Source organism: Anoplophora glabripennis, unplaced genomic scaffold (assembly GCF_000390285.2).
Source record: "Anoplophora glabripennis isolate ALB-LARVAE unplaced genomic scaffold, Agla_2.0 scaffold1050, whole genome shotgun sequence".
Taxonomy (NCBI): domain Eukaryota; kingdom Metazoa; phylum Arthropoda; class Insecta; order Coleoptera; family Cerambycidae; genus Anoplophora; species Anoplophora glabripennis.
The window spans coordinates 55,315-127,403 of record NW_019417126.1 but is presented as its reverse complement, the minus strand read 5'-3'; the positions used below and the strand labels follow the sequence as shown (position 1 = coordinate 127,403).

The 72,089-nt window shown below is 32.3% G+C and overlaps 2 protein-coding genes across 2 annotated transcripts in view; both read left to right on the top strand.

Moving 5' to 3' along the window:
- Nucleotides 1-17,277, top strand: part of LOC108915669 (IQ and AAA domain-containing protein 1-like) — a 21,853-nt gene extending 4,576 nt beyond the window's left edge. The window contains exons 4-6 of the mRNA XM_018721766.1: nucleotides 4,780-5,249; nucleotides 9,807-10,031; nucleotides 17,018-17,277. Coding sequence (XP_018577282.1) covers nucleotides 4,780-5,249; nucleotides 9,807-10,031; nucleotides 17,018-17,277 — 955 coding nt within the window. The remainder of the gene's footprint in view (nucleotides 1-4,779; nucleotides 5,250-9,806; nucleotides 10,032-17,017) is intronic.
- A 25,649-nt stretch (nucleotides 17,278-42,926) lies between these two features.
- On the top strand, nucleotides 42,927-71,562 carry LOC108915676 (fatty acid synthase). Its single transcript, XM_018721774.2, has 10 exons — nucleotides 42,927-43,037; nucleotides 56,210-58,031; nucleotides 58,095-58,743; nucleotides 58,958-59,216; nucleotides 59,275-59,818; nucleotides 62,863-63,955; nucleotides 64,010-64,307; nucleotides 68,586-70,742; nucleotides 70,800-71,039; nucleotides 71,101-71,562. The coding sequence occupies exons 2-10, from the start codon at nucleotides 56,231-56,233 to the stop codon at nucleotides 71,212-71,214; spliced, it is 7,155 nt and encodes a 2,384-aa protein (XP_018577290.1). The 5' UTR covers nucleotides 42,927-43,037; nucleotides 56,210-56,230; the 3' UTR covers nucleotides 71,215-71,562.
- The last annotated feature ends 527 nt before the right edge of the window (nucleotides 71,563-72,089 follow it).

The following is a 72,089-nucleotide window of genomic DNA, read 5'->3' as shown; positions in this document are numbered from 1 at the left end:
TAATTAAGAACAGTAAATGTTTATTAATTAATTTAGCAACTAATAACAGTTTTCATATTATATGACCTTTCATGCTGTCTGTAGAAAGAAAAGGAATGTGAACTAATGTCAATGTCAACATTTCTGTTATAGGTATTTTTCCCTATACAGTAATGTTTTACTCAAGTTCAACATGAATATTTTTCTATATATTCTCTATCATATGTATGTCCGCTGTTAGGGTGAATAAGAGGAAACACTTTTTTATTTTACATTTTACGGAAAAAGGCACACTTGAAGTTTTGCTTGAATTTAAAATGGGGTTGTCATGGTGAAACTTAACATTTCATGTACGGGGTGTCCAGAAAATAAAAAATCTGAAAATATCAGGAGAGTAAGAAGTAAAGGTATTTCTAATACTTCTGAAAAGTGTCACTAGGAAAAGTTGTTCCAAATTAAAAGATACGACATAATTCCAATTTGTGGGAAAGTTGGCCTATGTTGATTATTTACAAATATTTACTTCCGCGGTGAGGGCGAATAAGAGGACACTTTTTTATTTCAAATAGATGGTTGTGAATAAAATAATATTTTATTCTTCACTTGTGTCACTGTACTTCGTTAAAAACCCCTAACAGTAATCAATTTATCGGATGAATGCTAACTGTACAGCTAAAAATATATCTAATACAGTGCTACGGTAAGGGTGATAACAGTTATCGCCAAGTAATTCAAGATTTCAATGAAAAATACCCAGGTGTGCATGTGGCGCAGTCAGATTTATATAAAGTAGTAAAATTTTTTGAGAACCGAGTCACAGGCAAAAACACCTAGGAAAAAGAAAAACTATGATGATTTAGATGCCGTTACTGTGCTAGTTCTACTGCCAGTGAATGAATATCCAACCATGTCACTGAGAAGACGCTCAGAATTCTTAGGAATTGTGATACATACAAAAAATGTTGAAACAAAATAAAATTCTGACATACAAGCCAATTTACAATCACACTTTAGAGGAAGACGATGAAGCGAAACGTCTCGATTTTTGTTTGTGGATCGGAGGTATGGATCGAAATTTCCATCAACAGATTATGTTTTGCACTCTTTATACAAATGGAATTGTTGCTTCACAACATTTGCGATATTAGAGTACAGAGAACCCTCATAAATGTTTGGTGTGTGGTATTCTTTTATGGAATAATAGGACCATACTTCTTTGAAGATACATGCAATGGAAACAGCTACTTGAATATGCTCCAAACATTTTTACTAATGAATTGGACAATTTACCACTGGCCTATCGAAATTGTTTTTATTTTCAGCATGACGATTGTCCGGCTGTAACTGTTAGGACCTGGTTACAGAACACATTTCCCAATCGCTGGATTGGCCGGCATGCTCCATAGCAATGGCCCCCGCGATGTCCAGACTTAACAATTCTGCACAACTTTTACTTGTGGGACCGACTCAAACAGATTGTGTATAGCAGGCCATTGGAAAATAACATCGAGCAGCTAAAACAACGAATTAAAGATGATGTACAGGGTGGGCAAATAAGCGAGGTAAGCGGCTGTATCTCAGAAACTAGTGATCGTAGAGAGCTACGGTAAAAAATTTTATAGGTAAAGTGGGCAAGGGAAAATGCTGGAAATTATTTTCAAGTTTCCAAGATGGCCGCCAGTGGGCGTTTCCACCATCTTGAATTACATAAAGTTACGTTTCTCGCGATTTTCCCCAATGAATGTAACAAAAAAGTATTTGCGTTTTAATGTTAACTTAAAGTCGAACATTTTTTGTAAAAACAATTTTTCTCTATCTTTCGAAATAAAGTGGTGGGGGGTATTTGAATGTTGTTTTAAATAAATGCCTGTAACTTCGAAACGGCTTAATGGATTTGGATAAATTTGGTATCATTGAAAAGAGCATTTCTTGGGCTTTTAGGTTTCTCGTAATCATGACAGTTGCGACCTACACGGCCGCCGATAGAGGGCGTTATTCGATATTATAACCAAAATATTGGATTTTCTCAAAAAATTTAAATGCGATGATATGACTTTTTTTAGACTAGAAAATAGACAAATGACCAACCAATAAGCCTGCGCAAACCGCATCTTAATATCTTTTTCCTAACTCAAATTATTAAAAAAAAATACTAAACCAGGAAAATTCATATATCCCCATTTAAAAATGCATCGGTTGCTTTCGATAAGAAGGCAAGTAGTAGGCCATGGAAATAAAAGACAAACTCCTCTCTAAAATATTCACAAGAAATGTCAGTTTATTTAGTGCTGTGATTTTAAGTCGCACGTTTTCGTATTTATAAGCGATTTTCCTTTTAAATAAAGTTGTGGTCCTGAAAAGGACCGATTTTGAAAAAAGATTAATGCCTTCTGTGTTCAAATTGCCTTCCGTCATATTCCACACATTGTTCCAGTCTTTCTTGAGTCGACAGAACCGCAGCCTCGATTTCTACCGCTGATAGTTGACGAATTGAGTTTCGAATTCTGTTTTCCATATCCATTCGTGTTGTTGGTGGAGTTTGAAAAACAATGTCTTTTAAGCGTCCCCACAAGTAAAAATCAAGACATGTCAAGTCCGGAGATCTTGCCGGCCAAGGAAATAGGCTTCCCCTTCCTATCCAGCGTTCTCGAAAGGTCCCGTTAATATGGTTTCGGACATTAATTGAATAATGTGCCGGACAACCATCTAATTGCAGAAACATAGTTCTCCTAGTTTCGAGTGGCACATCTTCCAACAAAATTGGCAAGTCGTTGATCAAAAACTCTAAGAAGCGGTTACCAGTTAAAGCTTGATCAAAAAAATAAGGTCCAATAATTCTGTCCCCAATGATACCGCACCACACATTTAGGCTCCAGCGTCCCTGGTGCTGCACTTCTCTTAACCAATGCGGATTTTCAGCGGACCAATAATGCATATTATGACGGTTTACTCTACCATCACTACTAAAGGTAGCCTCGTCGGTCCAGAGAATTTCCGTTAAGAAATTTCTGTTTTCCTCAAGCATGCCTAGCATCCATTGACAATAATTTAATCTATTATCGAAATCTTGTTCATTTAGCGCCTGGTGCAAAACTATGTGGTAAGGATGTAATCTAAAAGTAAAAAACAACATATGCGTAAAAATAATATAATCAGAATAACACTGAATTGTGTATTTGAGAGTATGTGCTAAGATACTTGGAATAAGATAAAATTATTTACCTATAATCTTTCAAAATATTTCTAACAGTTGTTCGTGCTATTCCCAAGTCTAGAGACAATGTTCTAGTTCCTACATGTCTATCAAATTCTATGTAAGCCAAGACATTGATAATGTTTTCTTCGGTCCTTCCATTGCGACGCCTGCGACGTTTAGGACGACGAAAACTTCCAGTATCGCGTAATCGCTGTACCAAGCGCGGAAACATTCTTCTCCCGTAATGACGGCGATCTGGATACCGTGCCGCGTACTGTCTTGCAGCTATAGCTGCATTTTGAAAACACTCGAAATAAATCGCAATCATGTCAACGGCTTCATTATTTGTGAGAGGCATTTTGATTAAAAAGTACTCAAATTATACGCAATCAACAATATTAGGCTGCGTGTGACAAAAGTTTGACGTTACTTGGCAATATTTTTGTTAGGCGATTGTCGTGTCCATGGCCTACTACTTGCCTTCTTATCGAAAGCAACCGATGCATTTTTAAATGGGGATATATGAATTTTCCTGGTTTAGTATTTTTTTTAATAATTTGAGTTAGGAAAAAGATATTAAGATGCGGTTTGCGCAGGCTTATTGGTTGGTCATTTGTCTATTTTCTAGTCTAAAAAAAGTCATATCATCGCATTTAAATTTTTTGAGAAAATCCAATATTTTGGTTATAATATCGAATAACGCCCTCTATCGGCGGCCGTGTAGGTCGCAACTGTCATGATTACGAGAAACCTAAAAGCCCAAGAAATGCTCTTTTCAATGATACCAAATTTATCCAAATCCATTAAGCCGTTTCGAAGTTACAGGCATTTATTTAAAACAACATTCAAATACCCCCCACCACTTTATTTCGAAAGATAGAGAAAAATTGTTTTTACAAAAAATATTCGACTTTAAGTTAACATTAAAACGCAAATACTTTTTTGTTACATTCATTGGGGAAAATCGCGAGAAACGTAACTTTATGTAATTCAAGATGGTGGAAACGCCCACTGGCGGCCATCTTGGAAACTTGAAAATAATTTCCAGCATTTTCCCTTGCCCACTTTACCCATAAAATTTTTTACCGTAGCTCTCTACGATCATTAGTTTCTGAGATACAGCCGCTTACCTCGCTTATTTGCCCACCCTGTACAGTCCATATCTTTAGAAGAGATTAGCCGCAGCTACAATGAATTCCTTACACGCCTTCAAATTTGTGTGAACGTCGGTGGAGGGAGTGTTCGAATAATGTATTATTATTCATAATTTTTTTTCCAAATTTATTATGTTCTGTAAAAAATTAAGCCAATTTTGTGTGCGAATTGTTTAATTTAAAAACCCAAGTAATTTTTTTCCACGACGTTTGCAAAATATCACTTTTCAGAAATATTAAAAATAAAGATAGTTTGATTACTCTCGTGACATTTTCAGCTGATGATGATTAAAATGATTCCGTAGAACGTAAAATAAAAATGTTTTTCCTCTTATTCACCCTAACCGCGGACATACCGTATTTTTTATGCCATGTAACATTTTCTATTAATTTGTGACGTAGAATTCGCCATTAATCTTTTCGATATTAAAAATGTCTTAAACCTTACAGATGCCCCGAAACTTATTTAAGCGATTTTCAAGGAGAAAGGTCGTACTTCTATCCTGCAGCACACAACGTTGGCAAAGATCCACCAGTAGCCTTGGGCGATATAAGACAAGTGGTGAACGAATATTGCATTTTGCCATTGCTCACACCCCATCTTCACCAATCCACACCCCACGTGAAATCTGTCTTGCTCGCTGGTCCAAAAGGAAGCGGAAAGGACATGCTAGTTCACGCGGTTTGCACGGAAGCAGGAGCTATGCTGTTTGATCTAACTCCTGCTAATATAGTTGGGAAGTATCCCGGGAAGTCTGGTTTAATTATGCTTATCCACTTGGTGGTTAAGGTATCCAAGTTGCTACAACCTGCTGTTATTTACATGGATTCAGCGGAAAGGCCGTTTGTAAAGAAAATACCCAAAACTGATAAATCAGATCCAAAAAGATTAAAAAAGGATTTGCCGAAAATGGTTAAAAGTAAGTTATATCTCACTTCTCAAAGAGTTTACAGAGAAAATGGTTTCATTCTATAAATGGATGGTAATCTAGACACGCAATGTTAATTTATTTATTTTTTTACTTGATCAATTATGGTGAAATAAATTGAGTATTTATTACAACAGAAAGCAAGACATAGCAACTCGAGTAACAATAATACTAGTTATTTATGCGTTTGTTTTGAAATTAACAATTCACATAAACGTGTCAAAAATTAAGGAGAATAATTTCTTTTAAAAACCTTTTTTAGGTATAAGATATTGAAATTTTCAAAAAAATATAATTAAATATTTTCGGAATAAAATAAGATGATGAAACGAAATTTTGTGCTTAATCTAGTGTCGAAGGTATGAAGTATGATGGATATTTTTTCCTCATTGAAAAAAAAAAAAATGTGTCCTTTTTGAAATGTTAAACTTATTTTGAGCAAAAATGATCGTAATGCATAGCTTTCACTATTTTGGTATAAATCAGTAATAATTAAAGATAATACTTTCAGAAAAATGTTAAATACAGGGTGTTTATGAACTTATGTCAAAAATTTAAAGAGGTGAAAAAGGAGCAAAAATTAGTTAACTGATGCCACAAACTTGTATCGGAAGTTTAAGGTCATAGAGAAAAAAGATAATTAAAAATGTGTTTAAAACTGTTTTGGAACTGTTGAAATATGTACAGGGATAGCCAGAAGTACGGAATAAAATTCATATCTTTTGAATGAGTTAATTTTTTTTAAACGCCGAAACACGTTAACTGATTTTGATTTTTTCCCATCTTTGGGTTATATAATAATTAATTTTTCTTCAACCCCCTAACCCCCAGCTACTTTTTTTTCAATTGGAAACATAAGGCATAAGGGGGCTCGTTGAAAAGCTTATAGAAAACGGAATCCAGCCATACCAAATAAACAAGTTTTTTTTTCATTTAGAAATTGAAACTAGATAATTTACAAAAATAAACTCAATGTCGCAAATGATGAAAATGTCGTCCATTCACTATTTGGCAGCATCTCCGCCCTAATCTTGATCTTTAAATTCTCAATATTATCCGGCCTGTCCTGGTAGACTCTTTCTTTCAAATATCCCCAAAGAAAATAATCCAGGGGTGTTAAGTCGGCGGATTTTGGCAGCCATTCAACTGTGCCCCGTCTACCAATCCAGCGATTTGGAAACATTTCATCTAAGTATCTTCGAACATCAATACCAAAATGTGGGGGAGCGCCATCTTGTTGGAACCAAATTCTTTCATTCGGTATATCTGGATCAATTTCATGAGGGAAAATCACAGCTAGAGCAGGTATCAGGTCAAATGTTAGGAAATCCAGGTAGCGTGCGGCAGTAAGATTTTCTTCAAAAAAGAATGGGCCCAAGATTCTGTTGTTGATGATACCTGCCCATACATTAACTTTTTGTGGATGCTGCGTATGCGATTCGCATGTCCAGTGTGGATTTTCCTGGGACCAAAAGCGATAGTTGTGCCTGTTAACCACTCCATTTAAATAAAACGTAGCTTCATCCGAAAAAAGTACGTCTCGTTGAAAACCATTATTGTCGTCACACCGTCTCATCATTTCCTCACAAAATTGTAATCGCCTATCATAATCGTCTTCCAAAAGCTCTTGGACAAGACATACCTTATAGGGGTGGTATTTCTCTTGTTTCAGAAACATTCGAATTGCAGTTCGAGAAGCATCGTGATTGCGGGCCAATGAAACAGTTGAAGTATGAGGATTTTCAACAAGTTCTAATGCAATGTCTAATTTCTTTTCTTCATTCAAAGCACGTGCCCGTCCAGTTTTGGGCAAAGTCTGTACTGTACCGTGTTCCTCAAATTTGTGAAATATTTTACTAACTGTCCCTTGCGAGATTTGGTTTTCGGGATATTTCGTATTAAATAGATCGCGCACTTCAGCCTGACTTCTTATTTTGTCTCCACATCCAAGCAATATCAAGATTTCGATACGTTGCCTTTCCAACAATACCATTGCAATTCAGTAAATAACTTGATTTTGACACAATAGTAACGTTTCAAATACCAGTTTACATCTAAAGCGAAAAATTAACCAGAAAGCCTGGCAAGTGGTATCAAAAAAACGCACATAAAAAATATATCTTTTTTGCGTTAGCAGTGATAGGCACAGTTTCGAATTCTTTATTTTATTCTGTGCAAATTCATGGAGGATAACACCTGAAGATAATGCACCTAAATAAAATTTAATTAAGTAGGTGTTTTATACAACCCTAAAAACCTTGCTATTGAAAAAATAAAACTTGTTTATTTGGTATGGCTGGATTCGGTTTTCTATAAGCGTTTCAACGAGCCCCCTAATGTCTTATGTTTCCATTTGAAAAAAAAGTAGGGGTAGCTGGGGGTTAGAGGGTTGAAGAAAAATTAATTATTATATAACCGAGAGATGGGAAAAAATCAAAATCAGTTACCGTGTTTCGGCGTTTTAAAAAAAATTAATTCATTCAAAAGATATGAATTTTATTCCGTACTTCTGGCCATCCCTGTATATTTTATCGCGGCGAGTACTTACAAAAAATTCTGTAACACTTTTTACGAATTTGTAGGTTTCTTATGAAGCCGGACTGTATTCGAAAGTCAGTTTCTAATACATTGTTGTAGTGATTGCTGTGCTGTTTTTCGAGAGTACATTTAATAGCCGTATTTNTATCGCGGCGAGTACTTACAAAAAATTCTGTAACACTTTTTACGAATTTGTAGGTTTCTTATGAAGCCGGACTGTATTCGAAAGTCAGTTTCTAATACATTGTTGTAGTGATTGCTGTGCTGTTTTTCGAGAGTACATTTAATAGCCGTATTTCCAAGTTTTACCCATTTCATATTCAACATGCAACAAATTCTCAATTTTTTAATTGAAATGGTGTACGTAACGTCCACAACAGTTTACAGTGAACATGTGGGCCGGTATCGTTAGTGACACTTTAATAGGACCTTTTGAATTGCCCAGACGGTGCTTTATATCTAGATTTTTGCAAAATCGTTAGCTGGAGTTATTGGAAGACGTGCCATTAAATGTTCGGCAAAATATGTGGTTACTGCATGACGGAGCCCCTCACTTTTTTCGGAGAGTGCACGATTTTCTACGTGAGAGTGTGTGACTTTTCCCGATTTCTGGATAGGCCGCGGCAGCCTAGTTAGATGGCTTTCCCAGTCCCCGGACCTCACCCCTTTAGACTTCTTTTTGTGGGGATATGTGAAAAGTGTTGTGTATTCCACGGAAGCTCGTGACATCGACCAACTGTGATATTGTATTGCCAAAGCTTGTAATACGATTCGAGAGGACGTGGCAATGTTGCAACGCGTGCGAGCAAATTGGATACGTCGCGCTGAAGCTTGTGTGCAAGCAAATGGTGGGTACATCGAACATCCTCTATGAAAATCAGCAATTCTCAAAAGGCGGTTCCTTGTAATGTTGAGGTAAGTCAGATTTTAAAAATACATTTTACTCAACACAAATCCGTGTATTTACCTCATTTTGACATAACGAACATCTGGCAAAAATATTTGACATATGTTCATTAACACCCTGTATATTATATTACAAAATTTGTCCGGAACACGCTCTTCAATACATTTTCTCACATGTTCACTTACTCTATAATTTTAAAGACGAAAACTTCATACAAATCGTTAAATAAGAAAACATTCTTATATTTGAACAAGGAAAACACTCCATTTTTGATACGTTGGTTGTTGTGTAGCGCCCTGTATAATTGTAAATTTGTGTAAACGCTTTATTTTCACAAAGTGTAAATTTTTCTAAAACTGTAACATATTTACATGGATGTACCTCTGACCTTAAGAAACACATCATATAAGTTTGATTTATCAAATTCCGTCGCAAAAACTAAACTTTTTTATAATTTATTTCATAATTTTATACCCGCCGGTGGACAAATTAGTGTGTACTCAAACAACAGCATACATTAGCAGCAAGCTCATACACACCTGGGTGCTACGGTATGCATTGTTGTCAAAACTCGTAACCGACATTTTCTTATTCAGTACTTCCTCTGTCGGAATAGTCCATCAATTCTCGTTTTCTTGCAACAGCACCGTTTTCTCCTGACAGAAAGTATAGATCCATATCAACTCTTTCTGTATTCGTATACATGCTTTTCTACAATATCAGACAGGACCCTGAATGTCACACACTGTCAATAATTACCGAAATAAATAGCTTACACTACACAGACATTTCACTAAATATTTTACTATAAATTTAAACCAAAATGAAATACCGCACTGCAATATACAAACTATAAAAAAATCGTGATTACACAGCTATAGCTATAGCTAATTGAAAACAATTGTTAATGGAATTTCAAAATTTTAAGTTCAAATTGATCATGGCACATTTACTTTTGATTATTTAATGTATGACTGTAGATACAGATTCCTTAATTATAAACGATAAATTTATTTAAATAGCCTTTAATTTATGTAAATTCGGTAGAAAATGTAACTCATTTAAATTAATGAATGTTTCTAATAATTAGATTTGATTTACAGATTTCGCTACTGAAGATAGAGTCATTTTGATAGGTGTATCAAATTGCCCTTGGGACAGCGACCAGAAATTACTGCAACAAGTATACCAGAAATTCCTGTTTATTCCCAGATCTAATTATAGTTCAAGATTCAGCATTTGGACACACCTCTTGGGTCAATATATGGCTGTTGGGTGGCAATTTGACACGGGGGTAATGACTAAAATATCAGATGGATATTCAGTAGGTAGGATTATAAACAGCTTAACTGCTTCCAAAACTTAACTAAGAAAATAGAACATAAATCTTATATTTTAAGTCCTAAATCAAATTAGGTGTCACACAACATATCTTCTACTTAAAAAAATTAACACGTTGATATTAGTGGTAAAAGTCTTAATTCAATAAAAAATCCATCTAATCTTCTTTGTCTTTTTTCGCATATAAAAAGTATAATACAAGAAAGTATTATAACCCTCAGTTTTCATTGTGGTCAACATTTGATTGACTATCTTTCAGTTAGTCCCGTAATCTCTTGTTTTTATGTATATATCTTCACAAAATAGTCTGTTGTCGTCTTTCAATAAAATTAGTGTTTCGTTGTCCCGACATTTGTGATCCACGTTGGATGCTATGTCTACCTTATTTGACCCCTGTTAGACATATTTGGCACACTTAGAGAACCATGTCGTGGAACAGGATTTTGTCCAACTGAATTCTCCATCAGAGGCGTGTAGTTGCCTTGAAATAGGATAAAACAAAACAATCTAATTTATTTGTTTCCAGTGAGTAGGACTTCTATGAGTATTTATTAATTTTTTAGAAGCTTCGAAGAGCTTATTGTTTCCCTTGGGACAATGCTGGGTTAATGGGGCGCTAGAACTGAGGTCTAAGCTAGAAGCAAGGCGCTCGCAAAATTTTATGAAAATTTTTTAACAATGTTCTGAATTATTACAAATTTAAGTGGCTGTTACTGAATAACAAGGCATAGGGGTAGATGTACGATCGCAGTTCTTAATGGGTACGCCTTAGGTTGTTTCCGAAATTCGAAACTAAGGTGATTTTTTTCTTTCGCAAATCGTCGTTTGAGGCTGCTCTACCGACAACATCGGCCTCTGGCGGCGTTGTGTGCTGCGGTTTCAATATTTTGGGGCGGCTGGAAGCTTCTTAGTGACTTTCGGTGAAAATTTTGAAAACATAGCTGAAAACGTTAATTTCCGCTCCGTGCTTTCTGTGACTCGTGGAAGGTAGTTTGGGTCGCCTAGGACACGTTTCTGTTCTTTAGTCGGGATTCGCCCTACATAGAGTAGTTAGAGACAGCTACGTGGTTCTGATTGAAAATCTGAAATCCGCTCGAAATCTGAAATACGACACTATGGACACTAGATCGAACTGTCTAGTTGGCCACCCCATGTGCTGTATTATTTTGTAGAAATTGATGAGGAGCATCAACATCAACGTCTACGTTAAAAAAGCTTCTTTCCTTCTACTCTTAATCTACTTAACTGAAATATTTCTCAAAGTTTCCAAAAACTGGTGGATACATTTTTAATAATAAAACATTGTTATGATTGTGAAAGGGGTGAACACATTTCAAACAACGTCAATTAACTTTTTTTTAATTTTTGGTGCCAATTTCATAATGAGAAGAATATTTCGTTAAAATATAAAAAAGCTTTCAGGTAAATTATAAGGTCAATTTAATTTCTTTGAATTCTAAAATAGCACTAAGGTGGCCATATCCCTGGCCGAGAAATAGTCAAATTTCTGGCGTTTTTAGGTACTGAAATCTTGAAAAGTAAAACGTGTAGAGCAAAAGTAAGCACAAAAATAAAATCCTTGATGTTCTGTTTATTCATTGTTACTATTTAAATTTACTCAAATAAAATAATAACTAAAAAATGCGTTTGTTAAACATGCGTTTACTATTATCCTAACCCCACATTTTAAGAATAATTTTCACGTACTTATAAATAAAAGTAAACAATTTTATATGTAGGATTAAGCAAGTAAATGTTATAAGAATATTTACATGTGAAGTTATATATATAAAAAAGTTAGTATTTTCGTAGATTTCAGTACCTAAAACCTTGAGGGTTTGATCGTTTTTTGCACGTGTTTATTCGTTTTACTGCGGCGTCTTTGAAAATACTCAGGTGGCATGACATAACATTCCTATTATTTGATAAGCTTTAGATTATTCAGTTATTAAATGGTTCAAATTATTTGCCTTTGTGGAAAACACTATTTAAAGAATACGGCGCCCTTATCTTTATTATGAAATTGTTCCTTATTGTTTGTTCTATTGCTGGAAATAAAACATACAGATTTTATAAAACTAAATACCATTGCAAGTAAAACAGCAAATTTAATTTTAGTAAATATGTAATTCCAGGAAACTGAACAAGCGTATGGATGTACCGAGCAATAAAAATGTTTAATAGATTTATGTAAAGTTATCCATTCATTTCATCCATTTACCTTGTAATTTATTTTATATTTAGATTGCGGTTTTTAACAAACTCAATAATACACGTTTATTTACTTAAAAATGAGCAGGTATACAGATATTATGGTATTTAAATAATTTTTAATTTTAAGTTTTAAGTTAATGAAATCATATTTTTAATTGCTATCATAAATATAGTTATTATTTTATATAAAAAATAAAATTGTTCTTCTCTTCTAAAATGTAGGTAATAACTAAAATACAGTGTGTTCCGCATAAGAACCGACACAGGGCAGGTGCATATAGGGGTGTCCAAAATATTGTAATTTAACCAAACTTACCTATATACAAAGTTGCACCTCTGAGAAGTTATTAGCCCCCAATGTGGGGCCTTAAATTTCGAAAAAAATTAATATCTCTGCAACACTTTACCGCAGAAGAACCAAATTTGATGACATGATTTAGGTTTATTACTGGTCTTCTTTGACTATGATTTAAAGTTAATTGAAGCACTACAAGGTGTTCATTGGGGATGACTCACCCCTAAAATTGTACGGAACTTTTTTTTCATTGACCGAATTGAAAAATAATAATGTTAATTCACAGCAGAATTTAATTTAAAATCTTTTCTGCTATTGTTAAATATCAAAAAACTTTAACAATTAACAAACAATTGCCTCTGATTATGGCTGAAATTGGCTGGAAACTTTACATTTAGCGAACAAGTTGATATGCTACTTGTGCTGGGTTTCTGCGAATGAAACTGTAGAAGTGTGGAAGAATTATTGAAATAAAATAATTTTATTACATGACAAGTTTGAAAGATACCTACATTCATTGCCTACTACTGACTGATTATTTTCTAATGAACACTGTAAATATCTTGTGTCAGTTAATACGGTTTTTCTTTAAAACCATAAAATTTTTTGATATTTAACATTAGTAGAAAAGATTTTAAAATAAATTCTGCTATGAATTAACATTATTATTTTTCAATTCGGTCAATGAAAAAAAAGTTCCGTACAATTTTAGAGGTGAGTCATCCCCAATAAACACCTTGTAGTGCTTCAATTAACTTTAAATGACAGTAATAAATCTAATAGACTAGGCGGTATCTGTTTTGCTTTGGGTGAATCGTATATCCACGGAGATTTTTGGCTTTGTGGCTTTCAAATATCAGTAGAAATTAAAATTTTTCTATGCACATAAAACAAAACGTGGGCTTAAATTTTGGCAGCACAATATGTTAAAAAAAAATCGAAAAATGTATTTTTCTTCCTATTTAATTATGTATCTTTTCAAGACTTGATTTTAGGCGAAAATGGAAGAGGAAAAAAATGTTTGTAATTAAATTTTACAAAATATGACTATTTACAAATCGAATGAATCATGATTATTATTGTAAAAATCGAAAAAATCGCCAAAATGGGGTTAAAAAAACATTTTTTTGGGTTCTTTAAGTTGGGTATAGAACCTCCATACTTAGCTCAAGAAAAGTTCATCTTATGTAGAATCATCACACCAAATTTCATCAAAATCGGTTCGATAGATTTTGCATAATAATTTTGCAATCCAGATTTTTAAAAAAAAATTCAAATTTTCAAAATTTTGCACAGCAAAAACCAAGGCCCTTAGATACTTGGAAAATTTAATCACATATAGAAGGGCTCTCAAGCTTTCAAACGTTTTTTGAAAAATTCGATTCGGTCATTTAGGAGAACTCTGGCTCCTGTTTAAACATTGGTCGAATTTTTGTACTTATAAACAATTAGAATAACTGAATATTCAATCAAATCAAATTTTTTAAAGCAGGTTTTAAAAGTTATTGGAAAGATGCTTCTTTAAAAAAAAACAGATCGATTGGTCAATTAGTTACGTAGTCATAGCCGATCAAAGTTAAGCGTCATTTACACTAAATGTACAGGGACATCTATTCGAAAAATACATTTGGTGTTCCGAGTACTTACCAGGTCTAAGTTTGCAATACTTTTCTTCATTGGCAATCTACTTTAAAACGCGTGTAAAGTTATTTATGCAAGCGAGAAATTCATGAAAATCGTGCGGGCGGTGGTGGCAGAGAGCGCGGCCGCTTCAGCCTGCTCAAAATTGAATCGGCGAGTTCAAAACCGCGACGCGCCTAAAAATTTTTAATATCTCAGCTTCTAGAGGTCCGATTTTGATTATTTTTTTTTAAATCGATGTCTCGCGATTTAAAAAAAAACAATTAGCGTATTTCAAATCACTATCGTTAATAATTATTGGTTTTTCAACAGTCCGATAATTATTTATCTTTAAACTTACTTTAATTATCAACTTTATTTTTTTTATTGTATCAAAGATAAGTGCATAAACTTATATACTGTTTATCAAAGATCAAAAACAAATTTATTTAAATATTCTAAAATTCTTTAAACAACAATTATTTTCAAAATATGTCGAAAATTAGTAATTAATTAATTAATGAATTAATTATTAATTTAATCATCATTCCTTGTGTGATTAAACTATAATTTAAATATTATTTACTGTTTAAAATATAAGCAAATGAGAAATTCACTCATTATTTTACAAAAGTACAAAATTATAGTACGAACACTCGACCAATGTTTAAACAAGCGCCAGAGCTCTCCTAACAGACGGATTTGAATTTTTCAAAAAAAGTTAGAAAGCTTGAGAGCCCTTCTATACGTGATTAAATGTTCAAGTATCTAAGGGCCTTGGTTTTTGCTGTGCAAAATTTTGAAAATTTGAAATTTTTTTTTCAAAATCTGGATTGCAAAATTATTATGCAAAATCTATCGAACCGATTTTGATGAAATTTGGTGTGATGATTCTACATAATATGAAGTTTTATTGAACCAAGTATGAAGATCCTATGCCCAATTTAAAGACCCCAAAAAAATTCCCTAAAATGTATTGTTTTTTAACCCCATTTTTGACGATTTTTTCGACTTTTACAATAATAGTCATGATTCATTCGATTTGTAACTAGTCATAATTTGTAAAATTTAATTACAAACATTTTTTTCCTTTTCCATTTTCGCCTAAAATCAACTCTTGAAAAGATACATAATTAAATAGGAAAAAAAATATGACATTTTCCAATTTTTTTAACATATTGTGCCGCCAAAAGTTAAGCCCACGTTTTTTTTATGCGCATAAAAAAATTTTCATTTCTAGTGATATTAGAAAGCCAAAAAGCCAAAAATCTCCGTGGATATACGATTCAAAGCAAAACAGATACCGCCTAGTCTATTAGATTTATTACTGGTCTTCTTTGACTATGATTTAAAGTTAATTGAAGCACTACAAGGTGTTCATTGGGGATGACTCACCCCTAAAATTGTACGGAACTTCTTTTTCATTGACCAAATTGAAAAATAGTAATGATAATTCACAGCAGAATTTAATTTAAAATCTTTTCTACTATTGTTAAATATCAAAAAACTTTATGGTTTTAAAGAAAAACCGTATTAACTGACACAAGATTTTTACAGTGTTCATTAGAAAATAATCAAAGTCAGTAGTAGGCAATGAATATAGGTATCTTTCAAACTTGTCATAGTAATAAAATTATTTTATTTAAATAATTCTTCCACATTTCTACAGTTTCATTCGCAGAAATCCAGCACAGGTAGCATATCAACTTGTTCGCTAAATGTAAAGTTTCCAGCCAATTTCAGCCATAATCAGAGGCAATTGTTTGTTAATTGTTAAAGTTTTTTGATATTTAACAATAGTAGAAAAGATTTTAAATTAAATTCTGCTGTGAATTAACATTATTATTTTTCAATTCGGTCAATGAAAAAAAAGTTCCGTACAATTTTAGGGGTGAGTCATCCCCAATGAACACCTTGTAGTGCTTCAATTAACTTTAAATCATAGTCAAAGAAGACCAGTAATAAACCTAAATCATGTCATCAAATTTGGTTCTTCTGCGGTAAAGTGTTGAAGAGATATTATTTTTTTTCGAAATTTAAGGCCCCAATTTGGGGGCTAATAACTTCTCAGGGGTGCAACTTTGTATATAGGTAAGTTTGGTTAAATTACAATATTTTGGACACCCCTATATGCACCTGCCCTGTGTCGGTTCTTATGCGGAACACCCTGTCTATCTCGATTTATTCTTTAAAGTTTTTCTGTACTTTTTTATTAGTCACCACCAACACATTTTTAATAAAAATCTGATTTAATTGTCATAAAAAATTTGATATAGTTACAATAAATAACGAAATTATACTCGTGGAATATAAAATCTTGTAAATTAATGTTCTTTTATGAAAATTATTTCAAAGCCTCCATAAATGATTATATGCCACGTGAGCAGTAATTTTGTTTGGAACTGTGATTTTATTTCCTTCTCATTGGCAATAAAATTTTTGTAAAATTAAAGATTATTAAAACAGTAAAGTCAAGATTACGCTAAAACAAAACATTCTGTTTTGACTGATGAGTTGCGTAATTTTTCACGACATTTTGTTCAACTAATAAGCAATCACATTATTTCAAGCGTAGACCTAACGATTTGTCATTGTTGCAAATGAATCATTGATACTGATTTAAGGATTTTTAGTTGGCAATGCCCATCGTGCAATGTTGCTTGCCTACGGTCACGTGGCTTATAATCATTTATGAAAACCCGTAGAAATGATAACATTAGGTGCTTGGCGATAAAAAATTGCCAATTGCCGACACTGCTGATCTCTCTGACCTACCTGGACAATATACCAGATTATTCCTTTATATCTAGAAATAAAAAAATAATGTATCGATTTTTCCACCAGGTTCCATAATAAGTACAGTAAATGAAGTTATGACAGTCAAGAGGATGCTTCAACTTCGGATTCACCCTTTGAGCCCGCTGGAACTGGTAAATGTTTTGTGCAAACGAACGCCTATTTATAAAGAAGAAGAAGAAGCGCTTGAACAGTGGTGGAGCAAAGTTCCTTTAGTAAGAAGACGCGCTAGGGCAGTGGAGATGTTGTTGGAAGAACAAGCCGAAATGCAAGCTAAACAGGCAGAAGCAAAAACCAAGAAAAAATAATTTACTTTAGCCAGTTTTTCTTAAACGAGATTATAAAAAAATAAGTTCATTTCATATAATTCATGATATTTATTTGTTGTTGTTAACTACAGGATACAATACGAATCCTGTACCAAATTTCCTTTATTTAACCCAATTAATACACAACATGTTATAAACTTTGACGACTTTGATATTTCAAAATAACAAAATGTAGTCAAACCTTCAAAAACTCTCCCAGGGTATTGACACGGCCATCTTATACTTTTCTAAAGTTTTTAAGATCAATATGGAACTATACCTAACTCTCTAAACATTCTAGAACCATCATGGAAATTAGTAAGTGAATAACTGTATAACAAAGTACAATAGGGTTATTTTTCGTTAATTAATAAACTCGACAGATAATTGCCAAACCATTTTTTTAAGCAATTAATTTGAGTCCAATATGATAGCTTTTTTAACCTCATTGCCAATAACAAGTTCATTATTATTTGTATAGATATGCGCATCGCATTATTAATACTACTTATGTTTGCTTTTCAGACACAGGAAATGGAAAATACAATCGTGTGTCTTTTACATAAAAATAACTTAAAGTGACTGAAATAAGTTTCAAAATTGAGTGTATAGGGAGCACATATAAAGAAGGGGCCCTAAAATAGACCCTTGGGGCTCTCGGAACCTTGACTTTCTCATCGATTTGTCTATAAGACCTAAAAAGCGCAGAATGACAAGCAATATATCATAACGCTTTACTAAAATTTAATAAAACAACTTGTGGAGCAACTTTTCCAGGGTCTGTTTCAGTAATGTCTCAGCAGTTAAATAACTATGATACGTTCGAGATCGCGACTGATAAATGGTCAATAACTGATTATTATTAACATATTTTGATGAAACTGATAATAAAAATATTGAAAATCAAATAGACCTGAGAAGTTCCAATGAATATACAGGGTGTCCTGTTCATGTTTCAAAAAAACTTGTGTGCTAGTTCCTCATGGGAAAATAAAAGGGGTAGTTCATGTAGACGCCCAGTTTTCGAGATACAGTGTGTTGAAGTTGTTCTTTCCAAATGATTTTCCTTAATTATCTTTAAATCGGCTAAAGATAAAAATGTCAAAATTTGTACACGAGCAAACATCAATTATATGTCAAGAATAATGTGCAAACGGTTTCTTTCTGAAATGCAATGTCGCCGATACAAGTAGGTAATTGGAAGGGTACAATCGAAAAAAAATATGTTAAAAGTAAAAATTTATTACATTTCTAAATGGTTCTGTAAACTCTAAAGCATACTACAAAAAAAATGTGTACTTGTCGAAATTCGGTAGCATGTACCATTTTCGAGAAAAATGAAGTTGCATAGAAGGAAATGGGGGACAATTTCAGTATCTACTGTAGTATTTCGAGTTTGCACATTTATTTAATTGTGCAGCTGTTTTGTTCTGTATGTCTCCGAGTCTGTTTCCTAGTATTTTTCTGTTCTTATCACTTTTTTTAAGCATTCATGTCCATCAATAATTCAGTCCATTCAACAATTGTTTATTTTAGTAATGGTAGTGTAGCAGTTTACAAAATCTAAAATTAGTTAATAATAGATAATTAATTACCATAATCTGTTTATTTTAATAAACTTAACTGTTTAACGTGATACGTAATTAACTGTTTCATGTGATACGTAAGAAATTAAAATTATAGACTTAAATGCAAATACTGTTGGTAGCTAAATGTCTTCATTCATTCAATGGTAAGGTCCTCTTTCAATTTAATATTTTGTTAATGTACTTGTGCCGCTTTATGTGAGCAAAAAAAATGCAACTTCATTTTTCTCGAAAATGGTACATGCTACCATTGTATAAGTAAATATTTACTTATACAATGATGCTACCGAATTTCGACAAGTACACCTTTTTTTTTGTAGTATCCTTTAGAGTTTACAGAACCGTTTAGAAATGTAATAAATTTCTATTTTTAACATATTTTTTCTACCCGTTCAATTATCTGTATCGGCGACACTGATTTTCAGAAAGAAATCGTTTGAACATTATTCTTAATGCATAGTTGATGTTTACTCGTGTACAAATTTTGACATTTTTATCTTTAGCCGATTTAAAGATAATTAAGGAAAACCATTTGGAAAGTAACAACTTCAACACACTGTATCTCGAAAACAGGGTGTCTAAGAAACAAACTTTACATGAACTACCCCTTTTATTTCCTCATGAGGAACTTGCGCACCAGCTTTTTTTAAACATGAACAGGACACCCTGTATAAAATCAAGCGAATGCTTGCTATAATTACTAACTTGTAATACCGAAGTTACAAAGTAATTGTTTCCAAGTATAACTTTAAATTAGAAATTAGAAACATTGTTGAAACATATTTACTAATTTGAGGTGGACATTTCTGCGTCTTATTTTTATATTAACAGTTAATCTGCAGTTATAAAAATGGATAGGGGAAACTAGAGTCGAAAATTAACACGGGACAAAAGTGTCGTTGCAAAATATCGGGAAAATTAACAATTTTACGACTTAGTTTTTACTCATGGTTTGTGTTAGGCTTTGGAAGCAAATTTGTTATTTTTATTACTAGTCTAACCTATATTCTATGTTGATTATATAGTCTTAATAAATGATTGCAAGACGCGTTGTTTTGATTGTTAAAAATAACTTATTATTTGTTTAGAATCTTGGATTTTATTTGTAAATTTGTTCATATATTTTAATTTACAGGGTGACTTCAGTTCAAATACAGAAACTGCAGGACTAGACTCAACACCAAAAAAATAAGTAGACTTTGGTCTATAAACTTTTTTCCTGCGCGACTCGGTATTCGAAATACAGGGTATTAAAGTTTACAAAAAATATATTTTTTTTCTGCCATATCTTCATAATGCGCTGACGGAATGGAATGAAATATGCTACTGCGTATTTTTTTTTAAACTTGAACACCCTGTATCTCGAATACCACGCCCCCAAGAAAAAAGTTTATAGAGCAAACTGTACTTATTTTTTGGTAACTAGTCTATTCCTGCAGTTTGTGTATTTAAAGTGAAATCACCCTGTATGTTAAACGCATTTTTTATGTACATCGTAATTATGTATTTCATTTGGACTACAACCATTCCTAAGGGTGGGGATAAAAGAAACAAAGTACGAGTAAAACAATTATCAATTATCTTCCATATAATTTTCTTTCAATTTTTCTATTATCAAACAAAATCCAAACAGATTGTCTACCTTTTAATCCAAAGGAAGTCTAAAAATAATATATGACCTTAGCAACAAAAATATTGCTTTCATGTCTGCTATCCTCCCTACGCAAAACGGTTTGATGTCATAGGATCCTCGAACTACAATGGAATTATGAATATATGTTTTTAATTTGCCTATATATTATTAACTGTGACTATGACTATGACTTGACTATAAAAATTTCTCCATTGGCTATTTCTTATCTTAAATTATAAAAAACTGCTGCGTAAATTTCAATATTATCAAGGTTATTATAAATTGTGTTGTATCATTTATTCATCCACCTAAAAATGTCAATTCATTAAATTTTTTTACTGTTTTAATTGAAATATTCATGGTGCTTCATTTTTTTACGGATAATCATATTTTATAAATATTTTGATCTGCATGCAGTGTGTTTTTAAATGCGTCAATAATCACAATTTTTTTGGAAGAAACGGCAAAGAAACAAAAACGATTTTTAAAGAGTTTTTTTGGAGAAAATAGTGTTTTTTTTTTTGTGAAGTTGTTCTTTTTTGGTATGAACATATGATTTGAGCATTTTCGTTCAGAACTATTTAAACTAATATGTACTTAAAAAATTTACTATGGTGGTTAAATTTTTAATGGTATGCATATGTCAGCTAAATTAGAAAAAAAAATTTGATATTATTTAAAATAAATTACAAGAAAACCATGAGCACAACGATTCCATAAAAAAACGAGAATATGAAAAATCAAAAATTTACGAATAAAAAATCAAAATATACACCTGTACTTAAAATACTTTCTTCATTACCGTCAATTCGATTAGAATTTCGTCAGTACATACAATTAAATTTTACGTATACATTTGACGTACATACAAACTATGTAATAACTCTGCATTGCGGAATTACAATTACTGTTTGTTATTATTTCAACAGCTATATTATGCATCCTACAGATGGAGTGGGACATAACAATAATAAATGTACTCTGTAGTGGTTTTTTTAAAAATTAACAATTTTTAATTAAAAAACCTGTGTTTTCCATTAAAATTACTTCTTGGGTGAACTTTGGGAAAGAATTTTGAATTAAAGTCATACATATTGTTCATTAATTATACGTAAAAATAATAAATGATTTCTTATTAATCTAGTTACATAAATAAACACATAGGCATGTCGTACGAAAATGAATCGCGAGAGGCTGTTATCAGTGCATTAATTAAAATTCTGCTGACATTGTTACGACCTTAATTTAACTTTTGATATCATTTTATGTCTAAAGGTTGAATATAAATTTGCCACACGTTCAACTGTTCCGAACTTGATCCATGAAATTTAGATGATAAAACAGGATAAGCAATAGATCTCGCTAATAAAATTGTTTAGATTATCTAAGTATAATTAGAAACCAATAAAATAGTTACGAGTTTTGTTAGACGTATGATGTAAAATGTATTTACAATAACATGTTCGGTTATATTTAAAATCGGTATACATAAATTATATGGAAGAAAAAGATAATGCGTCTAGAGCAAAATTAGTGGAATACTTTAAATATGTACCGAGCTAAATATCAAAGCAAAGAAAATGTCTTTTGTCAGTCTATTATGTCATAAATTGAGAAGGTTATTTCTTGGATCACTTCAAACCAGTAGTTCCCAACTTTTGAGAGATGGGAGGCTGTTAAAACAAAACTTGGTTCTTCTGAAACCATGTATTATATAATTATAAAAACACAATTTAATATAAAACTGTTATTGCAAAGCAACACAAACGTTCTTAAAAACATAAACCATTATTAGGTCCCTTTTCTAATGAGATTTCTGAGCCTGCATTTGATTTACTAGCAGAAAAATTTGTTGGTTGATGTTGCTGCTTAATGCTACGCGTATATCGTCGCATGCCTCCAATTTGTTGTAAAAGTAATACTGAGAATCCTTGTTCATAAAGAGAAGTTTTGGAAAATATCAGCAAATATCTTAAAGCAGCTTCGGATAAGCAAGAGTTTTCTTGCACCATATCTTCTGGACTCTTACACCTGAAATAAAGGTGTCTTTGCAAGTTCCAATATTCTGCAACTCGATAACCTCTTGCTGCATATTATCAGATTTTTTTCCCAGTTTTTTCGGTAATAACACAACCGCGAGCCAGTCTTGGTACTTTCTTTTTGAATATATGTATTAAAATGTCTGAAACTATTTGGCAACACGGGATTCTTTATACTTAGGTTAATTTTGAGTCGTCTTATGACTGTGTATAAAACTACTCGTTATTTATTTTTCATGCAATTTTCACGTGTCAATATATATTCTGATATTAATTAGCTATACTCGAAGACCACTTGGAAGTTGGCCACGGACCACTTGTTGGGAACCACTGCTTTAAACTAAAAAGCATTCATGATCCAAGGGTACAAAACCACTGGTTTTCTAAGATACGGTGTGTTTCTAGGGTTTTGTAAAGGAAATATATCCGAATTGTCCAATCCAAATCACCAGATTTGGAGTTTTGAAACTTAGATATGAATCTTTTCCCTGACGAATTGTGTTTACGCAAATGAAAATCACCATGTCCTTATGGGAAGACATTTTCAGCGTAGATTTATAATAAACATGTGGATTGGTTTTATCAGTAACTGCTAGATCCTATCAGATTACCAAATCTGCAAAATGCTTTGCCGAAATTGTTTGACGATCTACCAGTTGCGACAGTCGCAATGTAAAGCAAGGAACAATGCTCCAATTCACTGGCCACAATGTTCATCTGACCTAAATTTACTGAAAAGAGTGCATTTCAATTTTTTGCAATTACAGATTGCGGTAGTCATATTGAATAGTTCTTTTGAGAGAACAGTCTATTACAAGTTATTTGGTTTCTGTTACCTAACAAATCACTTTTCAAATGACAATTATTTTGAATAAAGAAAAAATAAATTGATTAACCCAAAAGTATTATAAATACTAATATTTTGAATAGGGAACATTTTTTAACAAACTATTCATCTTTAAGACAAAAAAAATAGAAGCTATAGCACGACCTTCGACAAAATTATGAGCAGTTAGTTCAAGGGAAGGGGTATTTTTCACAGTACTGTTAATCAAATTACTTCGTTTACTATGTCATACAGTGGCATGTATCCATGTATCGACATACATATTAGAACAAAACTGCTTAACTGATTGTTTTTAATTATTAAGTACAGACATACTTGCAATAAAGAGAAGTTACTGTAACATTTCTAGAAAATATCACTTGTATCATTCATGTAAATTAAATAAACACCAGTTAATAATTTTACAAATTGCCCATGTTCTTACTTCCAGTCGAATACACTGTATAAACAATAAATATCACACTGAACATTTCATCAGGTCATGGTTTTGTATTTAGTAATTTAGTCTGCAATGTCAAAGTAGATATCACAAAATTCTGATAAATTAGTAATACATATTGACCTTTGGTAGCACGAGGAATGGGAACTCTAATTTTGACCTATCCCCATCGCTCTTTTCAAGTTCAAGAACACGAAAGTTAGGTATATATTAGCGTGCTGTTCACGAAACAAGCAATGATATTTAAGGATGATCATATCAGTTAACCTCATTTAAAAAGACAATTTTTTTTTAAGATGTGCCTAGACGTAGTTTATTTGCGCTTTATGCGAGAAGGTCTATAATATTCAATAAAACACTATACAGGGTGATTTATACTAACAATAAGAGACCAAATATTAAGGATCTTGTTCAAAATCCAACTTTAAACAAAAAAGATGAAATATTCTTACTATCAAGTTTTCCAAAAAGCAACAGTAGATCATGTAAGCAAAATTGTTTAACAATGTAAAAGTATAAACAATGTACAGTAAAATCAAAAAGAAAATACATCATTTTACATCAGTTTTTCACTATTCTCGCGTACTGTACTTTTATGTAATTATCCGAGAACACAAAACAAAAAACAGTTTAATGTCCTTTTGATTAGACCCTATTATTGTTATGTTTTCGGATCCACTGAACACTAATCTGAAATCAGATTTGCACCAGCACCCACAATTTTCGAGAAAATACACTCCAAATCCACATAAAATGGGTTAATCATGAATCTGGAGCAATCAATAGAAAATGGTAAATAGGGGTAGGTACTTAAGTATCTTCTTATTTGATTTCCCAATTATCTAAAGACGAAAATGTTACGAATACTTTACATTTAATATTATTTAAAAAAAACAGTGGCGTACGATTTTTTTTCAAAGGTCCCCTACTCCCCCTATAACTACGCCACTGAAGTGTATTTTGTGTAAATCATACAAATATTTTAAACTTTTAACACCCTGTATCTCCATAGGGCGCCCTATGACAAATTTTTATAGGGCAAGAGTTGATTATTTTTTTTTTTATTAAAGTTTGGAAAAACTTATCATTAACACCCTGTATACTACGGTGCAATTGCCATTAGCAATTAAATCCTTGGACTTGAACGAACTGTGGGGGTGCGTTTTATGTTTATGCAGCAATTCGTTGCAAGGTCTCCAGAGAATTCATCGGAAATTAATTATTTTCAATGGTTTCCATGACCATGAGTGTAATTCAATAACAATCTAGGCGGCAATAATGAAAGTAAGTAAAACAATTTTGCTGGTATGCACTCGGTGTTTGTATTTCCATCGTTAACGCGAAAGTAATTAAATATAAAGTAATTACACTATCTGTTACTAATATGGCAGTCACGAAAAATATTATTTTATAATCAGTGGCGTAGATGTAGTGAAAAAATCTCGCCATACATAGAAATAACAATGATGAACGTTTAGTAGTTTAGTAGATCTGCTTCATAGTCATCATATAATCTATAACTGATAGTGATAACTGTAACACTATCAAATGGTTCGCCCTGTATTATTTATAATGTACTCGTAAATAAGCTGCATAAGAGGCTAAATATGTTATGGTTTTTGTGTGAGCTATTGATATTTCTCTACATTTAGTTTCATCATTATCCTAATAAAATTTCAATGTGCAATTCGAATGCTAACAATATTTCCCAGCATATAGCGATAAGTTTTTGCTAAGTATAAAAAGAATCGTGCAAAATAAAGACACAGACGATTCGCAGTGAGAAGTTGGCCGTTAGTGTGAAACCTTATAAGATCTAAGGTAATAACAATAATACATTATATTTAATAGATATTCACATCTAATTTTGATTTGAGTAACATGTTTATATCATTTCCATTTAAATCAAATAAAGCAAAACTATATATATTGTAGGTTTTTAATTATACCGAGAAAAGAAACAAAAAACAAAGTACTATCACTGCTTGGCGAAGACTTAGTAGCCAGACACCACCAGCCACACTAAAGAAGTTGATAATATTTGCCTCTGTAATGCAAAACTTAAAGAGTAAATGGAACTAAATCTGAAGCCACACCAGAGAACAGCCATTTTCTTATAAATGTACTACTGACGATGTCCTTGTAAGGTACCAACTCCCTGTGAATGAGTGAGTACATTTTTCTCTTTTATCTCTTGGCTTTCACCCAGATTATACTGAGCAGCATCACTGTCTTCTCCAGCAAAGGATCACCTAGAATGTAAATCTTATAAGCCTTAAGAGCATGTGAAGAACGTTCATAAATTTACCTTCGCTTTTAGAATATTCTTGTCATTTTAGCCTGTAAGTTTGTCAATTTTTTTTGCAAGTTTGCACGTTCATATGTTAATACTTACCTGTAATTGTACATAAACCTTAAAATAACAACTTTAACTATATATTTTTATATTTATACGTATTTACATTTATAAACAGTTATTTATGAAAATAACAAAAACAAAATTTATACTTACCGAAAAGGGCGAGCCCTATTAAATTTTCTAAATTTTTATATGTACTATTTAATGAAACATATTTCTGTTGTATTATATAATCCCAACTAATTTTTACATTAAAGTTATATTTAGAACTATTATAATTATTTTGCTTATCTTGTCCCCCCCTTCCTCGTCGATTCATTCGACTGGCGCCCATTGTTTACTAATTACAACAACTTAAATAATATCATAAAATAGAACAACAAAATATCCAACCCACGACCATTAATAACTAATAATAACCAATAATAAAGAAAAAAATAAATAAAATTTAACCTCAAACAACTGAGGAGGGCACAAACTGTTATATAAAATTGAATTGAGCATAAAGAGAAAATTATTCCTTCTTTATATTTAGCTTTTTTTAGTTTGCCAGGGGCGGGCTAAGCTTTACAACACCCTGTATGATAAAGATTTTAAAATAATAAATCTGGTAGCTTCAACCTTCGAATAAAAAACGGGTACTCTTGTTTATTGTCGATAAAATGAAACGTTTACGAGAAAAATAATAATAAACGAATTCATGTTTTATTTTTAATAAAAAGGGCCATGATTTCTATTTTTTTTTCTCGGCAACAAAGTGCGATACGAAAGTCATTCAAACAAGAGGAAAGTTTCATTTTAAGATGTTTAATCCGAGAAAATACAAAATTAAAAAAAAACGCAGTGGTGTCCCAGGAGGCACCTTAACGAAATTATTGAGAAACTTAATAAGAGGGTTCAACATAGGCTCCGTGAAGTCTGATACACTCGCGGGCGCGACGAATTGAGGACTGCTGTACCCGCCACAATAACCCTGCATTGTTCCTTATCACATTACAATGAAAATTATAAAAAATGCTCTAATGCTTAACCTAAATAATTGAAAAACCTGGTTATCGGTACTTATCAAAAAACTAGACAGTTGGGGGATTTTGCTGTTTATATTGACAACTGTCCTTTGGAAAACTGTAGTTCAGCAAAGAATCTGGGTCTTGTATTTGATAATGACCTGAAATTCTCACATGTTAGTGAATTATGTAAGAAGGCGTTCATCTCCTTTAAGCAAATAGCGCTTTTAAAACGTTATTTGAGCTCTGACATTAAATTAGTATTGGTCGAATCCTTAGTTTTGTCTCATCTAAATTACTGTGATTATGTTTATGGTCCTTTACTTACAAATGCTGATAAATTTAAACTGCAAAAAATTCAAAATTGGTGGATGCGTTTTGTCACATATATACCCTTTCATCACCATGTTACTCCCTTTATTAGACAGTTTGGTAAATTAAGACTCTGTGAAAGACGCTATGTTTATTTTTGTGTTTCTGTAAATAATATACTGTGTAATACAACTCCTGACCATCTTTATGAGAAGTTGGTTTGGCGACATGATGTACATAATCGTCAGCTTCGTAATTTATATGATTTGCAAATAATGCGTCATCGAGTATTTTAGATGTTCATTTACCTATTTAGCAGCTATGGTATTAAATAATGTACTGGTGCCTCAAGAATTATCACTCCGTAATGTGCCTCTGATTAAGAAACGCATTCATGAGTTGGTCATGGAAAACGATAACTCCACAAATGCTGCTGTTTTTTAGTTTTTTAATTTTTGACTTGTATTAATATAATATGCGTGTGTGTATGAGTGTGAGTCTGACTATAGGTACTACGTATTTGTACAAGCATGTATGAGTGTTGTGTATGTATATTTATAAGTTATATTGTTTTTTACACTGTTTTAATAACACTTTATAATCATATTGCTTTTAATATGTATATGTTAATTGACTTTCTGAGGGGTAGGCTAATTATTAGTTATCTGTGTCTAGTCCTTTTGTGTATAGGTTGTATATTGCCATTATAACTATGCACAATAAATATTTTTTACTTTACCTTACCTTAAACGAGATTCTCTGTAGAAGTTCTTCCCTAGTGTCGATCGGAGTAGAATACACCAATTGTTTGAGGTGTCCCCACAGGTAAAAATTCACAGGCGTTAGGTAGGGAGATCGAGGATCTTGAAAAGGGTTCTGAAGAAACTCCAAATAAAGTTGCCCATTCAATCGTTCCGGCAATATGAATGGCCCAATAAAAAAATTGCCAATAATTCCTGCCTAGATGTTAATTGATTGGAACAATAGTTTTGGAAAACCTTGCTTCATCCGTGAAAAGAATAGTGTTAATGAAGTTTACATTATTTCGTTGCTGATTCAATAGCCAGTTTGCAAACTGCATTCGACGAGGAAAATCTTCAGGAATCAGTTCATGTATTTTTTTGCAAATGGTATGGATATAGCAGCTGTTCTTGACAAACTTCATGTACTATTGTTTTCGATGTATTAAACTGTGCTGATAATTCTCGAGTGCTCGTTGATGGAGTGTCTTCTACAGCTATTAAAATATGTTCCTCTAATTGCGGCGTACGTACGGTTTTTCTCAAACCAGCATCAGTACTATTTTTTTCCAAATTTTCCTACAAATATGAAAAAAGTCAATGATATGTATTACCTTATTAACTGAAATCGTCCACTATTCTCCCTTAGACGTTGGTCAATTCGTTGAAATGCCTTCTGGTTTGGCAGAGCACGGTTAGGAAATCTGTCGTGATATAACCCTCTGGCTTGTAAAGCATTGCAAGACGCAAGACCATACATGAGATGCATATCTGCATACTCAATAAACGTGTAATCCATATTTCGAATTAATTCCCAATTAAATTCACCACGAAATCCAAAAATCGGTAAATTAATAACGAAGTAAAGGATCAATGTGTTAGCGATGTCAGTTTGTTGTCGAGAAAAAAAAATAGAAATCATGACCCTTTTTATTAAAAATAAAACATGAATTCGTTTATTATTCTTTATCTCGTAAACGGTCCATCTTATCGACAATAAACAAGAATATCTTTTTTTAGTCTAAGGTTGAAGCTACCTAGATTTATTATTTTAAAGTCTTTATCATACAGGGTGTTAAGGCATTAAGTTGTAAAACTTAGCCCGCCCCTGGTAAACTAAAAAAGCTAAATATGTATGTTTCAAGGACACTATTTTAAGAGGTCCTTACTAGTGGAACATCCTTATCACATACAATTTTTATTAAATTATATTAAGTACTTTAAAAGTTATTCAAGAAAAACCGATGTCCAGCGGCGTCCTTCAGGGACACATATCTCCGTAGGGAGAGCTTGTACGAAAAAATTTTATAGGAACTTGTCATCTTATTTTTTCATGTTCTACCCGCACCCGAGAGACTTTCCACATTTTCCCGGACACACTGTATATATTTTTTAAATTAAATTATACGCATCCAAATAATTTGAGTCGCATGATTTTTTATTATAAAAATGTATCAGTCATCTTTAACCTCCCCTACATAAGTAATTTCTGGGGCAGCATAACAATTTATGAATTAACAAAAATAACATGAACAAACTTAACTAAGGTTGAGGACAAGGCCTCCGAGCAAGTTTATTATGACGGAATTGAACAGGTGTCTACTACAGCGATTCTCTTGATGATGAATGGCGCCTGATGAATCATGCGTACACTGTGAACCAATGACTGTCCTCGTTTCGTGGCCTCATATAATACACTTCTGCAAAAAATTAAGGGAGCAAAAAAATTTTTCGAATTATTAGTGATTTTTCAGAATCATTGTTAGCTTCGTAAGAAAGTTTAGGATAATACGCACTATTTTTTCGCAGATCGAGGACTACACCAATCTTGGGGGTATCAACTTTTAATCAATTTCGTTAATTCAAAATGAAGAAAATTACGGTACGGAAACAGTATATCGCTTCAGAAATGACTCAATATTTTTATCTTGGGTTGTTAAAAAATAAAGAAGAGTAAATTTTCAAAAAATTTTCAAAAATTAAAGTTTTTTTTTTTCAAAAATTATTTTTTTTTTCAAATTCAATGAGCAAAAAATGCCCAATTGTGAAAAAATTGAAAAAAAATCAAATTTTTCATTTTTACGAACGTTACAGGGTGCTCAGAAATGTAAATTTTGCTCCTTTAAATTTTTCTGAAATTTTGATTAAGCGGTCCGGAAAAACCGTTCTATAGATCGATCTGCCAATTTACGGAGCTTTTGGGGGTACATCGAGGTGTAAAAATTCGTACAAGCATTAGACTCTCCATCGATATTAGCAAAGATGCGGTCGACTTAGCAAAACAAGTCAAAAAGTCACTTTTTTTCACTTTTTTCAAGTTAATGTCGAGGATGAAAGAAAATTTTTTTCTTCCAAGAACGCTACATAGCCTTGTAGGAATTTATTCGAGATTTCGAAACTGCCCGTCAATTTTCTGTCTGATCATTAGTTGCTGAGATATCGATGGTTAAAGCCAAAAGGATGCTTTTGTATTCGTAGGTAGAGAAAAATTAAAAAAAGAAATTAAAGCTGAATGAACAGGCTATCAAGTCCATATCATGATTTTTGTGTAAAAAATTTTTCCAAGCCCGTGGACCGAGAAAAAAAACGCAAAAAATTGAAAAAAAAATTTTTGTCTTATTTCTTAGAATTTCGCGATGACTATCGCTCCTAAAAATTTTGAACTAAGAAATCTGGAAACTAGACATTCGGCACTTTAAAATGCTTTTTTTAAAACCGTCATACGATCATTTTTAACTGAGATACAGCATTCTGAAAAATCACTAATAATTCGAAAAATTTTTTTGCTCCCTTAATTTTTTGCAGAAGTATAATTTATTTGAAAACCATCGAATCCAAGAGATGTAATTGTTTTATCTAACAAAGATCTGTTAATTAGGTACGTAGATCACGAATAATGAAGATTTCTAATTTAAATATTATAAGCAATAAATAATTTATATGCCTGCATTACATAGTATATAATAGATACAAGAATTCAAATAATGCTCGCCGGGAACTAAAGCGTTTTGACTACCAGCTCAATTTACAATTATAAAATAAATATTTAGATACTTCATAAATAGTATGTTAAATTTGGCTAAAAATAATTTAGTAAAATTATAGTGGAGTCAAGATAGATTTTGACTTGACTTTGAATAAGAAGTGGATCTTATTTGTGGAAGGGCGAAACGGGCGGTGTCTATGAGACGCCTTTATATAACCATCCTTCTCTATCGCATGGATTTCTATGGCTTACTTTATTGCTCTCACGTAACTTCAGATAGACCATCGGTACTTTCCTACCCTGTACATATGAAAATTCAATAAATATCGTTAAGCCGAGAAGAGGGGATGCATTATAAAAATTGAAATCGTGCGTTCAGTATCTCGGCTTCTGTGGCTACGATTTTGATGATTTTTTTTTAAATCGATATAGAAAAATGAGAGGAATTCAATTACCAAGGTTTCATTAAAACATTATAAAGCCCTTTTCGGTCTATTGCGACTAAAAATTTTCCACATTTTGTTGTTATACTGTATATTCATGTAAATAATAATATCGATGGTAGAATATAGGTACATAATCCACTGTTACTAGGTATTAGTTTTAATAATTACGTGGTAATAGTGTTTAAATAAAATCTTGACATTTTTATTTAATATGTAATTTATTATTTATTGTATTCATATAATATAGAAAAAAATATAAATACAAATAATTATTTATTTATGTTTACAAAATGTGTTATTATATTTTCATAGTCATCATATTATTAAAGTTTTTCACTTTTTTACATCATTGGTGTTTTCACTTATAATATCAGCATTTGAATAAGTATCGTTGTCCATTATTTTCAAATCAGTGTTTAACTAATTATTGTAAGTAGGTACCACTGTTAAATTAACAGCAAATAATGACTTATGGTTGGTTAATTTGATTTTTTAAATTTGCCAGCAATTTCATAGCCATCCTCGCAAGAAAATGGATCATTTTATTTATCACAAAATCCATCAAAAACAGAAAAATTAAAAGATAGGTATAGGGAGGTGTAATATGGATAGATGTGATGTGATAGATGTATAACCGGAAGTACTACAACAATGGCATTATTTTATTTAAACTCTAAATAAAACCTCCAAGACCACTAGATCAAAAATTTTCAAAATTCAAATCGAAGTAGTCTCCGAAATATTCTAATGGGTCCTCACCGCATGACAGCCTGTATAATGAATTGCAAAATGCAATTTTTAAATGTTTACTAAAGGAAGAAATTTTTGAGAGCGAAATCAGCAACTATGCTATAAAAAAGCGGAATATTTTTTTAATAATGCGATGATACGTTTTATAAATATCAAATAATAATTATTTATGTATACAATAAATAAATTACATTATTACATAAAAATTTCAAGATTTTAAACATTATTACCAAGTAGTTATTAAAATTAATACGTATTATCAATAGAATATCTACCATCGATATTATTTACATGAATATACAACAATGAAATGTGTGAAATTTTAAGCAGTCGTAATAGGCTGATAAGGCTTTATAATATTCCAATGAAATCTTGATAATTGAATTCCTCTCATTTTGCTATATCGATTTAAAAAAAATCATCAAAATCGGAGCTGTAGAAGCTGAGTAATTGAACGCCGAAGAGGGCACGTTCTTTTTGCACGCGCGATTTCAATTTCTATCATTCATCCCTCCCCCCGGTTTTGCGGCTCAAATGGTCGGTTTGACGATATTCATTGAATTTTCATATAAAAAGCACACGTGCGATAATATTTATAAAAGCACATACGAAAAGTTCTTAAAAAACCTACCAAATTCAATTTTTGTTGTTGTTACATTATGCATAGTTTTGCAGCTAACGCTTGTTGACTTTGACACTTGATATCTCGGAACTTATGTGACCGATTTGAACGTTCTTTTTTTCAAGTTAAGCGTCTTTCGGAGAACTATTTTTTAATCCCTTGGTATATATTCCAACCCGCAAAACCGCTTCACGAAAGTATTTGTTTATAAAGTAAAAATTTTTCGAATTTCTAAAATCGCTTAAAAAATTATTAAAAAAAATAAAATAAATATTATAACGATTCTATATGATAGTGAAAGTAAAGTAAAGTAAAGTAAAGTTAAAGTATGTGTAAAAAAATCAGCGCCAATTAAAATGCCTAACTTTAACCCCAGTACTGACTCAAAGAAGTAACGACATTTCGCGCTGATATTTAGTAACAAATTGTCTCATACCAAAACTATCAGACCGATTTTGATCGTGTTTTGGAATTTCGTTTTGTAATCCTTTAAAGTACTTACATGTACATTTATAGTAGAATTGGACAATTTCTTACCTGTCAGTTGAATGCTTCAAAATTACCTCGATTTTCATCACTTTCTTACGCTGTTTTGGCTTTCTACAACAAAAATATGAAATGCGCAAGTATCAAAACAGTTCTATTCTGTCTTATAGCAAATTTCATAACAAACAATTTCATCAGTAATAGTTTTTTCTGTAAACTGCATATTTAAGAAGTTATATTGGAAAATGTTAGAAAAAACAGGTGATTTTTGAGTATTTTTGCAGTTTTTAATTTTTTCTGCAAATAGCACAACTTTTTTTCTTGGCGCAACCTTATATTTTCATTATTTATATTATTTTCGACCGATTTTTACTAATATCTAAACTACATCAAGCAACAGCCATGCCAATGTGTAATTCTCCTGGACTAATAGGTAGAGAGAAAGATTCAGTATACCTAGGTATAAATTTTTCAGCTTGAGAAACGCTGGACATCCATCAGAGGCAACATCTTGCTACAGATGATCAAAGCTACGATGACAACAGAGGACACAGACATTAAAAATTCGCCCGTACCTTTTGCTTCCAGCCAGTGGTGTTCCATGTTGGGAATTCTGCGGAATCAGCGAGGACTGTGTGCGAATGTCTACCCTGGTAATTCGCAGTTTATTAACCAGGACACGAGTACCTGGTCAATTATATGCATCAGCTCTTCAGCTTATTGTCAATCAGAACACAATCGTGTTCTATACGGATTGGTTATATGTTTGTACTTTTGCAGGGCAAATAAAATATATTTTTACTGATTTAAAATTCTTGTGAGACTGTACCCTACTTCTTGTTGAGATTAAAACAGTTTCTTAGAATAAAATGACATATGAACGAGTGAAAAGCTTCTTAATACCGTGTATAATAAAACTGAAGTTATTGAAGACTAAAAAGGGACTTTGAATAGTATCTACCTTTTTTCCTGTTATATAATATTCAATTTTTTCAATATGTTGGAATATTTTACGTTAATATTACTGATTTTCTTCCAATTATGTAAAAACTGTTTACTCAATCATGGAAATAAATCAGAAGATGCGTTGTTAAAACTGTTGACCATTCAGTACTATTAAAACAGTACTGTAGTTTTTTAAGTTCTACTTTCTGTATCATCTAATAGAAATCTCAGTTTATCATCTATCCTTTTGCATTTGTATAACTCCGTAGCATAGAATTATTTGTTCTAGGACCAAGACAAGGAAAAAATAAACTACACATAAATAAAGCTTTTAAATAGTAAATAATAGTGTTAATAATATATTTTATATTAAAACATTCATTTATTCACTTAAGTTAGAGAATAGAAGAAATAATTTCAATAGTTTTCAAGGTGTGGATTGGAGATAGATAAGATTTAAGAAGTTCCCACCTTATCCATGGATACAACAAATCTTTTTTAGGAAAATTTGTCCAATTAGTCAGACGACAAAATTATCCTAATTAAAATTATAAAAAAAAATTCAGTTGATTATACTCTAATCCTCATAATACATATTTGATGAATTTGCAAGTATGTGTGAATCATTATTTACAAAGAAACCAGTAGTCAGAATTTTGAGACTGATTAGATAAGAATCACATTTGATATATAGATTTTCATTTAATATGGATGAATAAATAGAATAAAAAAACTAACAGGTTATTCCTTATGTCAAAAAAGAAAAAAATCCTTAGAACATAAGACAAACACTTTGTTTCCGAGATATAAGGCATAAAAGTTTAGTTTTTATTTCAGGTTTTCATTCATTTCATAGGTTTTTGAAAATAATTAATAACTTCCATTTCCATAAATAACTCCCATTTTACTGTTCGAAATAGTGCATAAGGTTTCTTTGAAAATTAGGAAAAATGTAGAAAAGTGAACATACGAATTTATGGGAAATATGAATATATTACAAAAATAATAAATAAATAAAATTATAAATAAGTTAAGGAAATAAAATAATAAAAAACAGCGTGCGAAAAATAGAAAAATAGAAATATTGAAGAAAAATAAGAAAATTTAAATATTTTGTTCATCGCAAATGAATTTTATTTATTTTTATCTACCATGTCTTTATCGTGAGCAGTTATATTGCTTTTCTTTTAGAAAATGATATGTTTCCTGGTGACATCTTCCTTAAATGTAAAACCGTATGGTGTACATCCCATTTGTAGATATACGTAGAGAGAATTATGGAGAATTTCATCATTTGTGCAAACAATTGCGAATATGACCTGATAAAGTTTTCTAATATTATAGTCAACATATACATTTAACTTGTTATTGACCAAAATTAAAAAATATATTGAGACACATTTAATACAAATTTTACAAAACCAATTTACTTCGAAGATAGGCTGGTTCTGATTGCGTCTTTGTAAATTTATTTTCAGATATATTCAAAACAATTTTTCCTAAAAAATCCCATCACTTGAAAATCAAACAGTATTTTTTTGACACCATAAACCTAGGTATGCAAAAAATATCCAACATCACAGACAATATTGCTAATTGCTGATACTGTCCCATCTTGGATTACACCGCTACACTCATTTAATACTTAGTAACAAATAACTATGCAAAATAAAATCTAAAAATTAAACGTTTATACAGGGTGTCCGGGAAAATGTGGGAAATCTCTGGGGTGCAGATAGAACATGGAAAAATAAGATAAGTTCCTATAAAATTCGGTTTTTCTTGAATAACTTTTAAAGTACATAATATAATTTAATAAAAATTTTATGTGAATGACACTAATAAAGACCCCTTAAAATAGTGTTCTTCGGATACATGTTTTAAAACATCCTGTAACTCGTCGTTGATAATATTAAACTATATAACAAACATAGGTATTAAGTAATATATTTACGGAATATTTCAACAGCAACTATATTAATAATTTAAACAAAAAAAAACTAATGTTTTAGTGGAGCTTGATGATTTTTTTGCAATTTGGCCGAATAATTTTGATGATTCAATTAATTTTTTAAACTATGTAAATGACGATCGATTAAATTCACTTTAAAAACTGAAAAGAATAAGGCATTACATTTTTTAGTTGTTTTAAGTAAAAACAACGCAATCAAGTGTATATTGGAAGCCAACAAATACTAATAGCTGTTTCAATTTCAATTCAAATCTTCATGTACATAAATATGAAAAAAATATAATAAAATGTTTGTGTTAGAGCAAAATTAATTTCTTGAAATCGAATTATAAAAAATGATAGAGGATTTGTGGAAAATATGTTATTAGAGAATCAGTAACGGGTCTTCAACTGCACCATGTAGGTATATGGTTACACTACGTTTATGTGAGCAGTCAGGTCTGCTACTCTCGTGCCTGATTAACACTGTTTTGTATTGGTTAAGGCACTTGAGCTCAATAGTGTACGGCGTCTTTAGAGCGCCAGTACGGTAAGCTTTAGGAACTTTTGTACGAATCGCAGCGTAAGAGCTGAGTATCGTAATTTTTGTGAGAATTATACCTCGAAATGTGTTTTTAGGAATTTGTGAGCATTATTTATGCATTGGTTTTATAATAATTATTATGAAATATTATTATTGCTTATATGTACAACACAATCAAGAAATTTTGATGGAGTACATACTCTGATCAGGTATCCGTACGCTAGTTATTAAACTGCGTGGTTCCTGGGTTGACGTTCGTTCACTGGTAGTGCGGGTTCCGCCGGACAACCTAGTGCGTTGTCCGGTCTGAATTCTGAAAATTGGCGAGTTAAAAAACTGCGTCTTCGGTGATTACGGGCATCTCTCAAGGGTTGAAGGGCTGAAAATAAGTATAGTTAGTGCCTGTCCTAAGGTCATTTAGGGGTGCGAGTTTGAAGATTCTAGAATGTTTTTATTTTCGACAATTTTTCGAAAGATCGGTGAAAATTCTGAAAAGAAAACATTCTTAAATTTAGACGAAGAAAACACTTCCCCATTTTTCGCACGCTGTAACGTTGCGCCCAATGTCAATTTTAAATATCAGCTTTAAATTGTTACTTATGTTGGTATGGTGACGTTTGAAAGCAATCAAAATTACAAGAGCAACCTTGAGTACATTTAAAAGTGCTTGTTCACATGATTAACATTATAAATTAATTAAAAATTACGCAGTAATGAGTACATGCATAAAAAAGTTGCGCTTCTTTAAATTAGAACTTAGCTAACTACATTATTACTGTTATTAGAAAGAAACAAGCATTATAGAAAACTTATAAGCATGGTCGCCGTTAACACGGAATTCAAGGGGGGCAAAATTAAAATACCAGAATTTTCTAGGTATCTAAGTATTAAGACGACATACTATTCAACTTTAGTTATGCCAGAGAACAACGATTTGGTGTTACCACAAGTGTCACAGTACAGAGATCGTTTAAGTATAAAAGTACAAAATGTACCTATTTTACTGTGTCTTTATTTAAGTCACTACCTCCTCCCCCAAAGAGCGCCCGTGAGTGCATGTATTAAGTGTTACGTACCCCCTCTAATTTTTTATATAAAGTAATGTTTAGATGAATTTGAAATTGTATTTTGCACTAAAAACTAAAATTATTTTCCAATAAAAAAATTTTATTATTCAAGTAGGCACATTAACCAATTAAAAATATTTGCAGCATGTCAACATGTTCATAATTAGTAAAATTCATAGATCTAATTGTATACTATATTAGATTATAGTAAAATTATTTACCACAATTATTTCCAAGTTATCGTAAATAAAATAAAATTATTGAGTAGCAAATCCAAGGAAGCACCCGCAAGTCACAAAAGATGAATTTAATTTTTATGTAAATGGTTTTTTTTTTAATTGTACATGATTTAGTAAAACAATTGTGTAAAAGTTGTCATGGGCCCAAAGCGATCCTATGAGTTCCTATAAACATATGTCGTAGAAGGCTTCGTTTCCGAAATACGGGGTGTTGAATATAAATTTTTTTTCTCGAATATTCATTATCACTTATAAACGAATGCTTAGATTTTTTTCGTGTTTGGGAGATAATGCCTATTAATTAAGGGGCATAAAAAAATGTTCAAAAACTTGCACAGTGGCGGAGTGGAGGGGGTGCTCAACCCCTTTCTTAAACAGAACTTCTACGCTAATGACTATTTTTTTTTAAAAATTGTTATTTTCATTATCTACATATAGTTTAACAAATTCTTCTGTCTCGAAATTTCTGTGCGTTTCCGAGTTATTTTGATTTTTAGTGTTTGTTGTGGTACTAAATTAAGTAATTTATTTATTATCAATTATCGGCTAAATATTCAATTCTTTCAACGAAACCTACCTAAATATGGTTTGTTAAGGATTTTAAAAAGCCGAAATCTCTTATTCTTTATCTCTTTCCAATGTAGTCAAAACAAATATTTGTTATATCAAGCTATACTCAAATACAAGACTTTTATAAGTTGAAATCTGTTACATTACATACATACATATATACAATACATTATTGTGCAGTTGCCAAAAAGTTTTAAGAAGTTGTTAATTAAATATTGTTATAAATTCAAAAAAATTCTCCATAAACATTAACATCAATGTTCATTCAATGTTTTTTTTTTGTAATTTAGTTGCAGTACATTAGTATTTACGCAGCACATAATAAATAAGGATTGTTAAAATTATTGTATTGAACAGATTTCAACTTATAAAAGTCTTGTATTTGAGTATGGCTTGATATAACAAACATTTATTTTGACTATATTGGAAAGAGATAAAGAATAAGAGATTTCGGCTTTTTAGAATCCTTAACAAACCATATTTCGGTAGGTTTTGTTGAAAGAATTAAATATTTAGCCGATAAATGATAAGCAATAAATTAATTTAATACCACATCAAACACTAAAAATCAAAATAACTCGGAAACGCACAGGAATTTCGAAACAGAAGAAGGGACATTATTTTTGTTAAACTGTATGTAGATAATGAAAATAACAGTTCTTTTTTAAAATAGTCATTGGCGTAGAAGTTCTGTTTAAGAAAGGGGTTGAGCACCCCCTCCACTCTGCCATTGTGCAAGTTTTTGAACATTCTTATCGCTTGTTTTATGCCCCTTAATTAATAGGCATTATCCCCCAAACATGAAAAAAATCTAAGCATTCGTTTATGTTATAATGAAAATTCGAGAAAAAAAAATTATATTCAACACCATGTATCTCGGAAACGAAGCCTTCTACGACATATGTTTATGGGAACTTTTCTTTTTAAAAACATGTGTTCTAACTTCTGTTAAAGTTTGTCTACAAAAAACTGACTCACCACGTATAGAAAGGGAGATATACATACACCTATCCTGCACTTATATTCAGCACCGTGCTATGAAATCGTTAGCTTCAAAGCTCTATATCTTTAAACCTACTCATAGGATCGCTTTTGGCCCATGCCAAGTTTTGCTCAGGAAGGTGAGAGCTATATCATATTTCAATTTCAGCCATTTTGACCGAAAGCCATTGTCCATAAGGTTTGTGCGGGGTACTTTGACTATTAGGTACCTATACCTTTTTTGGATTTCAAATTACATAGTATGTGAACATTTTACTAAGGTCATTTTTATGTAACACGTGTTCTTTTTAACTGTAGATTCACCGGTACCATTTCTGTTACTTATTTTGAAAACATCCTATTTAATCTTTTTGATCACATCTGGAAGTATTGTTCAAATTTTTTCCATATCTACCTGCAATTATAAATAAAATTGGTAAAATGTCAACAAAACAAAATGTGGCTTATAAAAACAGCAATAACTTCAAAGTGACAGTTATTCATAAATCACTTTACTGTAGTCTAAATGACCATTTATGCTGTATGTAATTATTGTAATTATAAAAAATAATAAATATATAAATTATTTAGTATTAAGTAGTTAAATACATATAAAGAACGTAGCGCTGGAAGTAGACATAAATTTATATTTTTCATTTCTGTATAAACGAAACATAAATCTTTTCTGTATATTTAATAGACCTTGCTCAATTTAATATTTACTTACCTTTTTGGCAATACTTCTAAATTTTACATCTTTTATAGTTACATACTACAAGTACATAATATAACCAGAAAAAATTCATTCTAAACAACGTCAATTTCACAGTGTGGAAAAGTTAGTAAAACATTTAAATATAAAGAGAATAGGTTTCACACAGTGGGAAAACTAGTAACAAACGTAACAATCTTACTTCCTTTTCCTCACTCCGTTCTTCATGACATGAAAAAGTGAGTGAGTGAGTGACACATTGTGTCTGGACAAGCTCCATATACCCACCCTGTTACGAATCTCGCAATGCTAGTGTCTGAAATTTGGTGTTAAAAATGGAATTAAGTGCAGCGAAAGGTTCAACATGTTAAGGAATGCCTTTGGCGACGATACTATGTCACAGACACAAGCATGTCAATGATACAAATGTTTTCAGGAAGACTAAGAAGAAGAAGCGAAATATGATCAAATGTGCATGAAGGTCCTTCTAACCGTTTTCTTCGACTACAATGGAATAGAATATTTCAATTTCTTTACAATTTTCTCTACAGATTTATAAAATCTTAACAATTTTACGTAAAAAATATTATCTTTGTCCAAATGGATATTTCAAATGGTTTTCGAGTAAATTGAGTGTGAAAATTACTCTGCTCTTTAAGTTATTAGGCCAAAAATTTAAAATATATTATAATAAAATATTCATTATTCAATATCAAAAATTCATCGGTTTGGCTTGACCTGGCTCGATAAGAGTAGTTTGCTTAACACCAAATCGACATGTTTGACGCTCCCGCCCTTTATTAGCTACCATTTTCGAGAATTTTCTTAGAGGGAAAAGTTGGGCGTCTCGTCAAAACGAAGCTGTTCCCCAAAATTCAGCTTGTTATTAATACAAAAAAGTGTCTGGGCCCGTGGACTATAATTGAAATGAAATATTATAATATTTCACCGCATATATATGCAGGTTTCAAACATTGGAAAATGTATAAAAACAAGTTGTTTTATAAGTAAAAAAACGAAAATTATGGAAAAATTCCTCGTATGCCACTAGAATCTACGTAAAAAATTTACAGGAAATCCTTCCTACAAAAATAAAAAAGTTTCACAAACAGAAAAGTTACAGAGCATCAAAGGAAACTACCAAAATTTAAAAACACCCTGTATCCCTTAAACGAATCTAGACGTCGAGATGAAGTTTTCTTCATTCAACTTTTCTCGAAACTCGAGCTCAAATAAAAATAAAACACTAAAAGCATCAAATTTGCCGCTCCCTGTACATAAATTTTTTTATCTGTTTTCGTTATCTAAACCATTTCCTGAAATGATTCAAGTACCTACATATTTTGGATTATTTCAAGTTTACACCTAATTTTTTATCTATATTTTCTTTATAAACGTACTCGCCCAATGTGAATATACCTACAACTGTAGATATTCCAAGAATTCATGGGCGTTCATAGAAAATTTGCCAAAGGGTGCGAGTACGTACAGGTCATAAAAAATACAAAAATGATAAAAATTTTCCGATTTAGTACTTTTGTGATTTGAGTGCAAAACCCAAGCAGCCTCTGCGGAAGTATAATCACTCCAAGAAAAAACGCACATACCGAAAACAAAACTATGGACTGTGGAAAATGATTTTTATACCTACATTTTATAGATATAGGGATTAAAAAAATGGATTAGGGTTGTTGACTATAAAAACAAACCCTATACAAATTGTTGTTGATACAAAGATTTTATATAAAAGAACCTGCTTGTACAGTAAAATTTTAAATATATGACAAATTAGTGGTAGAAATCATTTATGAATTTTTGCGTTACTTAAAAACTAGTCTGACGTCATAAGGGACAATTGAACAAGAAGCTAGTAGCGATCCTATTGCATAATTTTGAAGAAGAAAATGTCCAAATTGTTTGTCAAATCCTGGTGCCCTGTTTCCTGTTTTTTAAACAAAAGTGATACTAGTGAGTAGTGACAGCAGTCTATCATGAAATTTGGTCAACAACCCTAGTTGCAAATAAATTTAAAAAATATTCATATCACACGACACCGCGTGTAAACCATCGGCGTGGATCCCACATGGTTTGCAGTCGAACAGTTAACAATAACAAATGCAAAAGATAGTGTATAAAATTCTGCAAGGTCGACGGCCCACCGGCGTTACTTTGTTTTATGAGTCTAGGTAATGTCTCCCTGAACTACAACAAGAGATGCTCTTTATCGACCGACCACGACCAGCTAAGAAAATTTCAGTGGCATTCACGAGCCACGAGTAAGCCACGCCGAGAGCCTATTGGTTGAAGCGCGTGGTCTGACATAGGGCCACATCCCGTAGCACATAAATGCCAAGCGCAAATTCGTACCGACCAGTCCGCGAGTGTGTCTGGAGCATACGCGCGAAATTATTTATTAATTATTTATATTATAAATTTGGTGCTGTGCTACGTTATTTTGTGATATTACCTAGAATTTAAAGGAATACTTACATATAAGACGTAAGTTGGTTTTATTACACGCACACCTAATTAGTTAGGGATTAGGGTTAAAAAATCAATTTTGTTAAAAAGCCCAAATGACCACATACTGTGGTTTGACAATTTTTTAAATAAACCAAATTAGAGGCTGGTCCAAGTATGTATCTGTAACTTTTCTGTTTTTGTACCTAAGTTAAACAAAAATTTATATGTAAAATTACAAAATTATCATTATATGTATTAACATCATAATTATTGTCATTTATTCAGTTATTAATTTTAATGGTTAGGTAAGTATTTGACTATTTTATTAAATAATAACTTAAATAGGTATTAGGTGATTTTTAATATCAGGCTAAAAAGTAGGTCATATAATGTTTAGCATTTGCTTTATGATAACAGTAATAAATTTTCATTAACGCTAGCGTGATTCATAGCAACGAAATCTACATTATAAAATATTTTGATATTCTCAGAACGTATGTAAAGTTCATTTATGCATAAGTCAGGGACGTAACAACAGGGCGTGCTTGCTTCCACCTCCCAATTTTTTTCGTTAGTTTCCATAGAGAAAATAGTACGGGCTTCTTAACTTTTTCAATTTTGTATAACTACATCATTTTACTGTAGGTATTCATTTTGAACTAATTTTCTTTAATTTCTTTTAATAGTATAGGTACATACATACCTCTCAAATGATTATGGTCCAATAAAGTTACAATTACAGGTAGTGTAATTCTCAAAACAAAACAAAAAACATGTTTGTGTCCAACTCAAACAATCGTAAACAAAACTAATCGTAATCTTTGTTTAGCTATTACTATAACTAACAAACTACCTGATTAGTTTGTTTATATAGCCTAATTTTTTAATGTATTCAATGAAAATTCCTACACCTGTAAACAATTTGTAATAATGTTTATTCGCATAAAATTACCATTATATTAAAAGTTTAATTGATAATGATTACACAAATGTAAACAAAACAGACGAATGCGTAATATGTAGGTATGTGTAGTACGACTATTAATCATATAGGAATGTGATAAGTAGGTTTGTGCCTACTTATTAATTTAATTAGATTAATGATTTTTTCTGCAAACAAAAATTCGCAAATTCATGTTAAATTTCGATACATTGCTTAGAGAGAATGAAGATTGAACTATAAAAATAGTAATAGTTTGGAAGTGAATAGAAAGTTTTGAAGACGTCGATTTTAACAAACAGAAATTATTCGGTCCAATGATTAAGATCGACCAATGATTAAGATCGACTTAATTTCGACGACGAGAAATATTGTATATAAAATTTATAAATTCTATTAGCAGACGCCATTAACTAAAAGATTATTACATTATTAACATGAAAATGTAATAGTTAAAATGGAAATAGTTTGTAAAGCATGTAACATAAACTTAAATGTGTGATTTAAATTCGCAGTAATAAAACTACAACACATAATTGCATGGTAGTTCTCACGTGTAAAATTTCAATAACAAGCAACCTTTTATTAAATAAATGAGAATTAGAAATTTTAATTAACAATTTTGTGACATACATTCAATAATAGAAGAAATACATACTTATCCATTTAAAAAAACTGATTAAGGTTAGTGGCAGAAAACAAGCCTGTATATATCGTCAAATATTACGTATAAAATGACGGTTATTGTTACTACTACGAAATTTTCCTTGAAATAAAATACAACAACTTATCAAAATAAACAATTAATAATGTTACATAAACATAAAGTTCTATTTCATTTTGTGTCAGTTTGACATACTTTATAGCATAGAGACTTTGTTATTTAGACAATATGACTTGATGACCGATATATAAGGTACGTTAAGTAAACTGGACTTTTTTAAAAATCAGAACAATTTTTGGCAAGACCGATTTATTTTATTCAAAATAGCCCCTTTCCTACTCAATATAGCGAGTTACAGGGTCTAAGAGCATGTCGAATGACTAATAGCTGTTTTACATTGACAATTTATTGATGAATAAATTGACGAAGTTCTTCATCAATTAATTCATGAATTTATTGGTAAACAGTGTGGTTTTACATTGCTACAGACTTTGTCAAGTTTTTTGACGTATGAATCAGTTCTACCAATGAATCAAAGAAGCAAATAAATTTCAAAAATGTCACCTTTCCACTCATAATTGTAGTAATACAACAGCGGTACCGTTCTGACACATATTATATAAATATTAGTTTTTGTAAGTAACAAATCAGTAAAAACAATGCAAAACTAGCACCACGCCACACAATTATTTACATATTTAAATAACATAACCTTGTTACTGATCTGAGGCTGGAAATCTGTTGGGTTGGTACTTCCGAACATCACAAAGAAATTGACGAAAATTAGAACATGCTCTGATTCATCAAGAACTTGATGAATAAATTCATCAAGTTATTTGACAGCAGATTTGGTGCATTACACTTGTCCAATTTCTTGATGAAGCGACTTCATGAATTAATTCATCAATAAATTGTCAATGTAAAACAGCTATAAAAGTTGTTTCTGGATCGTATTGAAAACACCACATTTCATCACCAGTCACAATGTTTGGAAGTTTTTGTCCTTTTTTGGCCTCGATGGTGTCCTTCGAATGTTGAATACTGAGCAATTGTTGGTCGTCAGACAACTTATGCAGAACAAACCGTGGATACACTTTTCGGCAGCCAAAATGTTCGACCAAAATGTGATAAACTGATGTTTTTGAGATGCCCAATTCCAATTCTATAAATTTCAATGAAGATTTTTGATGATGTTTGATGAATTCACGCAGAATTTTGATGGAATCTGCGGTGATCACGGATTTCGGTTGCCTCATCATTTATGTCCTCACGATAAATTTTACAAGTTTAAAACAAAACTTAATATTAGCTGTTTGTTCGATGCTCATTCTTGTACCGATGATACAAACATACCGTCATTCCAGACGCAATAACTCCGCTTCTGTTCGTCGAAATGTCATGAAATTTTGTCAGTACGTCAGTGAATGATCTACCTTTTCGACGCATGCCAATAGATGGGCTCACTAGAAATACCAACTTTTGAAAAGTCCTGTTTTAATTAAATAAATAATTTAATAAAAATTCCTTTTTGGTTTTATCTTTGGTAATCCAGATTTTAAAAGTAGATACGAGTAGATGTTTTAAATTTGTTGCAATAGTGTTGCTCTGAAACCATAAAAGGTAGAAATGTTAAACTAGAGCAAAGTAATATAATAATTTTCTGGATAGAAATCGAAAACATCTTTGTTAGTTTGTGCGATTTGGAAGGAAATATAACTTTTGTAAGACCTGCTCTATTCGAGTGTTATCATTTTGAACCACAAAATTTTCATCAGTATTATTTTTTATTATAAGATTGTAGGAAATAAAATACCAACTTGAAAACAATTGTTTTTTAAATATATTAATATTAAAAAAAAACTTGTTGGTATTGACATTTTTTCTTACAATTTATATTCATATTCTTTTTAGTCACAGAAAACAAGGAAATAAAATCTTGAGAATGTAAATCTATATAAAAGCAAGAATAAAAACTACAAAGATATCGAAAATACTTTTTTAACTTTTGTCCTTAAAAAAATAAAACATTCAAAATTAATTTTCCTATCAGAAACATCACTATACAGGTTGTAACTAATATAACTATACTTTAATGAAATATTCTTTAACAAATCCACAAAAATAGTCTCTATAAATGTGTTCGGAAATGGTTCAATTTCGAAAGAGGTGTAATTCCAGGGGTAGACATAGAAATTTTCATTCCCAGTTATTGTTTTTTCCAGTCATTTCAGATCTAACTTGTTACTAAAGGTTTTCCAAAAATTTTTATTGCATGCACCGAAAATGGCGCATGCAATAAAATGATAAAACATTGGACCATATCTAGGTAATGCGATAACCGCAGTAATGCACCTAAGTTATTGCTAAGTGTCTACGGATCAGATTATTAAATAAAAGTAATTGCAACCACTCGAGTAACTACGTTATCTATTATTATATACTTACAGGGTTTCACTACTCACAACTATTGCAATGTATCATCATCAATCAAGAAGTTTAATTCATTGGATATTCTGTATATCACACGTCGTTGGAAGAATCCATCGCAGTATAAAAATATGAAATGAAGAAAAAATTAACTTTTAAATGTGTTTCCTATTTCGCGTAAGCCTTCAAATAAATTCCGATGACAAAATCGATATCAGAAATTCATTATGATTAAATTAGTACTTTAACTGTAACTGACAGGCGAATGGCCCAAGTCTTAGGGTGACTTAGCATTTAAGTGTAATATACTACACTTATTTGCTTGTCTTGCTCCAAAATTACATTTGAAACCTTTTCTATGACAGTTTAATGAAATTTAATAAGATTCATTTCATTAATGTCAAAATATTTATTAGCCTATATTTGTTAGTTTTCTGTGATTTCAATTTAATAAATCTATAAAAGGAACTATATCTATTTTCCTTTTTGGTTATTTTACGTCGGTCTGTTTCTACTATTGTTGCTAAACATTGACGCTTTGAGACGAGCAACCTTCAATACGGAAATTTTGTCCATCCACCATCCACCTTATCGTAAAGGGATCTTTTACTTGCCCAACACTGCTTAGCCAAGGAACCTTCAGAGTCCTTTCCAAGAGATGGTACGTCATTCTATACAACCTCGCCTAAAGTATAGTTTCTGTAAATTCTTCAACGTAGAAGGTAGACGAGCATCGCGAGCCTTCCTTGGATGGTCAACCATCCAGGTACTAACCGCGTTCAGCTATGTCTACTTTTCACATCAATAACATGAATGTTGGGGCTAGGCTACAGTCGTCCTTTGTCAATAGATAGATTCGTCAAAACACTTAATTTAACAAACTTATTGACTTCAGCAGCCTTTTAATAACCGCAAAAAGTAAAATTTTCGTTGCTTAAAAATTAATTTTCCTAATAATTTTTTGTGTAAAATCAAGTGATTTGGATATTTTCCAGTCACTCTAGATGAATAAAAAAATTCAACATTTTGACTTTAAAATACATTTTAACTTCGTTTCTAATTAAAATAATATAGAAGCGATTAAAATGGTAGGTATCATCCATTCATTTGCAGATAATCTGTATATTAAAGATTCTGGTTGACTTTGGAATAGTCAATTGCGTTGTTTTTTTTTTCAAAAAGGGGGCGTTTTCAGCGATTTAAGAAAATAGTACCTTCTTTTTTGTGTAAGTGAAATTTTGCAGTATATACAAGACGCACACACGATAAAAATCCTAACCTCAACATAAGTCGTAAAATTTCACTGATTGTGAGAGAAATAGTAACTAACTCCCTCTACCGAATGGTCAAAAACTGTTCTTAGTAACTAGCGCCCTCTATCGGATGGTCAAAAACTAAGAACAATGACGTTTAAAGTACCCTCGAAAACTTACCTGTACAAAATTTAAATAGAATGTACTGTTTTTTAAATTACATTGTAATATTTCCTTGAGATATTGAAATTTTTCTTACCTTAATTTCTTATTCTGCTTAACTTCTTTGGATTTTACATCCTTCTTTCTTGCCTGGACGCCAGCTCACATGAACATATAATCGTACTGTAATTCAAATTTTTTTTTGTTCACTATGTTTAAAGAAAGCTTTTGTTTTAAAACAAATTAATTTAAAATATTATCAAATTTTAATCTAACATGAGTAGTCTCACCTCAGGGTAAGGTTCTGACAAGATTAGTAAACTAATTTTAAAATATTACACTGATTAATGAATTTAGATATCAAATTTTGAGAAGGCAAAGGCTCAAAAAAATTATATTTGAATTTTAATTGACTAGGTATTCTATTTCTTGTAAAAAAATTCTAATTTATTTAATGACTTGAATTCACTATATGTATATCCAATTAAATAAAATAATATGAATATCAAACACTTAATTTTATTTTTTTTTAATTTTACCAACATTCGATCAATAAAATTTTTTTAAACTCTACCTACGCCACGTCCTACTCCAACTTAATTAAATAACAATATCCAATTATATTTGGATTTCAATATTAAATCATTACATTTTTTTAATTTCGAATATACTTTATTATATTATACTTCTTTAAATTTTGTTTGTAATTCCTTTTTTTATAAAAATTTTAATTGATCATGTACTAATTTTATTTATTTAGTCTTTGCTTTCTCAATTTTCACTATTGACTACTTCTATTGATCACACTTATTCAACTTATAATTTTTTTTCTTTAAAGTCAATATTTACGAAAAATTTACCTTTCCCTTTGATATTTTAAAAATCTTTGGCTCGACTCATTCTATTACAACATATATGTTAAAATTTGATTTAAAAAAATCATCTGACGCCCTATATCTCAAAAACTCAATTTGGTACATGTCTTATTATCCACAAATTTTTTTACGCTCACTTTTGCGACACCCTGTATAACTATTTTTTACAGAATGACAGTCACTGAAAATTATGAAAATATAACATCGTTCTCAGAAATAAATTATCTTCAGTTATTTATGTGAAAAACGTATTTCCTCAGATATCAGATATATTGACCACCTTGTATGTATGTATGCATATAAACTGACCTTGTCATTGATCTCTTAATTGATTCATCGACGCAACGTCTGTTTCTTATCTGCTAGGTATTTTATATAATATCTAATGTACGAACTTAATTATTAATCATCCTACCTACATATATGTAATTATTTAGATAATTTCGCCTGAGAAACGTGGACTCGTAGTTTTTAAAATCATCTTCAACTTTGATAATTAAAATTGCACGTGATGTGGGCACTGAAAAAGCTGATAATAAAAGTAAAGCTTTAAAGGTTGAAACACAGAACTCTATAGCATAAGAGTCGAGCACCCCAATCTCAATGAAGCATGACGTTTTATCATATAAGGCCTTTTGTTAAATAATTATATCTATTGTGTAAAAATTTATCTCAATTTATTTATGAAGGAAATAACATTTTGCATGAGAGGTTGTCCATTTAACCTTTGTTAAAAACATTCTGGAAAACATAACATCGCGACACATGTAGTAACATACGTACATATACGTATGAAAACAAATATATTACTCAAATTCTTGTTTATGTTAGAATCGTTAAGCAATAAAGTATAGTAAAAACATAAGTTACAGCAAACAAAATTAACCACTAAAATGTTTACTGGAGGTTAGATATGTGCCTGGAGGGTACAGGTCACAGGTATAGTGCAGATGTACATACTTCATACTACCTGAATTTTCTTAAGGTGTTTTAGAGACAAGAAATCGCACTTTTAATAAGACAATGATAGAACAAGAAAATCCATATAAACTACATACGGGGTGTCCCTGAAAAGGATGGACAACGCTTGACCACTTACTTTTGCTGAAACTGATATGTTATTAGATTTAGGTTATAGTGAAGGAAATTGTTGTGCTACTGTTTGAACATATGGGTCAAAATCATGGAGGTGTAGAATTTGAGTTGGAGAGAATTTTCTTAACTAAAGCTTCTTCTCGTTTATCGAATATTATAATCGATAGTCATCTTCACGTTTTAATTAATTTTATTATTATTATTTTTAACTTTAATTCAATATGTTCTTAGTTTAATTTTGTTCCAACTAACATACCCAAAAAATCATTTCGGGAACGTTTCCATAATTCATTAAGGAAATTCATGTGACTAAAAAACACATTAAAATCAATTGAATTTAAGTAACTATATTCTGAACACTACTTAGACATAGTTTGCTTGAAGGATTCTTAACATGCTTTACAACAAATTGGAAAAAATCGTTATTTCTATTTAATTAAAAAGTTGTCCGGGGTAAAAGTTGTTATTTCGTGATCGCAATTCGCAACCATAAAATATCAAAATGTTTTTCAGTGCCAGATGGCGCTGCTATCGGTGTTCTGTTCATCTATTATCTATGGTTCTGTTTACGAAGTGTTCGTGAGCGGGTTGACGGCGTTTAATTGTTAGTGTGGATTAATAATTAAATTAAAGTGGTAAGTAAGTTTCTATTTGATATATGAATTGCGTACATCAATTCAGCATCATTACGAGAACGCTGTTGTAGTATGTGTTAGGTTAAAATTAATATATTAGTATCAATGTTATGATAAACAGTCGAGGCGACTACAACATAACCTAAAAAATATTTCGTTTGACATTGTGACAAAAAAAATCAAAGACAATAATGGCGGGAATATCATTCTTTCTCGGACTCGGACTATGACTGGCATTCCCGAAATGATGTACGTGTTCTCGAAATTACTGTAAATCTACTTTTTATTCCAAGTCAGAATTCTACCCAAATAATTTTTATGATATAAAAGATGACAATGATGATACAACACACTAGTTTGCCACTGTAAGTGATAACCTTGACCATCAAGTCATGCCGTTTGGGCTCATGTAAAGCCTGTTCTACAGAAAATATTAATCAATAGGCCGTATTTTGATACATTGTACATGTTTTCTGATGGACCTACCAGTCAATCCGTAATCAAAAGAACATTCACTTATGGCTGAAGACACTGATCAATCAAATCCAAATATCGACAGCTACCTGGACTTTTAGCGATCCGGGCCATGGAAAAATGCCAATGGACGGAATGGGTGGAGTGGTCAAACGCACGGCTGAAAAACAAGTTTTGATGGGCAGAGATATTAAAACTGCTGAATATTTTGTTAACCAGTTCTCAAATTCAACTTCAAATTTCCAGTTGTGACATTGAATCAATGAAAATGTTAATTCCGAAGGATGTTGATATGATATATTCATGAATATTACTAAAATCACGTGGAAAAAAGCAACTGCCTGTGTTGTGAAATTATTGTATGGTTGAAATCTTTAAGAATGGATCATAATGAATTTGAGACAAAGTCGGTGGCATCTACTGAATGTTTGGAAGACAATGAAGAAGTACCAAATGAACTTTTGAAATCAAAGACTACCTTCACAACAAATGTTTGCCAGGCATTGTATGGATCAAGCTCTTCTGATGACGAAGATTTACAGACATTATCTGCACGTCTGCAGAAATGTCAAAATAATATTAAATCTGGAGCTACTACCAGTATATCCCATAATCTTGACAAAGAGAATGTACATCCAAACTTAATACATCCTGGAACCTTTTCGCTTATTGATGTACCAACTGAAAACAAAAACAAATACAGATATGCTGCCATGGCCGACACAATAGTTGAGGAAGATGGCGAAGTGAAGGTTACTCTCTTAAAATCCCAAGATGCTGACGCTAAAACGTTTGTGGTTGATCATAAAGACGTTTCATATGTTTCCTTCGAACAAATAGTAAAAATTCTTCCTGAACCTAACTAATTGAAAATCAAAGGAAGTCGCCGATATTTTTTCACTGTTGTCGAAATATTTGAAAAGTAATTGAGTTTTTTTGTTACATACTACTGATTTGTTTATTTTTTTTTCAGAATTTATTTATGTCACTATGTTAGTAGGTACTATTAAAAAGTGTTACACTATTATGTAAGGTCTAATATTTTTTATAAGTTTAAATGGCAATTTATAAAGTTCCTACGTATAAAACAACAGTTGATCTCTTAGAAACAAAGATAATTACACTAGAAAACCTTATTAATTGTTATTTTGCAAGAAATAAAGTCTAATTTGATTAGTAAATAGGTGTATCATTTTAATATAAAAATGCACAATTAACACTGCCATCATTTCGGGAACACCACAGTCATTTCCGTAACATCTCGATCATTTCCGGGAACGCTAATAAATATATAGTTAATGACAATACATTACATTTTTTATAGATTAATTTAACATTGAATGAATGTGCCACTAAAGCCAAATACCAAATTAATGAAATAAGTAATTTAAAACTTGGAATCATAACAATAAATTAAATTTCCCATATGAAATTCATGTGTTAGTGAAATGAGCAACAAAAATGCACCACAAATATTACATTTAAATACATTAGGTGATTTTTCTCATGAATATTTAACAACTCTTGTTAATTTTAACTAAATTATTGGAATGAAACTACTTTTCGACTACGTCTAGTATTATTTTTAAAGTTTTAAAGAACGTTCCCGAAATGACTTGCTCGCACGTTTATCCATTACATTTGGTGATAAATTGGAAAATATATCATTTTGTGCGCTGTGTGGTTATAAACTAATAAATGATGACAATGCAACATTTGAACGTAAAAAATCCATTGTAAAACAACGTTCAACTTTTAATAATATGGGCAATGAAATTTTCCACCTTCATGATTTTGACCCATATGCTGAAAGATTTCCTAATCGAAGAATTCCAAATTACAAAACATTTGCTAATGCGGAAAGACGCCTTCGCGAAACAAGACGTTTTTTACCTGTAACATTAAATCCTGGATAACGTACGGCCGGAATTCCTCAAGTAAATACAAGGCGTTTAGCGTCGGAGATTGGCTTTCAAAAAGTTTCGTTAATAGAGTATTAAAAGACCAGTTATAACATGTTACTTTCCTAACAGGTGGATAGGTAGAGGAAATAATTCCCCTTTAAAATGGCCACCTCGATCCCCGGATCTAAACCCATGTAATTATTTCCTTTGAAAAGCGTTGAGGACCACAGTTTATAACTTTTCAGTAAATATAGGAAACAAATCATGGGAAAGAATACAACATGAAATTAATGTTATGAGAGGTAATGCATAATTATTGGATAAAATTCAATTTAATTTTCGAAGAACTATTACTTGTGTTTAAGAACAAGGAAGTCACTTTGAGCATTTACTGTAATATTATTTTAATGTGATTACAAAGACCAATTTAGGTTTATTTAAAATGTTAATGTTGACTTTCTTACATTATTAGTTGATATTGTTTATTTAAAATATTAATGTTGATTTTCATATTATTGATTGATAATACTAAGACTAAAAATGTATAGTTATTTTTTTTTAATGTGACATTTTTTCATTATTATTACCTGCTTTGAGGCTGCAGTTATAAATTATTTTTTACAAATCGGAATATTTGCCTATATTTAATGTATAAAAATGCCAATTTTACTTGAAATCTATAAACGATATCAAAATTTTGTAAGAGCAAAAAAATCTTCTAAAATAGTGCTTACTCTTAAAAATATAAATGCTCATCACAGGCGTACACACAAAAAAATTACGAAATAACCAGTGGCGCACAGGCACTAGAAAGAGAACATCCTGTATGTGTATCATCACCAAATTTTTTATTTACGTTGAGCTTATATAAGAAAATAAGTGTACCAAATTTGAAGTTCCTAAGAAAACTAGTTTTCAAATTATTTGAAAAAAACTAGGTATCATACACAATTTTCTATGTATTTAACAAGTGTGTAAAGTTCAAGAAATGTATATGTCTGTTTTCCTTATTCTGAATGTATTGTCAGCTTTAAACTGTCTCACACTATACCCTGCAGAAAAAAATTTTAGCTGATAATGTTATACAGGATGGTTTTCAAGTCTGTGTCGCAAATTCAGGATGAGGCTGCTCCTTGGACCATTTTAGAACGAAAAGTCCCCAAAAAGGTTTCTATGTACCAAAATTCAAAGGTATACAGATAAGATACAAGGTGTTGAAGTTTAAAAAACTTTTCATATTTTTTCAAGTTTCTATGAAGCTGAAACTTGGAATCATAGAAATTGAAAGTTCACTGAATGTAACATGTATTTATAAATATGTCGACCGAAAATCATTACTCCCAAATTAAAAAAAATGTTTTAAATACTACAAGAATCATTTCTTTTAAACTTTTGATGTATTTAAAATTGTATTTCAAACAAAAAAAAACATTTTTTTGTGGTTTTAGAAACATTTTTAATTTTAATTTATGCTTATATCGTCTTAAAAAAAAGAATAACTGGAAAATAACCTGTCCTTTCCAATTAAGTAAAAAATGCCTTTCTTTCTTAAGAAATTATTAAATGTACTTGTCCAATTCTCAAGATATTCGATGGTATCAACATTCTATGATTCCCAGTGTCCTCTTTGTATGATACTTTTTTTTTTTTATAAAAGCTTCGTCACCATGTATCTCAAGAACCAGTGACTTCATACTCTTAATATATTAAAGCTTTTTGGACTAAAATGATCTAAGAAGCAACCTCCTGAAATTATGATGTAAACCTTAAAAAAATCTGTATAAGTTCTTTGATACAAAATATCCAGGTAGATATGCTAAGGAAATAACTCCATAGCTATTAATAATTAATATAATTGTCAATTGTCTGAAATAAAGAAAAAAATGATTTACCCAAGTACCTACCTTCATTAAAAGCCCAGACATATTACGATTATAGCCAAGTATGAGTAACATGAGTCAAATTGTATCCTACACCATTATTAACACCACTTAACCAACTGCACGCTAATGATCCCAGCATGATTGATTAAACGTACCATCCCACACTATTCGGGAATATTTACATTTGCATATAGATATATTTGAAATTATGTTTTCATTTGCCAAATATTTGCCAAAGCTATACAAAGTGCACACCAAACTTGGACTATACAACAAGCGAATATTATTCGGTATGTGCTAGTTCGCTCAAAGGATGGTAAATAAAAACATCAAAGAAAACAAATTTCCCCAAATAACGCTACCAACACTTTAAGCAAGTTTGACGTATGTATGTTTCACGATTATTGACCGGACATCATGAGCAGACTTAGTAATTATCTATAGTAGAAATAAAAATAATCTAGGTGTCTATTATATTGCATGTTTTTAATTTTGAATGATTATTATGTACATAATTTTTGGAAAATTCAAGTAGGTAAAACACTTAGTAGAACCTAAGTTTAAAGAAAAAAATATTTCTACCTTTGTACAACACAAATTAGTCTAATATCAACAATACTCATTAATTCAACAATACATTATCCAATGTAATCAGATAATGACGGACCATATTTTGTTATAAACAATATTTAAAAATATGGCATGTGTCAAAAATACAAAAGAAATACTTTTGATTTGAAATAGCTTTATATACTTAATTTATTTATCCAGTTCAAATATTTCTAAAGTTGATGGGAATAACATATTAGGACCCATTTTAGCTCAATTAATAAAATATTAAGACTTCTTCTATACCATGCACATATCATATCAATAAAAATATTATTTACTTGCAGGACTAGACTATAGAGAACAAAATGCCTGCCAGAGCTCCAGAAACAACAAACGGCCTTATCGGAAGTGAGTTCAGCGATGACATCGTAATCAGTGGAATATCTGGCCGTCTTCCAGAGAGTAACTCCATCGAAGAATTCAAGCAACAACTCTTCGATGGTGTTGACCTGGTGACGGACGACGAAAGACGATGGCCTTCCGGTTTATATGGACTACCTACACGTACTGGAAAAATAAAAGACTTACAGTATTTCGACGCTACATTTTTCGGAGTGCACGCCAAGCAAGCACACGTGATGGATCCACAACTACGAATGCTTTTAGAACTTACACATGAAGCTCTGGTTGACGCGGGGGTAAATCCGAGCGCCGCAAAGGGCTCCAGGACTGGAGTATTCGTAGGAGTATCAGACAGTGAATCGTCAGAATTTTGGACACAGGATCCTGACCAAGTAAATGGATACGGACTGACGGGCTGCTGCCGGGCTATGTTTCCTAACAGAATATCTTATACTTTCGATTTTAATGGGCCAAGTTATGCAGTGGATACTGCTTGTTCAAGTAGTTTGTTTGCCTTTCAACAAGCGGTAACAGCCATAAAGACGGGACAGTGCGATGCTGCCATAGTGGCTGGTGTTAACTTGCTTCTTAAACCGACATCATCGTTACAGTTCCATCGTCTTAGCATGCTTAGTCCGCAAGGCATGTGCAAGGCATTTGACTCTTCCGGAAATGGATACGTTAGATCTGAGGCAGCTGTGGTGGTGTACCTCCAAAAAGCAAGTGTAGCTCGGCGAATTTACGCTACTATATTAGGCGCTAGAACTAATACTGATGGAAACAAAGAACAAGGAATCACATTCCCCTCTGGAGCCATGCAAAACAAACTAATTAGGGAAGTTTATGAAGAAATTGGTATTAAACCTCAAGACGTTTCTTATGTGGAAGCTCACGGAACTGGTACAAAGGTAGGCGATCCACAAGAAGTAAACTCGATTGCCGATTTCTTCTGTAAAAATCGTACGGATCCTCTGCTGATTGGTTCAGTAAAAAGCAATATGGGACACTCAGAGCCAGCTTCTGGATTATGTTCGTTAGCTAAAATAGTAATTGCAATGGAGGCAGGGATGATTCCGCAAAATCTCCATTTCGAATCACCCAATCAAGATATCCCAGCGTTAAACGATGGTCGTCTCAAAGTCGTTTCCAAGAACGAGCCCTGGAACGGAGGAATAGTTGGTATTAACTCTTTTGGTTTTGGAGGAGCCAATGCCCATATTGTACTAAGATCTAACCCCAAACCTAAAATACAATGGCCTACCGGTCCGATTCCTCGAGTTGTAGGAGTTTCAGGACGAACTGAAGAGGCAGTCAATAATTTTTTGAGTAAAATCGAACAAAACAAAACTGACGAGGAATTTTTTGCCCTTATAGACGAAATTCATAGCAAAAATATCCCAGGACATGCGTATCGTGGTTATGCAGTTTTCAATGACCCGTCGGTGCGTGAAGTAACTCAGGTTCCCGGAGACAAGAGACCTATTGCTTTTGTATTCTCCGGGATGGGTTCTCAATGGCCAGGAATGGCAAAAGATCTGATGCAATTAGACGCTTTTAGAAATTCTATCAGGAAATGTTCTGATGCTTTAAAACCTCGAGGTGTAAATCTAGAAGATATAATCATCAACGGCACTGACAGTACTTTTGATAATGTTCTTAACTCATTTATATCGATCGCTGCTATGCAAGTTGCATTAACAGATGTATTGAAGTCCGTGGGAATTGAACCAGATGTAATCGTAGGTCATTCTGTAGGAGAAGTTGGTAAGTAATCAATAAATCGTACAACGTTGAACCTAATCATGAATAATTTTAATCTTATTACAGGGTGTGCCTATGCTGATGCAACGTTAACTGGTGAACAAGCCGTTCTAGCCGCATACTCAAGAGGTCGTGCGATTCTAGAAAGCAAATTAGCTCCAGGTGCAATGGCGGCAGTTGGTTTATCATGGGACGAAGTAAAAAAGAGGTGCCCGCCTGAAATTTACCCCGCTTGTCATAACAGCGAAGACAGCGTGACCATTTCGGGTCCCCCCGCATCAATTGAAAAGTTTGTCGAACAGCTTCAGTCAGAAAATATATTCGCCAAAGCTGTAAAAAGTTCCGGTACGGCTTTCCACAGTAAATACATTGCCGATGCAGGTCCTAGGCTACGTAAAGCTTTAGAAGAAATTATATCTAATCCCAAACCTAGGTCGCCTAAGTGGATTTCCTCGTCTATTCCCGAATCCGCTTGGGGCACTGCGCTTGCCGAGCACAGCTCAGCTGCCTACCATGTAAACAACCTGTTGTCACCTGTACTGTTCCACGAAGCTTTGAAACATATACCAGAGAATGCAATCGTCATCGAAATTGCGCCTACAGGACTTCTTCAAGCAATCCTCAAAAGAGCTTTAGGGCCTAAGAGTACCAATATTAGTCTTGTCAAACGTGGCCATCCTGACAACATTGAGTTCCTGTTATCGGCTCTTGGAAAGTAAGTATTTCTTTCATGATCGGTAAAACCATAAAAAATCAAATAAGAGGTGTCTTTCTCTATAATTGTCCACAACTGTCAGAGCCATCTATTGGTCTGCAGTGGAACTACATGTCTAAGCTCAGAAAACTGATAATAGATGGCTCTCTTTTGTAATGTATTAGGCGGTAAATTCAAAATTAGCAAATATTTTAAAATTTTTTATAATTTAAAGGATATACAATGCTGGGGCTCAACCTAGCTTTGGAAATCTGTTCCATCCGGTCAGTTTTCCGGTGGGCAAAGGCACTCCTATGATAAATTCAATGATTGAATGGGATCATTCCATCGAATGGTCCGTTGCAAACTTTTCTGGGAAGGGATCTCGTTCGGGAGAATTGGTCGTGGATATTGACTTAAGTAAAGAGTCTGACCAGTTTTTAGCCGGTCATGCCATTGATGGTCGTGTCCTATTTCCAGCAACCGGGTATCTTGTAAGTTTTTTTGTAGTAACATACGAATAATAAAAATAATTTAAACTTTATTTAATAGACATTAGTTTGGAAGACTTTCGCTAAGCTAAGAAATGAGGACTTTGAACAATTGCCAGTTATACTTGAGGATGTACAGTTCCATCGCGCTACGATAATGCCGAAAGAAGGTTCTGTAAAGTTTCTTATTAACATATTTGAAGGAAGTGGGGAATTTGAATTATGCGAAGGAGGTTCTGTCGCGGTATCCGGTAGAATATCTGTACCGGAAGATGTTTCTAAGGAAGTGTTAAATCTTCCCACGCCTCGAGTTCCATCTGAAAAGGATGTCCTCTCTCTAGATGCTGCGGATATTTACAAAGAACTACGTCTACGAGGGTATGATTACGAAGGTATATTCCGTGGTATAGCTGGATCAGACAACAGAGGCATTAGTGGACATTTAAAGTGGGAAAACAACTGGATTAGTTTCATTGACACTATGTTGCAATTCTCCATCCTTGGACAAAGTACAAGGGAGCTTTATCTGCCGACAAGATTGCAGAGGGCAGTGATAAATCCGAAGGAACATTTAAGTCACATTCAGAGCCTTAAGGAGGGTGCAAGTAAGTAGCCATAATTGTTTTTAATACACATATTCCATTATTAATGGAGTAAAGGTAGCTTAAAAATATGCATTATTTCGGAATAATTAGCAGAGCCTTGGATTTTCATAAAACCTTTTGCAATCGCCTTGAAGTGGCTTATAGAAAAAAGTTATAAACTTATATTTGTACACTAATTGTTATTTAATTGATTAAACAAAAAAGAAAATGCTTTTTCAAAGATTATTTTAAATAAATCGAAAAATTTCAAACCAATTTTAATTTAATTAATATTATATGGGATTTCGAGGCCATTGAATAAGAATATAATGGTAAAAAATAAAAATTCAAAATGGCTGATCCAATATGGCTGACTTTTTTAAACAATTTATTAAAAAATGACGATTTTCAAAGCAATTTTAATCAAATTGATATTACTGGGGTTTTTGAAGTCGCTGAGAAAGAATATTATATCAGAAAATAAAAATTCAAAATGGCTGATCCAATATGGCCGACTTTTAAAAAAATTATTTAAAAATTTCAAATTTGAAAGTAAATTTAGTTAAATTGACATAGGGGTTTTTGAGGTCACTGAAGAAGAATATTATATCAGAAAATGAAAATTCATAATGGTTGATCCAATATGGCCGACTTTTTAAAAAATTTTTTTAAAATTACAAATTTCAAAGTAAATTTAGTTAAATTGACATTATAGGGGTTTTTGAGATCTCTGAACCAGAATATATCAGAATATGAAATTTCAAAATGGCTGATCCAATATGGCCGACTTTTTTAAAAAAATTATTTAAAAATTACAAATTTCGAAGTAAATTTACTTAAATTGACATTATAGGGATTTTTGAGATCTCTGAACAAGAATATTATATCAGAATATGAAATTTCAAAATGGCTGATCGGGCTGATCCAATATGGACGACTTTTTTTAAAAATTTATTTAAAAATTACAAATTTCAAAGTAAATTTAGTTAAATTGACATTATAGGGGTGTTTGAGGTCTCTGAACAAGAATATTATATCAGAAAATGAAAGTTCAAAATGGCTGATCCAATATGGCCGACTTTTTTAAACAATTTATTTAAAAGTTACATTTTCAAAGCAATTTTACTCATATTGATATTTTTAGGATTTTTCAGATCATTGAACAAATATAAAATGAAATCAATTCGTTAGATTTTAAAGAAATTTGTGTTCTGCAAAAAGTCCATATATGGGATTCTTAATTAACAAATTTATGAATTATGAAAAAGTATTTGCATATTAAAAATAGAAATATAAAAAAATAACAATATTAAATTTTCATGCTCTTGAATCATTGTTAAGTTCTGGCAATTGGTCTGAATCTCGTTCTTCTTCGGAAAATGCCTGGTAATTGAGACAATCAGTTCCGGAACAATTAGAGCATGCTATGGTGCAAAGTAGACCCGCCTTCCGGCAACCGCAATTATTAGCACATCCACTTTATCATTCGCAAAAAATCATTTTGAGAAGTTCACTTGAGTCATAGAAGTTAGAGTCATACCCGAATCCTCTAGTTTCCAACCCCAGTATTCTGCTTGCAATTTTTTGGTCAAGCCAAGCCTGCACTTGGTAATATACCCTTTTGAAATGCAGTATCAATGTCTTCATTTAGTTTCTGAAAAAATATCAATGGTTTCTTGCAAATATCTCTTTCCCTCGCACATTTTAGCAAACTTCACTTTGCTTTCCCAAAACATGATTTAGTGTCGGATCCAGTAAAAGCATGAATAAATAAAATTCGTATTTTATACAATATTATAGTAACACCAATTTTTTTTTTCGTTGATTATACTTTTTTTAAGATCATAGTTTGAAAATATATTGGTTAAACAAGCAAAAAGATTTTTTTTTTAACTTTATTAAAGTTTATTTAACAAATTTCATCATTTTAGAAAAATATTTTTTTTTAAATTAGAAATTCAGCGTTTTAAATAAAACAAAATGGACCATCTTAAAGTACAGTTTTCAAGCTTCAAAAAATGCTCTTGTAAAGTTGCAACATCATATTTTGAACTAAAGTTATCGGACTTTGAAACGTGACCTAAAAAATCAAATTTGCCTTTTTTTAAAAATTATTGAATATGTCAAGCGTTGTATTTTTCAAATTAAAATTTTAAGATTTTTTTTATATCACTCGCAATTTTAAATGCTATTTCAAGAGTAATCTTTGAAAATTTTAGATTTTTATCTTAAAAATTAAATAAATGGCAGATCTTTAATTAATTTTGTAGAAAATTCTACCGTTACGTAACTTTATATACACACTATTTCTGTAAATATTTTTTTCGATTTTAAAATCATGATAACTTGTTAGCTACAAGATTCCTCTTTCATTTAAATTTTTGTGGATTTAATTTGATCAAATAGATCAAAAGTTATAACAAATTTAGTGGATAGCGCGCGAAGACGCGCTCTCCTCCAGTCTTGCACGCAAGTGCCGACGCTTTGCATTTTCGTACGATTTAAAAAAAATTCTACAACCCACAGTTTTCATTTTAGAAAATAACTTTATATACATTTTTCATGTAAAATTTCCTGTACGTTCGATTGGCACAATTAGTTTAAAAAAAATTAATTTGTTAAGATATACAATAACCAATGGAATTTTTCAACTAATTTGTTAAATAAATAATCAAGCGTACACTCTACGGTTGCTAACTTTTTATATGTTGTTCCTAACACCCTCACAAGTGTGTCTTCAAAAGTTACCCGATCTGCAAATTTTTCCAAAGTCAAAATCTTATTTTACTCCACTATATTTGCTCTTGTATTTTTACTCTATTGTAAACATATGCCCACAGACAAGATTACCAGTTGTTTAGTAGAAACCGCTGGTCTAATTCAACGCTTGGGGAGAAGTTGTTTCCTGCAATATCAACAGTTGGGAATCTTGTCTACAGTTAGATATCTTTTGCATAGTTAGATTTCTGGTATCGAGGAACATTGTATGACTTCATTGGATTGGATTTTTTAGAAAATTTACTTAGTCATAATTGTTTAACTTAGATTGTCTTAATTTTTTGCAGCTGTTCCTGTTCACATGTACCGCAACATAGGTGTTATTAAATCCGCAGGAATAGAGCTCCGAGGGATGAAAGCTAGTTTAGCGCCTCGTCGTCAACAAGCGCAAGCGCCGCCAAAACTAGAAAAATATCAATTCACGCCTTATCAAAATAACCAGCCACTTTCCGAAGATCCAGAGAAAAGTAAAATTCATGCTCTGACTGCTATCCTCCAAATTGTATTAGAAAATAGCTCGGGGGCTTTGAAGCTTAAAGTTGCAGAAATCGGGAACGACAGACCCATTGAATCCGTTCTGGCACCAACCATTACGTCAATACTCGAAAAAGAACCTATGCTTTCCGTTGAATCTACTGTTGTTACACAAGGTCCAGTCGACACTGCTGCTTTGGAAGCCGTGGATATCAAACATGCCGTTCGTGATATACTGACAGGTCCTGTCGGTCAGGACCTTCACTTGGTGGTCGGTAGTGATCTTTTACTGTACAATAAGAAGATTGTTATAGACAATGCCGTAGCGTCTCTTAAAACCGGAGGGTTTATACTGCTAGAAGAAGCTAAAGGTCCTGTGGAACCAAACAAGTTTGGGTCTTCCGGCTTGGAAGTAATAAGTACTCAAGTAACCAGTACAAAAACGTACATTCTCTTGAGACAACCCGTTCCTATACCCTCGAATCCGAGCGTATTACAAATAACAGAGAAGAACTTCGCTTGGGTTGGGCCCCTAAAGGAGTTGATGAAGTTGGCCGAAACTGACGGAAGGAAGATTTATTTATACGTTCAAAACGAGGAACTTACAGGTCTCGTCGGTATGGTTAACTGCTTAAAACAAGAGCCCGGTGGTTCGGGTATAAGAGCGTTCTTTATCCAAGACAGTAACGCACCCAAGTTTTCCATTAATGCTTACGAGAGTCAACTTAGGAAGGATCTCGTTCACAACGTCTTTAAAAAGAAAGTCTGGGGATCTTTCCGCCATCTGCTTCTAGACCAGTTTAACGACAGCGGAAATTTGCAAGTCGAGCATGCCTACATCAACACCCTGACTCGGGGGGATCTATCCAGCCTCCATTGGATTGAAGGACCTTTGGGATATTACAAGTAATTATATTTACCGACATTGGTTAACTTTGTGTTAATTTTTCTATATTGCAGGGGAGATGCTCCAAACACCGAACTGTGCCACGTTTACTACGCGCCTCTTAACTTCCGCGACATCATGTTAGCCACTGGAAAACTCCCGCCAGACGCGCTTCCCGGAGATCTTGCCGGACAGGATTGCATTCTTGGATTGGAATTTTCAGGGCGCGATTCCAGAGGAAAACGGGTCATGGGTATGGTAGCAGCTAAAAGCTTGGCCACCACCGTCCTAGCCGACCCGGGCTTTCTGTGGGAAGTTCCTGAGAAATGGAGTTTGGAGGAAGCCGCGACTATCCCAGTCGTTTACGGAACTGTAAGTTACATAAGATTAATTAACGGCACTTTGAGTCGCGATTTTGGTTTTAACCCTCGTTTGACGATGTTAAATTTGGTCAAATATGTAAATTGGTGGAATACTAAATTATCTCTTTCTTAATGCCGAAGATATCGACGGCGGCACGCTGGTCGTCAAAGCAAACCTGTATTGGTTCACTAGGTCCTAAATAATTTTTTGCACGGTATCCTATTAGTTTGGTGTCGAACGCTGTTTACATCGCTTCGCAAATAGTCGAGCCGATTTTTGCTGAAAGCGTCGAAACAAACTCAAGAGTTTAAAATCAAAGATTTACACGTACAAAGTCAACGTATTATTTTAAATATACATGAATATTTGAAAAGGGAAAATAGTGAACAATGTGTTAAAGAAATAAGGAAACGGATTAGCGAATTAACTAATATATCAGAAAAACTACAAATTATTGTGTAATTAAAGATGTTATTAATCACGGTACAAAGAGGAAACGGAAAAATACAAAATTAAAGAATATTGACGATTTTACCAGAGATGTAATACGGCGCACAATTAATAATATGTATAAAGAAAATACGAGCGATTATCCTGATTATAATTATAAATCTTTAGATATGTTACGACATGTTTTATTACAATGCAGTTTTAAACATAAAAAACTTGAGAATCGTATGGTAATTATGTAATCACGACGTATAGTTGCACTTCGGGAAGATTATTTACAAAAATTCGAGAATATCGTCGACTAAATAGGAAGGTAGCTCATAATATAGTATATTTAGACGAAACAGGGCAAAATTTTTCTGGACGCCTATGGATTCTGTAGAGTTTATGAGTTAAATGTTTTTATGTGGTTCCAACTGATATCGTAACGACTATACTTGTTAAGAGCCTACATACCTGTTAATTGTCCGTTAAAACCCAGTAAACCCGTTAATTACTCATTAACCATTAACAGTCCCTATATACACTGTTATTTGAATATAAAAAAACTCATAACACAGTTGTTTAATCTCTTATCAGACGGCTATAAAAACATTTCACTAAATGGGCTAATTTTGGGATTTTTACTGCGGTTGTAAACGTGACCAACAATTTTCAAGAATTCAGCATTGGAATTCTACCTGCCCAGGCACTTTTCTCGCTTCTTAAAGAGCACTGTTTTTACAATTAATAGATCTTTCAAATTAACAATAAAAAATTGATGACTCATCACTAACAAACAAATTACTGTTAAGAATTGAATGTGACGACAATATGTTTGTAGTCATCATTCAAAATTGACGTGTCTCTTTTCCAAAAAAATATTACTACTGTTTTCTTGAATTCCTTTCATAATTTGGCTGTTTATTGTACAAAAGTGCAAGATATACGAATGCAGATTATCACATTTTTTAAATTGCTAAGAATTTGTAAATATCTAAATTAAACGTAACTTTTTTTAAAATAAAAACTTATTATTCTAGTTCAAATTAAAGTGCTAAATATAGGTCGGTATTACACTTGGTAGGATGTTATGGCAATATTTATATATACAGGGTTTCGATTCGATTTGATTCGTATTCGATTTATATATAAATCGAAAGCTGAAGATACTACACGTGAAATGGTAACCATTGGCACAAACATGCCTTATCTGAAAGTTGATAGTTTCTGAAATACAGGGTGTTGAATGTTAAAATTTTAAATGCTTTTTTGCAATTATCCTGAAAATATGTAGGTTAGGAACTTGAAAATTTGTGAAACTATATTTTTTTAAGCGACGAATAAGATGTTGCAATTTCAGCGTTGCTCATAGAGCAAATTTAGTTAATAACTTTTTACCCTGTATGTCTAACATGAAACTTGATTCAAAACCCGAAAGAGCAATAATTTTTCCATTAATTATGTAAGTCTTGTTTCATTTCGGTATCTCGATCCTTTTTCTGTTGTAACAGGGTTCATAGTTCAAAAGTAATAAAGAATTCCCTGACTTTTCCAGGTTTTCCCTGACTTATAAAAAAAATCACTTGTAGTTCATTTTTACATACTAATTGGTATTTATGCATTAAATTTTTTCTCGACCGGACTTCTTAATCTTTTTTATACCCTAACAACCTCTTATAAAGGTTTCAAAAAGTTTTCTCTTTCAAGAACCCAGAGCCGGTTTTCACAAAATTTCCAGTTGCAAACATTAAATTCCCTGACTTTCATGAATATTTTTCAAATTCCCTGACTATTCCCTGTTTTTTATGAAGAATAACAAATTCCCTGACTTTTCCCGGTATTCCCGGTTTTCCCGGCCGCCGCTATGAACCCTGTGTAATGACTTTTCTATTAATTGTTTTATTGTGAACATATGGTCTTGTATGTTTCTGCCTTTTCAAACCCACTCTGTGATTCTTCTAATGTATTCTCTACTATTGGTTTTATTTTTGTTAATAATCTTCTCATATATTTTCATGGCTGTACTTAACAAAGTTATACCTCTGTAGTTATTGCAATCTTGTTTGTCTCCTTTTTTTTGTACTATTAACGCTCTCCTTCAGTCGTTAGGAATTTGTTCTTTAATGCATGCCCTATTATATATCTCCAAAAGTATTTCCAATCCTCTGCTCCATGTTTTTAAGCATTTCCATTGTTAGTTTATCATAACCTGTCGCCTTCCCGTTTTTAAGTTCTCGCATTACATCTTTTAGTTCATTTAAAGTTATATTTCCTTCTTCTTTGTATTGTTCTATTCTATCATGTCGTAAGTCTTTATCCTTTGTTTCTCCCTCGTCTCCTAACAATTCTTGAAAATACTCTTTCCATCTGTTCATTATTTCCTTATCTTCTGTGATTATGTCTCCATTTTTATTCTTTATTCGGTTTGTATCATATGTCTTCTCTGTTCTCAACGATTTTAATGTTTTGTAGAATAACTTTTGGTTTGCCTTACTGTCACTTCATTTTTTCAATGGCAATATTTAATAAACAATAAGTAAAAGTCAGAAGTCATTTTTGCACATTAACGCCATCTTACTGAACTACATTCTGCAGTTTCGTTCATGATCAAATTATTAAAAAGTCATTTTTATTTTAAAAAAGAACTATTTGTATTTCTTTTCTTTGTAAAGACTGTTACATATGTATTTAGCTTCTCATGAACTATATTTATGTGAAAAAATTTATTTAAAACTGAAAAGTGGAGATTTACATCGTCTTAAACTTTTTTTTTAAGTAATTCTATACTTTTTAAATAAAATATTATTTAAGCATCCAGTAATATACTCATTAATGTTAAATTATTTATAGATGTAAAATTCCCATCTCGTTTTATTTTTTCTGTAAACTCGGATGTCCTTTAAATAATATTTCAGTTTTTGATTTACCTTATGCAATTACGACGAATAATAATTACATAACTGCCAAACTGTTACTAATATGTGTTCACAGATGGGGTAGAAAAGAGAAAAACTTATTTAATTTTGTGAAAAAAGTAATCTTCGGTAAAAAATTGTGCTTTTGTTCAAATGTACAGAGATGTAGTTTCTTTTTTTTAAGTGATCTCAATGTAGGGTAGATATGATTAGAAATATTAATTTATTAATACACTATACAATTTAATAAATACATAAATAGCCAATATTTTTCCTATATTTAATATCTACAGGATGTTCCAGATTGTGTACCACTGGTATCAACGATAAAATTTATAGTATGGTAAATGATTCTGTTTCTGAAAAATCAAATAGGCCTTTTCATGAACAAAACGATTATTTTCGAAACACCTAGATAACGTAACTTTTTTGCAAAAGATATCAAAAGATTTCATTATGAAGTGTTGTTTATTTAGAATTAAAATATTTTACCATGTTCCAAACTTGGAAGAAATTCACATACTTTAATTCTTTCAGTTTTTCTATTCCTGAAATATAGTGCCGTTTTTGTGTTAAGAGATCAGAAATCAATTTTGATTTGCAAATCAATGATTTACTAAATAACATCAAAACAGTCCGATTACGTTCAAATTTTTGGTTGGACATAAATTTTAAGTGTGAATAACTTTTCTAAGTAATTTTATTCAAAAAATCAACTGATATTTGACTAACTTTAATAAATAAATACATTTTAATATTCTCTTAAAAAAAAAAACTTTCTGACTAAATAATCCTCTAACATTGATAAAATACTTCATTTAATCACAAATTCCACATTTTTTAGTCCTGTTTTTGAAGATTGCGATTAAATTATCTCATCCATTATCAATGCACTTCGTAGTTATGGCTAATAATCAATTTTATTTTTTTTTTTTTTCAGAGTTACTATGCATTAGTAGTCAGAGGTGGAATGAAACCGGGTGAATCGGTTCTTATCCATGCAGGAACAGGTGGTGTAGGGCAGGCATCAATCTCTATTGCCCTTCACATGGGATGTACGGTATTTACCACCGTCAGCAGTCAAGTGAAACGTGATTTTCTGAAGAAAACATTCCCTCAATTAAAAGATGAAAATATAGGGAACTCGCGTGACACTAGCTTTGAACAGCTAGTCTTATCCCAAACCAATGGAAAAGGTGTGGATTTAGTCCTCAACTCATTAGCAGCTCACCAATTGCAAGCATCGGTGAGATGTTTAGCTATTGGTGGTCGTTTCCTTGAAATAGGAAAGGTAGACCTCTCGAATAACTCACCATTGGGTATGAGTGTATTCCTTAAAAATACCACATTCCACGGCATCTTACTTGATGCATTGTTCGACACGGACAGTCCAGAAAAAAGAAAAGTTATGAACTTGGTCAGTCAAGGTATCGCGAGTGGAGCTGTCAGACCTTTACCGAAAACCGTTTATAACGAACACCAGATAGAGCAAGCATTCCGTTACATGGCATCCGGCAAACATATTGGAAAAGTACTCCTAAAAATACGAGATGAAGAAAGTCGTAAGACCCAACGCCCGACACCAAAAACTGTCAACGCCATACCACGTACTTACATGGACCCTGAAAAGAGTTACGTTTTAGTAGGAGGTCTGGGAGGATTTGGTTTGGAACTAGCTAATTGGTTAATAACGAGAGGCGCTAAAAATCTAGTTCTCACCTCGAGGAGTGGTATCAAAACCGGTTACCAATCTCTCTGCATCAGGCGCTGGAGAGAACAAGGGGTCTCAGTGCTTGTTTCCACGGCTGATGCAACAAGCGAGAAAGGGGCAAGGAGACTTCTGGAACAAGCCAACGAATTAGGACCAATTGGCGGTATCTTCAATTTGGCCGTAGTTTTACGAGATGCTATGATGGAAAATCAAAGCGAAGGAGATTTCAAAACGGTCAGCAGACCTAAAGTTGACGGCAGCAAACAACTAGATGCTGCCTCCAGGGTACTAGCCCCACATCTAGATTACTTTGTCAACTTCTCGTCCGTATCGTGTGGTAGAGGTAACGCCGGTCAAGCCAACTACGGTCTGGCTAATTCTGCCATGGAAAGAATCGCTGAAGCCAGACAAGCTGCTGGACTACCAGGCGTGGCTATCCAGTGGGGAGCCATCGGAGACGTAGGTTTAATTCTCGAAACAATGGGCGGAAACGACACGGAAGTAGGAGGCACCTTACCACAGAGAATGTCCTCATGTCTGGCCACCATGGACGTATTTTTACAGCAGCCGAATGCTGTCGTTGCCAGTATGGTCCTAGCGGAGAAACGCAAAGGGGCCGGCGGCGGCACTCAGGTTAGTTTGACAGACGCGGTGGCGAATATCCTCGGCATTAAGGATGCTTCTACTGTCGCAGCTTCGGCTACCCTTGCGGATTTGGGTATGGACTCCCTTATGGGAGCAGAAATCAAGCAGACCTTAGAACGTAATTATGATTTAGTGTTGAGCGCGCAAGAAATTAGGGCACTTACTTTCGGCCGTTTGGTTGAACTTGCCAGCGGTGGAAGTGGCACCGCTCCTGCTCCCGCAGAAACTGCTTTAGATCCGAAAGACAATAACGTCGCGTATGACACAACTGGAGAGATTATACCTTCAAAAACAGTTGTTCAACTAACGAGTAAATCAACGGACAGTAAGAAACCTCCCGTATTTGTGCTACACCCTATTGAAGGAGTGGTGAAAGCACTAGAGACTCTAGCGAAGAATATAGACGTACCCGTCTACGGTCTTCAATGTACTTCTAATACACCGCTTGATAGTATCGCCGATCTTGCCAAGTTCTACATAACTCAGATCAAAACCGTGCAACCCAAGGGTCCTTACACTTTAATCGGTTATTCGTTTGGAGCGTGCGTTGCTTTCGAAATGGGCGTGTGGTTGGAAAGAAGTAAAGAAGCTGCGACACTTTTACTTTTGGACGGGTCCCCGTCTTACGTCGCCACCCATACTGGAAAGGCGAGAAGCAAGATACAAGGAAATACCGCTATTGAACAAAGCGAAGTTCTATTGTTCTTTATTTTGCAGTTCAAGGAAGTAGATCAACAAAAGGTAAATAACCTTTGAAATTGTACGAAATCAATTATCTATATTTTTTTTAATTTGCAGACCATGGCAGAATTTACAGCTTTAACGAGTTGGGAGGAAAGGCTTTCTAGGGCGGTACAAATCTTATCCGAGGCCATTCCTTATCCAGCCGAACAAATTGCAGCGGCAGCTACCAGTTTCTACGGGAAATTAAGAGCCGCGGACTCGTATAAACCGTCGGGAAAATTCAGTGGAAGAGTAACGTTAGTAAAGGCTATCGACAATTACGTGCAACTTGGTGAAGATTATGGTTTATCCGAGGTAGGGTATTTGTAAAATAATATTTCTTCCTAAATTAATCGTTTTCGTTTCTCTCTTACAGATATGCAAGCAGAAAGTGAAGATAGAAGCTTTGGAGGGGAATCATCGAAGTATATTAAGTGGAAGTAGTGTAGAAAAAATCGCAAATATCCTTCACAGCCTTATTAGGGTATAGATAAACTGGCACTATAGGCTATTTATTTACACGAGTGCATTCCACGTCATCACATCAAATTTTTTTTAATTTAGGGGTCCAAATATTTTGCATCTCATTTTTTGTTATTTATATGTAAATATGAAGTAATTTCAGTTTTAGTAAATTTATTTATTTTTTTAAGTATGATTAAGTTATTTATAGAATTGAATTTTTATATGTTGATACGTTCAACCAAAGATTTGGTTATTCATTTGTTTGTAGCTCTGATGATGGGACGGCGTTTGTTGCTTGACGTATGTTTCATCGTGACAGTTAATGTAATGGTTGTATATACAATACTTAAAGAATAAAACATATTTATTATTACTTTTGTTTTATTCCTATTAATACATACCACGAAACTGAGATAAGATTCACCACCTGCAAATTATACTACTTTCGAAAACTAATGTGTTTTTGAGGATGTCGATAAAACCAATGGTAAATATTTATTTATTTACACAGTTACGGAAATCCAACAGAATTCTTGCAGAAACTCCAATAACGGTAATAAACTAATTTTCAGTATATAGTCGAGGAAATAAAGCACTGAACCTCCGAAATTTTTTGATCAAGTCGTATCAAAATAGGTTTCTAAAATTATGTGAAAAAAATGTATCAACTTTGTATTGTTTTTTGGCCAAATTGCAATAGATTCGTTTAGTAGATCTCTTCCTCAAATAAAACAACGGAAATTAAAAAAGAAAAAATTGAAGAGATCCTCTGTTCCGTTTTTCACAAAAAAATCAAGCTCGGGACATTTGAACTACTTTTTATCTATTTTGGCCCCCCTGTAATGTGTAACGATATTTAAATCATTGGGGTTTACACTTTTCTTCAAATACACTCTGTAC

Coding starts and splice junctions, on each gene's coding strand:
- LOC108915676 (XM_018721774.2), top strand. CDS start 56,231: ATGCCTGCCAGAGCTCCAGAAACAACAAACGGCCTTATCGGAAGTGAG. Junction 64,308..68,585: donor TCCCAGTCGTTTACGGAACT/GTAAGTTACATA, acceptor TTTTTTTTTCAG/AGTTACTATGCATTAGTAGT. Junction 70,743..70,799: donor AGGAAGTAGATCAACAAAAG/GTAAATAACCTT, acceptor TTTAATTTGCAG/ACCATGGCAGAATTTACAGC.